This window comes from Micrasema longulum, unplaced genomic scaffold (assembly GCF_059751315.1).
Source record: "Micrasema longulum isolate JH-2025_06_02 unplaced genomic scaffold, ASM5975131v1 h1tg001208l, whole genome shotgun sequence".
Lineage (NCBI taxonomy): Eukaryota > Metazoa > Arthropoda > Insecta > Trichoptera > Brachycentridae > Micrasema > Micrasema longulum.
The window spans coordinates 327,935-400,023 of NW_028278395.1; the positions used below are offsets into that span (position 1 = coordinate 327,935).

The window sequence follows — 72,089 nt, forward strand, 5'->3', positions numbered from 1 at the left end:
CATTCAGTTTTATCTGCCGTCTTTAGACGAACGGTATGGTATACAAATACATATGTAAACCATTAAAAAAAAACAAAAAAGGTACCTACACAGAATATTTTATTCTAATACTTTTAATGAATTTTATGAATGAATAATTGAATCGGGTGTGTCTCGGACTCACGGCTCAAAGGTCCGTGGTTTGAATCCCACACTAACGCAACTGGATTACTATTTTTGAATTGTGAGTTCTTTACGATTCGTTGAAAATGGCCCTCTAAATTAAATATTTATTTGCTAAATAAAATAAAAAAATAACAAAATCGGTTTAGTTTTGGGGTGCAGAAAACGGGACAACTATACTTCTATTTTGTCGATTTTATTTACGTGTAATCAGTCCGACGCGCAGTTGTCTTTTTCGCACAAATTAAGTTGTTTTTCTCTTAAATACATTAAATAATATTTAGACATTTAAAAGGTAAAGAAAAAATAAATTAAATGATAATTTGGATGTTTTAACTTGACCGCTGCAGTTTGGTTAAAATTAAAGTGAACGTAGTGAAAAAATACCTTAAGTAACAAAATAAAACCGAACGTTAATCCGTATCCCCACTCAAAGGGTATGGTTGGCTTCCAAAGGTAACTATCGGTCGTATGAAATCACGAGTTTAACGCAGCGCAGTGGTACCAAATGGCAAACTATACCATAGGTTCTCGGTTCCCAGGCCCGACGAGGTCAGTCAAAGCAGAGGATCACTTTCGCTCTCAAGTGATCGTCGAGTGTAGATTATACCGTCCCATGTCCATTAAATAAACGTATCACCAAAAATACATCATGGGTGGGCATAGTATTGACCACTTTTACATTTTTTGGCGGAAATCGGTAATTGGCAACTGGTAATTTTAAGCCAAAAATACGGTTAAATTTTAAATGCACATACTGTTATAAATGATACCAATACCAACTCAACATCAAGTTAATATTAATAATTAATTATAACTTTACAAAAACGTAAAAAAAGAAAACACGATATTACATATTTTCAGCGAGTATGTCAAAATTTGGTTTATGGCTACTTATTCGTAATCATGCTGCCAAATAGTCATCTGTCAAATTCATTTATTTATTTTATTTAGTTTATTTATCTTATTTTGTTTATTTGTTTAACTTCTTTTGCTTATTTGATTCATTTTATTGATTAATTTATTTTATTAGTTTGTTTTTTTAATTTATTTTTTTTACATTTGGTACATTTTTTAATTACATAATATACCACTTTATTTATAAAAACGAAAAATCCCATGTAGGTAAATCTAAAATATGTTACCATCGTTTTTCGGCCTCGTGGTGTAGTGGTTAGCGCGTTTGCCTACGACGCAAGAGGTCTCAAATTCCATTCTCGGCATGGTTGATATGAAATATTTGTTTTAAAGGCTGTTTTACAACATAGTTTTTTTTATATTCTCAGGATTAGCACCCGAAACGTAAGACTTATTTTACTTTCATGTAACAAAAAACGGTCAAGATAATCTGCAATTAGTATACTAATTCAGCGCCCAATGAGAATTATGATGAACGTTTCACAGCGTGTAAAGTGATGATTTTACTGGCCGATGACAAGTCACAAGCCTTTTATATGCCTAAGCTTCTTGAAAAATGTTCTTCCTATCTATTGTTCTACCTACCTATCTATTGTAAAAATAGGTCGCGGACTCGTGGATTATAGGCAAACGTCCGAGGTTTGATCTCCGCTCTACTACTTGATTCACATTTTCTAATAGCGATTTATATAAACATGGAGAGAGTACAATACGTTTTTCAAACATCGGATGACTGTATAACTCCGTACCGTTAACGATGCTGTGATAACTACTTGATTGAGTACACGCACATTTATAATATTATTACGTATTGCTCGTCATGGATGACGTCTATAAAATTGTAGGCAAGTCGTATTTTAATAAAACACGAATTATTGCTCTGAAACCACCAAATTAATAAAACTGACCTACTTATTATTTTAATTAATAAATACACACACAGAAAAGATAAATTGCCTCCCATTCAGATGGTAATATTGATTTATTTAAAAGATGGATATAAATCTCAACAGCAACGTCGTTTTTTTATTAAACGAGAGAATGCAAGGGATTAAACTTTTATTTTTTTGTTTGTGTCCGGATGGAGAGTGCAGTAGGACCATTGCAAAAGACTGCTCCTAGGCAAAAATTTGATTTTTTAAAATCAGGTGTACACATAGTGTTGCTTGAAATTTCAGAGGACAAGTTTTTTTTTGTTATAATTTTTATTTTTGTATTTTTCAATATGCATGCGTCATTTTTCTATTATGTTGTATCTGGTTGTATAACGGATAGTGGTTTGATAAGCCGTATAGCCGGATATCTTTTGATAATTTACCGTTTTTTCTTATTTAAACTTATTGCAACAGAGAGGGAGAACATTATTGTGTTTTTATTTGTATCTTCCTTTAGGTATCTACTATGGTCAGGTAAAAGTCGGTAACCTATAAAAGAAAAAAATTACAGGATGACTAGTAAAAACCCCTTAATATTCGAATTTCTCTCATAGTTAAAAACAAAACATTAAATACCATAAAATGAAATTTGTGATGACCACTTGTCGATAAATGACATATGTATTAATTTTTTTTGTACATTTATCAATCAAAAAATTAAATACTTTTTCTAGAATGTATACTAGATACCCACAAAAGTTTTAATTCAACAACGGCAGTTTTTAGAATAATGAGGAAAACTTTAATTTTCCCAAACAGGGTCGGTATTGATAAATCAATTAAATGGCGATGATTTCATGAAATTTTCGCAGTTTATTGAATATATATTCACCGGATATCAAGCTACTATCCAGTATCCGGCCGGATAGTAAAATTAGGCAAGATATCCGAAAATCCGTTTCATCTCTAGTTTTATTCCAATTCAACACATGGCTTTAGGTATTACGAGGTTTGGAAAACGCACTGTTTTATTTAATATATGTATCCTAGACGAGTGTTTTTGATTCGTTAGGAACTCTTAGTTTCGCTCTAAAAAAGTTATACGAGTGAATTTATATTCACCGCGTTGTGCATGGGTAGGTGGGTTGACCTTACAAGCTTTAAGTTCCGGGTTATATTTCTTGTTAGTTTTAGTTGAAATATTTTTTTTAAAGGTGGTTTTCCATTGCAAAATAAAAAAAATGTAGTGTCAGAGTACGGCATAAAAAAACAATAGCAGAATGGATTAAAATAAAAAAAATAATTGGTACGCAAGCACGATGCTTTAGTTCTCCATTTTACCAGAAACATAATCGTATTACTCAAATTCACACAATTTCGATTTTAAATTACAAGACAACTCATCAAATGAATACCCTATTATGTTTTATAATCGCGGGTTTAACATTTCTTCAGGTTTTTATGCAACTTTATATCATATTTAATAATTTCGACAGTGGCATTTCCGGTAACTAAACATCAGCACGGAATGAGAATTCGATGTTAATTAGTACATTTATCTCGGAGAGATTTGCATAGAAATACAAGTTTTTGTATTTCGGGAAAAAGTTTTATAATAGATTGCAACAACGCTTCTCTGAACTTCCTTACTGAGCAACTGTGGATTTTGTGATGCAATTTATATACACGTAATCAATAACTATGAGACTGGTTTGATTTAATTTTGTATTTAAAATTAATAATATCACAATTTATTTGTTGTTGTTATTTATATTTGGGATGATTTTTTTAGGACTTATCTTAAGAGCTGAAAACCTTTATCGATGAACATAGGTAATCTTCATCTAGTCTAATTATTTCACCAACTAGGCAAAGCCTGAAAGTACTTTTATATTTTTATACTTCTTTTTGTACCAGATTTTCATTGCTCTTTTACTTCATAAAAGTCAACAAAGAGTTGAGCTATTTTGAGTGTTTAAATATAAGCAGAATGGTGCATGTAACACAGTTTGTAAAGTGCCCACTTTCACCAGTCAGTGACATGTCGTAAGCCGTGTTTAATTCAAACATATTTTTATTAAAAATTAATTTTTTTGTTTTTTTACAATAAACATAAGTAATAAAACAGAGTATTTAAAAAATAAAGCATATTTACATAGAAATGAAAAACATATCAATAGTAAAAAGAGTAAACAAAAATATCCCACAAAGGCATGGCCTGTTCGTAGGTATACAAGAAAATGTTAATGACTTTTTGCTCCTATAATAAATAATGGACCGTTATAATATTTTTGTGTAACATAAGAAAGAAATATGTGTGATATGTTTTGTTATAAAAAAGGAAATAAAAATAATAAGAAAAAAACACACTTCAATCCTTACTTCTGGTAATTTTTGTCTACAAACATTTAAACAAATTAAAATATACTTAATAAAACAAACTGGTCCAAGTAGAAGTAAAAAAAAATTCAGGCGTTACCTAGTATGTAGGTAAATAGTAATAAAGTGTTATGAATCTCAATCGAATAAAAAAGGTTTCAGCTCTTCAACGTCACAAAAATCAAGAGAAGGAACAATAAAATATTTTAAAAATCTTAAAACATAGGCATAATGGTGCATGTTACGCATTGTGTAAAGTGCCCAAATAAACCCACCAATGACATATCGTAAGCCCAGTAAATGCCTGAAAACTTTTATATTTCCTTCAGTTCTCCATTTCTGTTTTAATCTGCTTATTTATAAAGTTCCGTTTTTTTAGGGAAAAATCATCTCAAGGGCGCTTGTCTCTAGTTGAAAATATCAATCATTGTCGCTAATTACCATATTGAGTATTTTTCAAAGATTAATAAAGTTACGCTCGATGGTAAAAACATTTTCACGGTAATTAAATTGCAGGTATTAATGTATTAAAGCAAATACCGAGTAAAAAAGTGGAATGTTTATCCTCAGGGTGTTTCTTAAGGTCATGGTCTTAAATGTTGTAATGATGCCAAAAACAATTTGAAAAAAAAAAAACTGCGAACGATGAAAAGTATTTAGTATTTTAAGACAATTATGTCACTACTGAGGATGACGAGCTTAATATATGCACATTTATTTTTTTGGTATGTATATAAATACATTATCGTTTTTTTAATGGTAGTTTTTTTAATGCTTGTAATGCGGAAACGTTTGATTTATGACCAACATCATTAAAGTGAAATATGATTGATATTTATTAAAAACGTTAAAAAAGCATACGAATGGACATGAGTCCTGTAAATGTTTGTACTTTTATATTACGTTCTTAAAAAGTAATGAAATTCTGTTAATATATTTATAAACATAGTTATTTGTTCATCATCTTAGAAAAGGTTACTTTTTCTAAATCATCATCATGCTGAAGAAACGTGATAATTATTTTATAACTTATGTTCAAAGTTTTGCATTCATAGTTCAGTTAAAATCAAGTAAACGATGATCTTTACGTCAGTTGTAAATGTTACTTATTGATAATAATAAATTATACAAGTAGTTTGTAGTAACAATACTGTATTAAAAAAAAAATGTCGATTTCAAATCGGGTTGCGGTTACGTGAATAGTGTTGCGGACTCACGAATCAGAGGTCCGAGGTTCGAACCTCCCTCTACTCCAACTTGATTTTCATTTTCTAATATTGAGATTTGAAACGTTTCCACCCCTCTAATGGAGCAAGATGCTCGTGTTTGCAGGAGTTCATTTTACAATTGTTTATGTTACACTACTCATAAATAAGCAGTTTTACGTTTTGACCCATTACTTTCTTTGTCGACGTCGTTCAGTACGCAACTCCTGATTTGAATTCAACTATGCCGTCTTGTGTCCTTTTAAAGTGTAGAAATACTGCCAGGATCCTAAAGAAACAGGATGAGATCACATTTCATGTGTAATAAGCAAATGAATGTGTAAGTAGCAAATACATTACTTAAAAATTGAATTATTTTTCCATCTGTCAGATTGTCAAAGAAACAAAATGGAAATTTTGTTAGTGTTGCCAGGGTAGTAAATTTTTTTACCCTACTTTGCTCATCTAATGAGAGAACTAATGAAAATTGGACCTCGGATTAAACAACTGACTAATGTCTTTAAAACATCAAATATTATTTGACATGATATAAAAATATCCGTTTTATGTTAACTAAAATTTGTTTTATATTTTAAGTTCAAAGTTCATTAATTCAAGTACTCTTATTTAATGACCCTTTACTTATCCACTCTATTGTGTCAATCAATTTTTTCGCATGCACAATATTTTTTTTGAGAAATTAACAGATTGCTTTTTTTTTTTTACCTTACATTTGTGTTATGATTATATTTTTTCCCATCGTGCAACATTACGCGGCGACTTCACGAATGCTCGCGGCGAAAGTGGAGCATAGTGCGGGGATTTTTGGACACAGTCTGATGTATTCAAACATGATTCTATTCTCCTTCTGGACTATTCTTAATTCTATGATTACACGCTTTTTTGTAATATTTAAATAGAAACATCCACAAAAATATTATACGAGTAAATTTAATTAGAAAAAATCGATCAATACAGAGCGTGGAAGTTAAGATGCAATGAGTTCATAATTTTGATCAAATCATTTTATTTTAATAATATAATATTTTCAATACTTTTTATTCCTTGGTTAGATTATTGGTTAAAATATTTTTTTCTCAAGAAGGAAGTTATATATGGAAACATGAAATGGTAAAAATTGTTTTTTTTTCTCTTTCAAAACTCGTTTTAAACATTCTTATTTAAACATTTCTTCTACCGTATTTACACAAATTTATTTAAAAACTAAATTAGTTAGATACGTCCCAGGTTTTTCAATTTCAATTTGAATAAAGTTTTTTTTAATGAAAATAATAAAGAATATAAATTTGGTTTACAGCATCCACTCCATTCCACAAATTCATCCGACTACTATTAAAACGATTGTATTATGACAAAATTCGCACCTTTGATATTTTTTGCAGATAAAATATTTCTATGGCTAATGAACGATGTGTATAATTATTTTAAACGAAATAAATTTGGAAGTTTAATACTTAATAGGACTGTTTTTAACACAATAAATCTTCCATGTGGATTAAAAAGTCATTCCATAAGTTATTACAGTGTCTTTTGGACATGATTGTATCAAAACCCAAATGTTTGAAACTTGTTCTGTTACATCCGTATTGTATTCACACGATTATTTACCTACGACTTCTCATCCTCTGCATATCCTCTTTAAGCTCATTTACCGGAGTCCTCTTGTTTTATTTTTACTCTGACATTTTCAAGGTTCACTCGACATGCAAATATTGGACGAAGTAAATTGAATAATCTTCATAAATAAATCTTTCATCTCATATCCACCAAAGGGAATGGTTGTTGATGTTGATAGTTGATGGTACCCGTTAGTGATGGAAAATCAATAAGACAATCGAATAATGGGATTTATTCTAGAATAGAATTTATTATTTATTATATATTTATGAAAATTGCATGAAAAATAAAAGTTTTTAATCGAAATAATTAGGAAATTCACGATTTACCTTCAATAAAATAAATCAATAAAATTTGACAATAAGGTTACAGTCCCGTGGTAGTATCGCTTACTTAGATTATAGATCTATGGTTCGATCCCGGCTCTAGAACAATTCTATTTCTATTTTAAAGCATGTTTTTTTAAACATAAGAGTTTAAAATGAATAAACGTTTAATAGGGGGAAAAAAGATTTTCCTACTTATTATCACAATTTTAACTTTTCTAACGTAGCTTAACACGGGCACAGCCTTAAAACCCTTAATAAATAATTAATATGTAAACAAGTCAGTAGTCAGATGGCAGAAGGGACTAGCTGTTATTTTTAAAAATGTTCAGGAGAGCTGAAATTCGTCTTAATTTCAAGACTTTAATCCACAAACTAAAATATTTTAGTGTTGTTTTTCAATAACAAATTACCATTCTAAATGACGCTTATTTTTTTATTTTTTTCTGCGTGTATTTACTGAAATATTAATTAAACTTTTTGAAAACTTATACATAGATAAAAATACAGATGGTCCCTTCTGCCATCTGACTACCGAAGTGTAATTTTAAATGAATATATAAATAAACGTATTATTGAAATAAGACTAGTTGTGAAAATATCAAATAAATGTTACATAATGTATAAATTACTCATGTATATGCCATAAGCCTTAAATGCCTTCACACTCAAATCATCGTCTGTTTTTATTGAGATATAAAAGTTTTTGTTTCTTTAAATTATTATCGGTTCTTTTCGATAGCCACTAAACAAAGAGGTGGACCGAAAGATACTTATCATTAAAATATAAATATTTTAGTTCAAGAAATGAAAAAATTCTAATATTATAAAAGCGTGTTGTTATAATATGTGTTGTTTTATATAATTATTATCATACACTTATTCGATTGTGCCCATCGCTAGTTCCTGCCAAGGACGGTGCTCCAAGCGCCCCCAGGGTGGGGTCGATTATAAATAGTGCAATAGAGCAATTATTGCTATTATTTACATAAATCAATTAACATGTGAAATTAAAGCATAAAAAAACATTTTTATTACCATGCAAAATTAGACATTTTAGAAGTTTTTTTAACGTTAAGATGATTTTTTCGGGTCGTGTTGGTTGATTATTAGGTATTTCGATACATATTTTACTAAGAATAGTATTCTTCTTCGCGAATGACTTTTTTATTTTGTCAACTCCACCTATATTTTTGGCTACATAAACATGATCGATGAATATGATGATGACGATGATTTTAGTTATTAATTGTATGATAAATTTATTTTAAATATCTCTAAATTTTACGTTACTCAGATTTTTAAATTATTTACTTATTTAAACCATATTAAAAAACTCGTTGAAAATGACCCCTAAAATTGAAATATTTGGGTAAATCATAAAACGCTGTTTCTTTTTCTAAAAAAAATATTATTGAAAAAACATCATTGTAATTAAAATTGAAATATGGTCGATATAGTGTAAAGTAAAGTCATCGATAATGTAATTAAATAACGGTATTTAAGATTTCATATAATAAAACAAAATAATTGGGTTTTTAAATATTAATTAAAAACTATTATATAAAATGAAATGCGTATTTTTAGCTTTTAATGTGAGAAGTATTCGAGACAAATTGTGATCCGCAGTAGTGTCGTGGACTTAGAATTAGGCGGCTCCAATCTCACTCTACTATAACTTGTTTCCTGATTTTCTAGCACGGTTATTTAGATCTCCAAAATTGAAATAATTAGTCAAATCACGAGAAAACAAATGACAGGGCATTTTATTTACAAATAAGTAAATTCAATTCTAATGATGATCTCAATTTATTAATTAATTTAGTAAATAGGTTAGCACGATGCGATTGCTATTTCAATTTTACGAATTAAGGACGCTAATGCTATTTAATCTTCGGTACCCCAGAGTGGGGCACGAGCCCCCGTGGACCGTAGTCTCCGGCCTTCTCCGCAGTCGTCTCTCGTCCTCTCACGAAGCGCGACATGTACCGCATACTGGCCTTGTGTTGTTTCCTCGGTGAGTACATCTCTGCCTGCGAAAGTGAATGTTGTGTGATCATGGACTCATCTTCGATTGCTAAACTTATCGCGAAGATACTCGTTTCACATCAGGATTTTATGTTCAATTGTGCTCGGTGGAGATGGCTTCGGAGAATGGCCGCATTTAGTGCGTTATTCTGTCAGGGGAATTACGCAAATACGTTTTTTTATTAAAATAAAATTTCTGCAGTGTTATCAATGGCATAAGATTGTAATGTATTTTCCTCAAAAAATAATATGTAACTGGGTAAAACGTAGAGTATAATTTAGACTAGTGTTTTCGACTCGATGGCTGCTCTCAGGTAAAAGTTCTGAAAAAGGAAATCAAGTGGAGATAAGTCCGCCTCGTAGTGTAGTGGTTGGCACGTTCGCCTGTCACGTTTGAGGTTCTACCGAGGTTCGATTCCTAGTGAGGTGGATGTGAAATATTCGTTTTAAAGGTGGTTATATACTGCAATATTTTATTGTTTCTGGACTGGAACCTGAAGTGAAAAAAAGATCGCCTTACCTTCAATGTAAATTAATATGCACTGCAATTGGAGTATCTATGTAGTGCCCTATGCACCACTAGGCGCGGATAGGAATAAATGATTATGATAATATAGTATTTGACAATGTTAAAACATACGAGGGGATAACATTCGGAGAGTGAACATTGGAAGATAAAATAAATTGATGAATTATTAAAAGAAATAAAAAAATATTAAAAATAACATTGATAAGTTTAAATAAATCATCGTTATCATCGTTTTCCTTTTCGCACCCAGTTGTGCATAGGGCACTGCAATTAGTGCCAAATGCTGTGTATTTCAATTATCTGTTATGTGAGATCAGTGATACGCTTCAGATGCAAGACCAGGAAAAATGAAATACAGCAGTTTGAACGACTATTAAAATTCATATTTTAAATCCACCCTGTTAAGAATCTGGTAGGCTGACGCGCCGATCACTACGAAACGAAACGAGGCGGACTTCGCAGCTATCGAGTAAAAAAATAATGTCGTCTAAAGTTCTGCTTGAAACAAATAATAAACACATTATAAATGTACTCTACAAACAGTCATACCAACATAACATATACCTCTAGTTAAACGTAATATGAGTAGTTGAAAAAAAATACACGCGTTTTTCTTATTTAATCATGTATTTTAGTTTTGAGGCCGTTTTCTTTCCGTCGTTAATAATTAAGTTAGAAAATTGGAAACAAATTGTGGCAGAGCGAGGTTTGATTGTTGGGTCTCCTGATCCAGAGTCCACGACACTTCTCACAGGACCGAAATTTGTCTCATCGGTTCTCCACAGTCTCAGTAAGGATGACTCATTGATTTTTTTACTACGCTAACACGATGCAAAGGTCACTGAATGCATCGGTGAACCTGTTGCCTATCGCGATTATTTGTTATAATATAGTTCGCCGGGACCGTAGAACAACGACGCACGCATGTGATTTTCTTTAACTTTACGTGAGAACGAGCGGTTCAATTTTTTTTGACACTCACAACTTGATAAGTTCAAAAGTATACCATTTGGTACTTGGGTTAGTAATATGCATACATTTTTTTACAAACCTGGATAAAACGCCTTTGTTTAACGTTTTCAATATCAAATTAATATAAAAAAAGCCAATGTCACATTCGTTGTTGTTCTACGATCCCGACCAGTTGTAACATTATATTAGTATTAAAGTTATCACAAATCAACCCTTAAATTTCATATAAGCAAACATTTTCATTTACATGAAAAACATCATATCGTACGATATTATAATGTATACCAACTCAAATTTTAAAGAAATCTTATCTTGAAAAGCATATCGGTCACAAACGGAATTTTGTAGACAGTTTAAATGCATCATCATCAGCCTTCTTTTATCCGCATAAAATAGTGCATAAGACATTGCAATGGTTGATTAATCGCAGCGCACCTAGATGGTATTATATAGAATCGGGTTGTGGTCCCTTGGCTAGTGTCACGAACTCACGGATCATAGGTCCAAAGTTCGAACTCTACTCTTTTCCAACTTGTCAACTCGTTGGAAATGTCCACCCAAATTGAAATACTAGGGTAAATTATAAGGACGAAAAAATATTTTTTTATTAAAAAAAAATATCAATCAATGTTAAGCCCATTTCGCACCAAAAATTTATAAGGTACTATAAAATAACATTGGGTCGATTGATATTTATTGTATAATAATATTTTTTTAACCAGTAAACCATGAGACCAACTAATCTCCACTCAATTTTCTTTTGCAGGATTTGTACCTGAAACTAGCTGCTGAATAAATTTTAAATAAAAGCAATCTAATTTAAAAGATTGTAATCGTGAATAATATAAAAACATCACCAGGAAAATTGGCCAAGTTAGAATTCTTGTTTATAAGCAAATCAGGATTAAAATTTTTGTACAGTTACAAACTAATAGTTTTACTATTTGGTACACTTTTGATTTTAAGTTTATTTTGCTTTACACACACCAATGAAAAGCAATGTATTGTGTTAGTATGGAAGAGTTTTGATTTTGTCAATATTTCCTATGTCAGATGTTCTTAGACTTGATTAATATACAATTATCAATTTTGTAAAAATGCTTTGAGATATTAGTGGAATTGGTTTATTTCTATCAGTCAAATAACATCCAACATTAAAACTTTGAGAACAAATCTCAAATTTGCAAAAAAAAACTTGGCAAACTTTCCAGGTACGCTCACAAAATGTCCATCAACCCTAATCTTATCGTGCAGTATGAATTTAAGCGATTCCTGTAAATGGGCCTTACGATTCAGGTGCCAATAGTCTAGGGATTTTAAAACATTTCAGTAAAAAAAACACCCTGTTAAAGAATTATTTCATGTCAATTAGTTGTTAGTTACACGAATGAGAAAGTTATGAAGTTTCTGAATTTTTAACTAAAATAAATGTATTTTTTTATAATGTAAATTTCCCACGTGTTTTCCTAGAATTGATTCGCAAATAATAAGTATATAATCTTACTATTGAATGATAGTATATAATTGTTGATAACCACTTTTTAAACCAAATTTTCTGTCTACCGGTTTCGAGACATATCTACATATTTTTTTCCGATTTCGTTTGCCCGTGAAATTATAATTTGTTAAGTTGATACTTTCAAAATTTTAATTTCAAATAAAAATATGCGTTAAGTTTTACCCAACTCTGTTCACATTTTTATATTTTTAGTACAAAAGTTTATAACTTCGAAAAATCACTTTTTGAAATACTTTTAAAGGAATTGTTTATCAGTGTATTATTTATTTGTCTAATATATATTTCCTGAGGTTTTATTTGATTTAAAATGTTTTATATTGTAATGATAATAGGGTTTTCCCAAAACAGGTAGAGAAATTTTTGTATCTGGGATCTATGTTTACTAGAAATGGAAATGTTGAAAAATATTTCAAAGGAGGGTGAGTGCCAGGAACAGGGTAAGCGGTGCACTAAAATCAACCTTGGCATATACATATTTGTCGCAGGTGGCTTTTATTTAGTTGTTCACAAAGGTTTCCTGGTCCTGGTACGATATGTATTGAAGCGGAGTATGGAATCGGTAAAACAAGGATGAAAGTATTAGTAATAGTTGTTGTCAAAATGCGATCTCTCAGGCGAATGTGTGTTAAGCTGTTTACGATAGGTGAACAAATGTCGGGGTCCGTGTATTATGTAAGGCTGAGACCAGCATAATCGACAAAATAAAGAAATTAGTTTTATGCTTGTTTGGACATGTAGTGCAAATGGATGACAAAAAACGTATTAAAAAAGTACAACTTGATTGTTGATGGGGGCAGGAAACAAGGAAGACCCAGAAAGACATGCTAAAACTGAATATAATATTGTTGTATTATACTCATTTTTTTTTATTGTTTATTTTTATAATTTTTCTTGTGTTTCCTAATAGACTAAAATAAATATAAATAAGTAAGTAGGTATATCACTCCTATAGTTACCTTCTGGAAAAAAGTTTTGTCATATTTTTTATTGTAACCTATTATACTCGTATACATACAGGGCGTTAATTATAAATTGCGTATAAAGTTAAACTTGAGAATAGGGGTAGAATAATGATGGTATAGCAAAAAGTATTACTTATAAACCTCGTATAGAGTTTAACTCGGTTTTAGTCTGGGATAGCGACCATAGAAACTTATACCTGCACTTTATGTGCCATAACGCTGGAATAAGCACGCGATCTATCAAAAGTAATATATTTCGGTAGGCAAAATGATTAGTTATATGATTTTTTTTCAATTTTTAACAATTTTGAAGTCCTGAGTTCAAACTTCTCAATGCGATTCAAGTGATTTTAAATGTCTGAAATGCTATATATTTGTATGTATTTTAAATTAATTGTGATAAAAAAGAAACACAAATAAACTAAAGAAATCGTTTTGCCCTTTTCCTCTTCTTTCTGATTTTAATTTCTTTTTCTAACGGTTTCTTCCATCTTCTCCATTACACTGACAGAAGTCTCGATTTGACTTTGACGTTTGTTTGTTGTTGTTATAAAAGTTACTGCGCACGCGCACATATCACTGTAGACTGTTAAAAAAAATTAAGCATGACATAACCTGTGAATTGTTATTCCAGATAATAAATATTTTCATATAAGCTTTTTTTTATATCGATTATAAAAAGTTAAGCCGGGTTTAGTTATTTCTAAATGTAAACTTGGTATAAGGAAATCTAATAAGTAAGGCCCGCAGAATAACATTTTATAGTTTACGCAATTGTATTTTTACATTAGGCATCAAAATGTTATTATAATTTCAGTCTCGAGAATCACACTGAAGAAATATTCGACCGTTTAGACACAAATTACGTGTAAAATTACGATTTCATAATATTTTTATATTGACCAAAGCGAGGATAATAAACAAGTGAAGCGCATCGGTAGCAACAAATGGGTGCACTGACAATGTGACGAGGCATCGGAAAAACAAGCATTTACTGGGTTTATGACCTGTTGAATTTTATATTCATGGTGTTTTATAGTTAAATGGTGAACATAGGCCCTTAAATTTCCACATCTCCTTATAATGCGCCAACTGCATCCAACCACTTACTGAAACCCGTCTTGTTATCAGACCGCCTTGTTTAAGGCCTGCCGACACTTCTTCTTCCTTTTCTGATTCAACATTCCAGGACTTTATTAGTCCATCTGGAGTCTGTGGTTTTGGCGATGTGACCATTTCTTCCATTTCTGAGCTTCATTTCTGATTGGCAACCCTGTGGACCACATCGGTGACCTTTGATCTCGCTCTTATCCATGTGTTGGTTCTTCTGTGTCTCAATGAAATATCTACAATTCTCCTTTCTTTAGCTCTTTGTGTCACTGATACGGAAATTGAAAAGTCTAACGTTTCATGTGCAGATCCAGGAACTATGAAATATTGCAGCGTAGAACAACCCTTTATATAAATATTTTTTCAGTTTTAGTTTCAGTGCTGCAGAGCAGCGTTTATTTAATAATAAAAAAATACATATAAGAATTTGTTACCCACGAAGTCTAAAGACTTTTCGGTAGGACACATTTTTTTTTTATGACAGGTTTATATTACATTTATTTTATTTATATTTTACAAATTTATATATAAACAGGCACTATAAAGTATCTAGAAGATATTTCTTCAGTTCTTTTTTTTTCATTTAAAGATCTTTCATGTTAATTATGGTTTGTTGGAGATCATTGAACAATCTTGAAACAACGCAATTTAATGTTTGCTCTGTAAAGCAATTTGTAGTTCGGAGAACAAACAGGGAGCCCTTAGTTCTAGTGTTGTGAGTATGGGAAACTCTTTTTTAATGTTCCGGATCAACAAAGTGATCTACAATCAATTTGTAGTCACAAAGTTGTTTTACTGGCAGGACATTACAGAATTAAAAATATACACCTTCGCCCATATGTTTCGCCTCACGGATTATGCTATCCGGTACAATCCTCCTCAACAGTCTCACTTGAATATCATAAATTTTACCCAGATGAGACTGGAAAGTGAGACCCCAGACACGCACTCCGTAAGACATAATGGATTGAATGAGCGAAGTATATATGTATCTAAACATTTTGAAAGGTAGTAGGCTTTTGATTTTATAAATCACCTTAAGCCAGTACCTTAATCTGTCGCAGATTCCATCAATATGAACACCCCAGCTAAATTTAGAATCAATAATTAATCCAAAATATTTATGATTATTTACAACATCTATAATAGGACAATTACATTTATCTGATTCTATATTTGAATTTGAATGAAGGCAGAAATTTATATGAGCTTGTATTTCTATTTCAAATTTACATTCGTCAGTTTTCCCAGGAATCGAACCTGGAACCATATTCATGGTAGGCGAACGCGCCAATCTTCATTTGATTTCCTTATTCGGGGTTTTCGCCTGAGACTAGCCATTAATCTAAGTGTTTTCGTCTCGGAGTTTGGTTCTATTTCACACTCGGAACTTTGTTCTTCATCCGCTCGGACATAGAAAACTGAAATAATATGTTTTATAATTATGTTTTCTGGGTGATTCAACTATGTGTTCTTGCCATGACAAATAACAAACTGAATAAACCCTGAAAAATAAAAGCAGTATTCTAAAGGCCGTAAAGATCTTATCACATTTCTTTCATAATTTTTATAATGGTAAAAGAGGTAGGATAAAAATAAAGTGCTAACGGTTGGATTCTTATGATGTTTTGTACAGAATAGGCCAAGAGACCCAGTTACACCACAGAATGCCCAGGATTCGAACCCGGAATCGAATCCAGAACCTTCGTTCGTGAGGCAATCGTCATAGCTATAAATTACATCTCGGAGTCACCAAATGATCTGATATAACCGGGTGAGGAATCAATGTATGATTAAGTTTAGAATGATGCAATTCAGAAAAAGGTATAATGGATTAAAAAAGAATAATATGGTGGTTCTGTCCTTGGAACGAATGTATGACAAAAATATTTAGAATTATTTTTTTATGGTTTATTTTTCCAAACTACATCACAATTTTCGTGAAAAACAATTATCATAATTCCCTTTCCGCACCTAATGATGCATAGAGCACTGCATTGGTACACCAATCGTTGTGTATCTTGATAATTTTTGTTAGATGACGGTAAAAGGATCAGTCTTACGCTTCAGATGCCAGTCAAAAACAAAACAAAAGCACCATTTTAAATAAATATTAAATGTCAACCATGTCAGGAATCGAAACCCAGACCTTTTACATGGAGGCTGACAAAAACAATAATACCATTGATAAAAAAATACAGCCAGAAAGCGCAATTTGGAAAAAAATGTCCACAAAGACTTCAAGGTCTGAGCGTAGGGTATTCCTTTTTTCATTACTTTATTTGAAATTATAGTACGTAAATGTATAAAAAACCTATACAAACCTTCATAGAAACAAATTTATAAAGGGATACGTAAGTTATTGTAGAATCAAAAATAAAAATTACCTAAAATATTGTATTTAGTCAATGGCTACGTTGGATTAAGACCCCCATAATAATTAAACTATATAGGTACATATATTTTTAATTCAATATTATATTCTGTCAAAGTATTCATAATCAACAGAATACTTGCAAAATCAAATAAATATTGTAGGTATTAAAATTAAGCCAAGAGTTCGTTTTAAAACTAGTATTTCTTTGTGATAAGAATAAATGCCCGTAGCAAGATTTAAATTTTGCGCTAGCTATGACTTTTTTTCAATGAAGAAAAAGAGAAAAGAAGGCTGGTTTGTAAAGTGTGCCCCCCTGAGGGTTGCGCCCCTGGCAGCCGCCCACCTGGCCAGCCTTTAGCTGCGACACTATAATAATAATAATGTTGATTATCATTGGAATCGACATAATAGAATGTGGAAGAAGCTTGAATAGAATGTTGAGATGATGCGCTTAGCTTTATATTTGCTATGCTTAACCCTAACGAAGAAATGTTCTAATTTAAGAAGTGTGGAACAAGTAATATATATTATAATATTGAGTTTAAAAAAAAATTGTTTGTTGTCGTTTATAAGTCGTTTTAGAAAAATTTCAGCATAAACCCAATTTATTAGTTTGTATTCATCCAAGCTAAACACAATCATTATTTTATTACATCATTAGTTTTTTATACGGCGTTAATGATCGTATTATGGGGTATTGATGAGTAGAAATGCTCACCAAAATGTGTTTGAAATATTTTGAATAGACATTAATAATGTTTTATTTTAATTTAATTTAATTTTATTAACATAAACGGCAAATCTGCCTTTTACAAAAAAATATAATTCTAACATATTTGGCGTAAAATATTTTATTTTTTGAAAACATAAATTTCATTTTACCCAAGATTTAAAAAAAAAAAAACCTGAAAATTTTACAAGATTTATAAAAAAAAATAACCTAAAAATTATACAACATATTCAGTAGAAAGTTTAAACAATTCAAGAATAAATGTAATACAGTACTGTATCATACAGCTGGGCAAAGTGAAAAAAAAATGGATATATTTTTAAATGCATAAATAAATACGAGGGAATAACTATTGCCGAGTTCGTGATGTCTGTTTAATACGGCATTAGAAGTATACAGTGTACGTGAATTGTTGTTACAAAACGGTGGCACCTGTCTAGTCATTCTTCCAGGCACCCTGAAGTTGATGAGAGATAACAGTTCAGGGCAATCCCATATTGAATTTACAATTTTGAACAAATTTAAAAGGTCTGTAATTTATTTTCTATCGTTAAGTTTTGACAAATTTAATGTTTTTAATAAAAAATCGTAATTGAGAAATTCATGACTGATTCTAAGTTTAAAATTTATGTACTTTAAGAATTTTTTTTGGACTCTTTCAAGAGAATTTCGGTGTCAGTTGTAATAAGGAGTTATATTATTAATATAGCTCATAATAAATAATGTGTTTAATTTTATTCCTGGACTGGTGGGAGACTAAACAAATTCTGTTCCATTATACAGTAGGGTAAGCCCAGGCAAAGCGGATGGGTTATGGGAAATATTAATTAAACACAATAAACTTACATCGGCCTCGTGGTGTAATGGTCAGCGCGTTTGCCTACCATGCAAGAGGTCTCGGGTTCGATTTCCGACATGGTTGATATGAAATATTTATTTGAAAGGGTGTTTTCACACTGGAATATTTCATAGTCCCTGGACTGGTACCTGAAGCGCAAGACTGATCATCTTACCTTCATGAAACAAAAATGATCTCGTTGTACTCATGCAGTGCCCTATGCACCATTAGGCGTAGAAAGGGAATGCTAATGATGATGAAACTTTAATATTATAGAAAACTATTTTTTATAGAATATTCACAGAAGTGTTGGTGATAATTTTTTTAAAATGGTGTTTTCTTAACTAAAAATGTTTCAATTTAATTTTTTTAACTCCTGATATCCCGGGTACCCATCAAAGAGAAAAAATTGTGAGTTACAATCGTAACAGGAGTAAGAACTATATCTACTGTAAGAGGTGCACGATTCGTGAGCCCAACTTTTAACTGACTACATTGTATCTAATTCTCTGTTAATGGTTGAACAATTATTTCATCACAAATCAGGCATTTCAAGCGCATATTTGACTCTGTTTTCAATTTTGTTCCGCTGGTAGATGGGTTATATTTGACTTTCTCCTTGATTTAGATTTTATGATAGGATAAATGATCCCACTGCACCGCAGCAGCGAATAACTGTTAACAGTTGCCCTCTTTGTGTACTGCTACAATTACTATAACTCCTACTCGCTTCTTGCCCTTTGACAAAAATATCTTTGGATGGTTACCATTTGAGAGTTTTATGCCTGTTTCATTCATATTGTGAAAACGAATATCTAAAATATTATTTGTCTCACTTTGCTCCCATAAAATATCATTAAGTCTATCGATGTATGAAGGAAATCTGTCTGATTAAGAAGGTTTGATGTTCTTTGGCAAAGCATTAAAAATTGTTTTTTTTTCTGGCGTTGCTTTGATAACATCAGATGAATCTCTTAACAATAATAAAGGTTTCATCTCTATAACATCAGCAGAAGGAAGAATGAAAGAAATACGAATGTTCAAACTTAGGCCAAATTGTGAATGTTACACAGTGTGTAAAGTAGCCACTTAAACCAGCCAATGACAAGTAATAAGCTCTGTTAATCCCTAGACTTCCATAATCCCTTCTTTAAATGTTCTTCATCTTTCTTGTAATTTGTTGATATTAATAATTAGTTAATCCATAAACAAACGTTGACAAATTTGTATTTAATTTATAACATTCTGTTAAATTGAAACTTGCGATAGTTGTACTATAAAGATAATATAAATGCCCATATATTCATTTGAAATAACTTTTAACGATAATGTGTCAATAATAAATGAGAATAACAAAGCCCGAAGATCCATCATTTTGCCTTCGTGTAAAAAATAATCGATTTATGTGCAAAGTACTAATACAGTGCCCTGTGCGTATATTATAAATTTTTTGATGCAAATAAAATAACATGTTTTGGAAAAAACTTGAAACCATCTCTTCTCTGGGGACTAAACAAAGTGAGCTTTTTTTTCAACTTAAAAAAACAAAGGGGATTTGGTATTTTATGTTATGAAAATAGCACTTTCTAAGTTATGTATACTTATAATTATTATGGTTCCCATTATGCAATGGCTAAGATGCTTACCTCAAGCTTGGCGGTGCCGGATTCGATTCCCGCCGAGAATACAATAAATGATTTAATATAGTTTTTAGTGTAATATAGCTTAAAACATATCTAAGAACAACGATGCATTAGTGACTTCCTTCGACTATCGTGAAAGTGGTATTTTGATTATTAAACAAGGTGACTAGTATAAAGCTTTACAAACAGGCTTTAAAAAAATAGAATATTAACATTTACAATGTTTTTGATTAATAAATATATTATTCGTTTAGTTTCAATTAAAAAATAATGCGGTGAAAATAATTTACAGAAGTGGGTATTATTTCTTAAATTAACCGATTGAAAACTGAAATCGAGACCTTACGCACGTAAGCTAACATGTTAACTACCACATCATGATACACACATAGTATAACTTATATTTTATGTACAGCGTCATAATTAAAATAAATATATAAGGTACTACTTGCATACCTATACAGTTCGAAAAAAAATACATGGAACTTGTGTATATTTTAAAACATTTTAACTTATTTCTCAGTTTTGTGTCCTTAAAAGTAATAAGCAAAGTAAAAAATAACCTTTGGATGTAATAAAATTATGCCAGCGATTTTAACAATCCTCGAAACATTCTGGAATGCACTTTTTGGTATGGTCCAGTTCAGTTCCACCGGGAATTCGGTCTTTATCTTCTCTGTGGTTGCAAAACGTCGTCTTTTCATAGTCCTCCAGATTTGGGAACAGGAAAAAGTCGGAGGGGGCCAAGTCCGATAAATACGTTGGCTAGAACATCAACGCGGTCTGGTTTTTTGTCAAAGAGTTTTTTATAAAAATGTTTTTTATTTAATTTTACAATAAGCCCAAGGGGCATTAAAAAAATAATTCAGGTAAATTCAAATTTTAAAAATACACAACGAAACAAGTTTTTTTTAAAGACGCGTAAAGACCAAGTGTCAATGTCAATGCAAAATCAAAAGTATTGTTGTTTAAAAAGTATTTCCGTATTTTGTCGCAAAATGGAGTTAAACTTAATTTTCTCTGGCAACACTGTATCGATTTTGACATTTTGAAAAATATGATTAATGCAAATAAAGCTTTGTTTAGATCAATCGTGTAAAAGTTATTCCATTTTGAAAATGAATGTGTCGAGCGAAGAAATTCTTGATATTTTGAAGTTTTACTTCCTTAAAGAGCGTCACAGGCCCGTGAAAAAAATTGTGCAGTTTATGGTGACAATGTTCTAACAATACGTGTAGCACAATAATGGTTCAAGCGGTTTCGTTAGGGGAAATTTAAATGTCAAAGATGCTCCTCGCTCTGGGCGGCCCTCACGGAAAAAGTCGACATAATAATGGAAAAAGTCCATGAAAATCCACATGCGACCACTCATGAGATTGCTTAAAAGTTAAATATTGGTCATATAACTGTTTCAAACTATTTTTATTCCGTTGGATTGGTCAAGAAGCTCGATTAGTGGGTGCCGCATAAACTGAGAGCAAAAAAATTAATAGACTGAATATCTGCATGCAGTGAGCTGCGGAAAAAAATTGAAAAACAAGCAACTGATGAAACAAACCCGTGCCCTTACTGATTTTGGGTGGTTGTAATGGGCCATATGCCATGTCCAAATATTTTCAAAATGTTGGAATGCTTTATAAAATATGATCAACTTTGTTTTAATTTCGTAAAACAGTACATCATTTTATGATTAAATGTTGGTGGTAAAATTAGTGGTCAGCATGTTTAATAATGAAATACCACGTACTACGAAAACCGATGAAAATGTATTAAATGGATTTAGAATAATCAATAGTATTTTCAAAATCAATATGGATATTTTGGAGATATGTTTTCATATGTAACTTTAAAAAAGAAAATATAAAAAAAAATGTCACTAGAAAAACGCGACATATTTGGCATTGATAGTTGAGACGTCAAGATTCGTGACGATGTTCTATAAAAATTGGGATGGTTTGGAACAAAGTTGATAATTAATATGAATCGTGACGAATAAGGGGCGTGGCCAATACAATGACTGTTTTGCAGGAATAAAAAATTACAAATTTAAAATTTTTTTTTATGCTAGGTACTAATAAGTAGCAAAAAATTTTTTTTTAGTGGACAGTATTTCATAGACTCTTATTACTTTTAAAACGTAAATGAAAAAAACGTGACATTTCCTTATTTTCGTGAATTATGTGCCTGGTTTGATTCTCGAGAGATCTCACGTGAAATCGTTAGTTTGTATCTGAAGTATTTCACAATTTTCTTTGTCTGGCACATGAATGGAATTATCACCTAACAGTAATAACATTAATGATAATAATTAGTTGCAATCAGAAAACCAATGAAACTCCTTTTGAGATACGACTTAAAGGCGGTAAAAGTCTTACATCGTGCATTCCAGTTGAGGTCACATTCAAAAATAAATTATGATTCTTCATAAGTAGGATGCTTGGCGCGTTCGCTTTGCGGTGATATCGATGGTAGACTTTGTTTTTCTATTACTAGGCATGCGTAATACGCATGTAGGATCGTTGTATTGTACGTGCAGCTTCGTGTATTTATTTACGGACTTATTCAATCCATTTCGTTTACTTTTAACACATACAGGTACAAATGAAATAAAATATAACTCAAGAAAATTGAAGCTAGGACAAAAAAAATACCTCAAGACAAGATCTGGTCTATATTAGTGATTGTTTTAATCTAGAAAGACTTACACCAAAAAACACAGATCCTGTCTCGAGTTAACAATGCGACACATTTGGGACATTGGTGCATGCAAATCAACAGCACATTATCATTTCGCAACCGGCGAATCGGAACATTAAATGCCACTTGTTCTAGTAACCATTGTACATCAATAAATTAAGCCATTTAGTAAATTAAACGTAAATGTAGAGTCAATATTATTTTTACGTTTTTGTAGGATTGAGATTTATAACATTCAAAGATCTTTGACAAGTCATCCTTGTTTTCAATACTCAAAGTTATAAATGTTGTTTTTTCAGTATTTAAGTAGCGTTTACACGACATCAATACAATATTGTTCCATTTCAAAATCTGGTCTATTGTCCACGTGTAAACAGCAATTTTCAGGACACGGCTTTGTTCCGAGACATTATCAAAGAGATAGACGGGCAGGCTATCTCCGCAGGACAATGATTACCCTCCCCCCACGCATTACCGCATTGACCTCGTGTAAACGCGCATAAACAGGACCGTAGGATAAAAGCGACTTGCTCGATGCGTGCATGCCACTCCCGCAATTTTTTTCTATCGAAAATACTGGCAGAAAAAATGCATTTTTATTATTTATTTCATATTGCAATAATTCCAATACATCTTGGTATACAAGAAATAATGTTTTTCGCGAACTTGCTCGTTATAAACGTCGTCGTCTATTTATTTTCACAGCGCTCATGTGTGAACTACTGCTGAATTTTCGTATTGTCCCAGCATCCTGTCCTGCGCGGTCGAGGCTGTTCACGAAGCTGAGATTATAAAATATTGACCTATATAGATAATAAAATATTGTTCTCGTGTAAATCTAGATTGAGTGTGAACGAGTTTCTGTCTAATCGTTTTTCAACATATTCAAATGCATTTTCTCGTTGAATACTTCTGGCCATGTTTTTTGTGCAGGTACAAGTACAGTGTCGTCTGCGAAATATGACTAATGATAGTTTTTTCTATATTGTATGGCTCATTAATGTATACTCATTTATAATGACACTTCCTTGAGGAACTCTATAGGTTGAAAAGAGATGGTCACTGATCGTACTTTTTATTTTTACAGACCAAAACAACAAATAAGGTGCAAATAAGTATGAAAATTTGAGTATAAAAAGAAAAGGAAGAATGAGAAATTTTTCGTACCCACATTTTCGCTTTTTTATTCATTTTAACGCGGTGAGTGTAAACGGAAACAATACGTTTAGAGTGTGTACGATGTACGTTATGGATGTACATATTTCCAAGGGCCGTGTCTCTGTATTAGTAGGTGCATTTGATTGTGAAGATTTTTATAAACCTTGCAGAATCTTTCAATGGTTTTCCTGTGCGAAGCAACATGGTGTAATTGTATGTGTTGATTACAAATAATATTCCGTGCATTGTTCAAGCCAGCGAGTGTGTGAAATTGCCAATGAAGAAATCTCAGATTTTCGTTATAGCAGAAAAGGTTTTTTGTATCATTAAAGAAAATTCATAATGACTACGTTACTTTGTGCTTAACGTTTTTTCACACTGATTTGAAATACGCTTATTTGTTAAGAGGACTTAAAGATTATGTTTATCGCAATATTTGTCTAGGTAATTTAGTCACCCTTTAGAAAAAATATTTTTAACATTTACAACAACACAGATGAAGAACATTTTAATGGTACATCTAGGGTCAAGGCATTTACGGGGCTTATTAACTTTAACTTATTTATTTATTCATTCAAAATTACACTCGTTTACACATTCATGATTTTATTAAAACTTTATGGACTGGCCCATGTTAAACTATAATAATCAACAATAAAAATACGTAGCAAAAATAATTAAATTATACTTACATGTGATGCAATAGAATAACAATCTAGAAAAACGAAGAATAAATTATAAATAATAAAATTCCAAAGAAGACAGCGTAAAAAAATATTTTTCAGTCTACACTCACTTAGAAGGTTGCAAAAATTCTTACCCGTTAATACTAAATGCACCCTTGTTCAAGCATAACTACTACTCATTCTAGATTACGCTGATGTTGCCATGACTGATTTAAGCTGTGAGCAACTCGATAAACTTGAACGACTTCAGAATATATGCATAAGGTGCATTTTTGGTCTTAGGAAATATGACCGCATTTCTGATTATCGTAGGCAACTGAAATGGCTCAAAATTAGACAGCGGAGAGACTATCACTCCCTCTCACTTCTGTTCAATGAACTTCATAGTCCTAATGCTCCTTTATACCTGCGTGAAAAATTTCAACGCTTACCAGTTCATGGTTTACCTCTTCGTTCTAATTCTCAAGGCACTCTCTTAATACCCATCCACAATTCCTCTTTCTTCTCTAACTCATATAGTGTCCATGCGGCTCGACTGTGGAATCATCTCCCATCCACCATCAAAGATGTTACTACATTATCTCTGTCTAAATCACGTCTGAAGAAACATCTCCTTTCTCTTCCTTAATCTCTCCTCCTTTCCTTTTTCCTCTTTTTTCCTTTTTCCCATTGAGTAGTAGTTCTGATTTAAGGTAATTTATAAACAAATACGTTTATTTCTATGTTTATATATTTTTGGCTTTTTAATCTTTTTTTTCTATTGAATATGTTCTGTAACTTGAATATAAAAATAAAACTTTTATTTAATTGGTTGGTTGAAAGAAATTGCCATTTGGCAATAAGCCCGCCAATGTACAAATAACATTGTGTACAAAAAGTTAAATAAATAAAAAAAATCAGATATAAATATTTCAATATAAATTATAAAAATTTTGTTACATAAATAATCAAGTATATAAAATAATAGTATCATTGAAATCAATAGAAAATATTTCAAAAACATACTTGAAATGATATTATAAATACTGTTTCTATTAACTCACTCTATACTATAGTAAGAAATGAGAGAGTAATAATATGCCAAATAACAGTGAGTACTAAATTAAATAATACAGTAATACAGAATTATAAAAAAAACATTGTCTGGTTTAAGTGGCCATTTTACGCATTGTGTAACGTTTATCATTCTGCCTATGTTAAAACATATGTATTCCTTCATTTTTTTCCATCTGTTGATCTTTCCAAAAAAAAATAGCTGAAACCTTTATTGATGCTGGTGACGTTCAAAATATAAAAAAAAGTATTTATATACTTCTTCTTGAACTACCTGGTATATACAAATTAAGGTATTTATGCGGGTTGTCTTATGATTTAAAGATCTAAACATAAACATAAGAAAATTACAACTTTAATTTGAATATGTTTTTTCAATTCACTAATGACCACAAAAATAGTCAAATAATACAAAAGCCTAGTTAAAAAGTTAAAAAGTTATAATTTAAAAGTTAAGAATACAAATTTCCTTTAACAGAACTCACAATTATAGAAGGCGGATGAACATTTAAAATACTATAGTTTATGCTCCTATTTATTGTAAGAAGATCAATTAACTAGAAAAACAATTTTGCAATAAACAAGAATACGGTTCAGGTAAGACCTTGTTATACAATAATCAGTTTCCTATGCATCACTTCGTTCAAATAATAATTTTACAAAGTACGTGAAGGAAGGAAATGCGAGTTAAAATTAAATGTGGTACAGTGTGCATTAAAACATAATTAGATTCTTCGGAAGTTTTCTAGGCAGAAAAATTCAATGCAAGAGTAAGGTAAGGAATCGGGTGTCTAAGTTCAGTGCTACGGGAAATTGGATATATATTTTTTTCTATAATACGTCTGGTTGTATTTCAAATATATGTAATGCTTCAGTTCATACATTACGTACGGTACAAGCACTAAGAAATTGGATAAATACAATATCGTTGGTTACACGGGTTGACAAGCACTGACTTTACCGATTGAGAGGCGGTGGAGTTATTGCTCAGGACACGGGGTTGATTTATGGCTTCGGGCGGCCAAAACACGTGGTGCCTCGGACAGCCGAACTATCTCTTTCTAATAATATGATGTCTCGCACCGTATTCAGAAGTAAGCGAAAGAGCCTAACAGCTAGCATTCTAACTTCCCTCATTCGAGTTCGGGATCAATTACTATGATCTGGACTAATCAAATTACATGTCTGACCGAAGAACCCGGTTGTGCTAAATAACGCAAGCGACTAAGTTAGCAAGGGTTGACAGTATAATATGACCGTACAGAATGAGAACCTAGGCGTAGCCTAGTACCAAAGAGTTCCAGATAAGGAAAGTAAGCTGGTTCGCTAGGAGAGCCCTAAGTAAAGTAGGTGTCTTTGTCAAAAAGTACCAAGAAGATAAGGTAAGCAGATAGGTTAGAAGACGACCCGGATCACTTTGACTTCTGGAGCTCGATACATTTATTTTCTTATTTTGATAGTATATTAACAAATAAATAAAAAAACATCGAACTTCATCATTAATTAAAAATATTACAAACTTCCAACTACCCATGTCCTTATTTTCGCTTTCCTTTGTTATATTGCTTGTAAAAATTTTATTTTCAACAATAAACAAACTCTCTTTATAAAAATCTGGTACCTAAAACAATCGTTTCAATCTCAAACTCTGACTTTACAAACTTTAGTATTATTAGCATAAAAACATTAAAGTTCGGTGTCTTGTTTAGTGTGATATATTTAATTTCAGTATTATTTGATCAGACAAGTCTCATTTTATTTTGAAACTGTAAATAATTACAATCGCACTGCACGTCGCGTCGATCAATTAAATTTCATTCTATCCGCTTCTTACCTTATTTATGTAATACGATCACCACTGGAACTACTGATTGACTAAATAGAAAAAAAAATGGTTTCGTGATGTGGGTGTTTATTTACATATTTAGCCATAAAAGCTAAAGTTTAAATAGTAGTAGGAATAAAAAGCTGTTCTTACATAAGTCCATACTAATATTATAAATGCGAAAGTGTGTTTGTTTGTTTGTGTTTCGTTCTCTTTTCAACGGAGCGACCGATAAACATAATTTTTGCATAGGGATAACCGGAGAAGTAAAAAGTAAAAAACTTTTTTTCATCCCGAATTCGTAAAAATTTGCAAAAAAAATTGTAACATGGTGCAACATTATTTGAAAATGAGTAGGCGGTAAAATGGAATGTCAAAAAGAATCAATTTGAATTCAATTGTTGATTTATCTGTTCTATTGTATACTAAGTATGTGCTTACTTAGTACAAACGTTCAAATATATATAAAGTCTTTTGTCACTTATCACTTGTCTTTTGTCACATTGTATTAACAATTAATTATAATTGATAAAAATCATGCCTAATTATTATTAAGCCGAGCTTCTTATTATCAATGAGGAACTTCAGCCCTACGGCAAATTGGATACAAAAAATGTTTTCTTGCGCGCGGTAAAAATAAGAGCACTCAATTGTACGGTAAAATTTCTTAAAAACGTACGAAAAAATAATAATTAACATTTGAATAAAAACGCACTGGTTCATATGAACCATTCAATGATATGAGAGATTTGAAGGATATCCGGTTTGGTCACCTTAAACGAACCAATCGGAAGAACTGTCATCAAACAACCTCTGACATCACACGCGGAGTTATTTTAGAAATACAAAACTTTAAAAAATCATAGCGCTGATAATACGATACATGAAAAAAAATTGTGTTAGTTTAATATTCTATTAACAAAAAAAAGACAATGAACTTCCTCATAAAACATTGGTTAATAATTAGTTAGTATCATTTGCTTTTCGTTTCGTTTTTGTAGTATTATTTTGGATTTGTGAACAGAATAACGATACTACGTCATCATAGAATATAATAAATATAATTTCCAACCAACACGAGTTAAAACATTTGACATCAAGCTTTTTATCTTAACTTTTTTGTTGCTGATGCTGATACTGGCCCTTGGTCATTTACTTTTCTCCAATACTACCTATATCGGCTTATTACCTATAGGTCTGGCATCTGTGTATTGATATGCAGGTACTTAACAATAAAAAGGTTTACGTTTGTACTCGTATCTATGCGATCGAATCCGAGTTTTCATTTATCACTTTACTCCATGTCCGGGCGGATAAAGTATACAAATATGTGTGAAATAGAACCAGAATCCTGGATGCTTGACTCAATGACTGCTCTTCTTCTAAAAATCTTAAAAATGGAAATTGAATGGAGATAGGTCCGCCTAATAGTGTAGTAGATGTAGTGGGGGTCTAGATTCGATTCCTGGGAAAGTAGACATGAAATATTTACTTAAAAGTTGGTTTTATAGTGCAAAGTTTCATCGTTCCTATACTAGCACTCCTCGCCTTCATGAAGTTGATGATCAATTTACGCAACATTTTGTGTAGCAATGCAGTGTCCTATGCACAATAGGGTGGGGATAGGGACATGATGAATATCAAAATAAAACATCATTGATTGACACTCAGAGAAAACATAAACATCTTACATACTGTGATACTTACAACTCACAGAATATTAGTGGGAAACTCCTTAATAATTTTCCGAATGTTTGAGTTTACTGTTTACCATATTGATGTGCCATATATTTATTTTTTGTTATTATTATTTTTATTGTTGTATTTCTGATCCTATGTAATATTGGTGATGCTATATTCACGTGTCTGTGTCAACTAAGTGCTCGTCTCAACTCAACACATGACTTTTAGTCCCATGGTGTTGGGAAGTCCAAGGGACTAAAAGTCATGTGTTGAGTTGAAGGACATAAGTATGTCTCAAATAACGTATAATAGACTACCTTTAAGTAAATAAATTTAATTAAATAAATTGAATGACATATTACGCCGCAAATTATAATTTTCGATCTGAGCCTATGTGACTGATGAAGATTAAACTATACATCCTATCTTGTTGATACCTTGCCATTTCCAGTAACTGCAGGCATTGGGCGAATACGTTATTGTCATTTCCTGAATCTTTCTATTTCCAAAACGTAACGCCATGCCGTTTTTTGTTTAATTTTCAGGGCTGTCGGTCGCCCGACAACCAGCAGCGCCACAGCACAATGCGGACAACCTCCCCAACACGGAGTTCTCCTGTAGAGACAAGGTGCTCGGGGGATACTACGCGGATCCCGACGCCCAGTGTCAAATGTTCCACGTCTGCGTCAAGGTGGCCGGAGTAGGAGTAAGTCTCAAATCATTATATTTTATTAATTTATTCGGTATTCGTAGAAACATTCGTAAAAAATCAAATCGATAGATTATTCATCTATACATAAAAACCAAGATAAAAAAATATTATTAATTAAGTAGCTATTTTTTAAATTTATTTATTAGAATTGATTTTTATATTTATTCATACATATTACAAAAAAATACAAAAATAACGTATCCCAAATCCTGTGTTGAGTTGGGATACAACATAATGGAAAGTGGAAGTACGTACATAATTAAATGATAGCAAAAATAAAAATGAAATATTTTTACATAAACATACATGTAATACTTCAAAGGGCATCTGGACAACACGCTTAATAGTATATAAATCTATGCAATATCTCGCAGTAGTCTCCTGCAATGGTCTCTTCCCTTAGACATTCATTCACTTCGTTACACGCGTTTATTCTAAAAACAACACAACCAGAGTTTTGGGGGAGCACTCTTCCCATCGGCGGGTGATACGAAACAGATAATATTGTTCACAGTATAATCTATACAAAAAAACAAACAAATAAATCAATGGTAGAAGCTAAAACTGGATTTTTGGCTGGCTATTACAATTATCTATAATGTGTGCATATATATAAATATACATATGATAAATGGGTCTAGAGGACAGATATAGAAACACAATCAATGAGGCACAATAATGTTAAGCGGAATTTCGTTAGTTAAATCTAAAAAACAAGTAAACGCGACCGTAGTAAAACTAATATTCGGTTTATTTAAAAGTTGGGTTATATTAAGAATAAACACGTGAAGAAACATATAATTTATAGTAATTTAATAAATAATATGTTTATGAAGGTAAGAATATATTTTATGTTCACAGCACACATTACATATAGAACACTCGTTATTTATCTACTTCTGCCTCTTTCTCAGTCTTCATCTCCCCACTGCTGAATATAGGCCTCTTCCATATCCTTCCATCCTTCTCTGTCGTTTGCCTTTTGTACCCATGTCTCCCCCTCACAGCGGCTATATAGTCGGCCCATCTCTTTTGAGGTCTTCCGACGCCTCTTTTATTCTTCCAAGGTATCCACTTGTTCTTAATTGTTTTTTCTGTTATATCTACCTAGTCAGCATTGGGTATCACATTCTAACATAGTGTAAAACCATGAAAATATTTCTGTCATCTATGAAGAATGAAAATTCTATGACAGAATTTCAAATTAAACGTTAAATATATGTAAATATTTATATGCGTTGTTATAAAGAACACTTAACTTTTAATTTTAATTCCGCTTTGAATTTTTAATTACTAAATATACGTAATGAAAACCAAATGAATATTGAAGTAAGCACAATTAAAATATTTACGATAAGTCATAATAAAACATCACACTGAGAAGTAATAAATAAAAGTTTTTCCTTTTTCTCGTTAATTTTTAAACGATTTCGTTTATTTAGTACATTTCGTACATTTGTTATAAAATATTTTTACATAACCACATGCCGACTTTCCTATATTCGAGACGTACGCGTCTCTTCGTCAGGATAGTAATTAAACTAACATACACAGCCCTTCACCATAGTTTTTACGCTAAAACATAACACCAACATGCCGATTTAAAACCATATGCTTTAAGTATGCAACCCTTACATTAACTTATTACTTTTGTCTAGCTAGGTACTATTTTTATGTCCAATGGCTATTTTTTATACATACAATGAATAACAGTACAAATATAATGATCTATTATATGTATTATGAATGATTTCCAACGTTTATCTACATTTTCAAAAATATTTCTTCTCCTTTGTTTGAAGATACAAGACTATCGTTTCCTGTGTCCCAATGGAACAGCCTTTGATCAAGAAGCTCAGATCTGCGCTGGGTGGCCGGATGTCGCGTGTGAACCTTCAGCTCTCTACTATTCTAGTGACAACTTTGACCTCTACAGAATAGGTTCAGGTATTATAATCATAGATATTTTAAAATTATTATAATGCTTTTATTTTTTTGTGTACAAAAATTTATAAATTTTGAAACATTTTAGGTTTCGAAAGCAAAAAAGCGCCTGCAGCTCTAGAAGAAGAGTCTGATTTCCATCTACAGCGCTCTGAGCCAGACATTCTCAGTGGAGCACACTCTTCAAACTTTTTCAATAACCGAGAAAGCAAAGACGTTCAAGACGTTTCAAGAAACGGTGGACAAAATAGAAACCAAGTTGAACCACAAAGAAAGAAAATAATCAAAAAGATTCAGAGACGTCCGACTGAGTCGTCCTATGATTCATCATCTACACAACGCCAGAATACTAATAACTTCGCTGGATCATACACTCAGACAACAACAGTTAGACCAACATCTTTCAGAACTTCTCCGCAACCTCAACAATACAATGAAAATTACAATAAACAGAATAATTTTAATAACAATCAGCAGTACAAACAAATTTCGAGTACTGTTGCGCCCAATAATTATTATAACTCAAATTCTGCATCCCCATCATATAACGATTACCAAAAAACTGAGAAAAGCACAACTCAAAATAACAATAAAAAAAGCTTCAATCAGCGTCAACAACCAACTTATGAAATAAATTACAATGCTAATAATGAAAATAAGCCATCACAAATAAATAACAATTCAAATTTCAATAAAAATCCCGTTCAAAACCAGGAACCCAGAAATTACAATGCTGACAACTCGGATATTTATAAGAGTACCCAACAACCTTCAAGGCGAAACCATATAAGCCGACAAAGGGGACAGCAAACATATAGGAATCAACAGGTAGCTTCAAATTATAACTCAGAATCAAGTCCACAATATCATTCAAGCACTCAAGCGCCTGTTCAAAATAATGCCAATATCAATAGCAAGGCCTCTCAAAATGAACGTTACAATAATAATCAAGGAAATTACAATAATCACAATGGATTTAATAATGGAAACATCCAAAATCGTAACCAAGAGACCACCTATCAAATAAAGTTTAGCACTCCATCAACTCAACAAACAACTGCGAGGAATATTAATGACTATAGTCAAAAACAATTATCAACATACAATAACTATAATAATGATGATTTTGGAAAAATTCAATCGACAACCAAGTACGAGGAAAAAAAGATTCCGTTTAGCACAACTACTAAATCCCAATATGACGAGAGTCAAAATAACCAGAAGTACAGTGGTAACCCACAGACTCCTCCTCCTAAATTTAATACTAATTTGCTGTATGATAATAATCAACAATCTACCCCGGATTATTATAGAGCAGATTATAATCAAGATTTTAAAACCAGCTATCCATCAACGACCACGAATAAACAATTCCAATCTAATACTGGATCATCAGGATCTGACTTTAACCAAAACCAAAGGAAAGCAAACGAGTACTCTCAGTATTCGACAGCCCAGCCATTTGCTGCTAATCAAGGCGTGAGTAAAATACAAAAAACATTCGAACAAAGATCATCAACTACTACCACCGTGCAAAAGTTCTCTACATCTCAACCATCATCCTTTAATAATGGGTTTAGTCAAACTCCTAGGCCATACGATAGCAAGCCGATAGCTGATGTTCAAAAAATTTCAACATCTCAACCTTCATCATTTGGTTTAAGTCAAAACTATCAATCATACGAACCTAAATCTACAGCATTTGTGCAAAAAGCATCAACCGCTCAACCATTTAATCAAGGAACAAATTATAACCAAAACTCATTCGAGCAGAAGCCAATCTCGAATGTACAGCAATATTCCACGGCTCTTCCTTCCTTCAATCAAGGAACAGATTATACCCAAAAAGCTCTTCCTCAAAAATCATCATCAAATAATCAGCAATATTCGTCCCCTGGGTTGCCAATAAATGTTCAAAATAATCAGAGATTCCAAGCCAAGTCTTCGGTAGCTCCATCAAGATTCAGTAACTCTAACGATTATGATGATGGACAATATCGTCCAGAAATACACGAACGTGAAGCTGGTGGAGAGTATGACGTGACGACCTCCAGGAAAAGTATTAGACAAGAGGAACCGAGATCTCAAGAAACAGAGTTTTTGAAAACAGCACATTCCATTAATATTGCTGCCAGCAGAAACCAGCTAGCAAGAGAGAGACAATCCCAAACATCAAGTCCCAGTTCAACAAGAGCACCAGTTCCACCGCAGCAAAAAATAGTACAAACTATTCCTAAAATAGTTCAAACAACACCAGCAGCAAAAAGTGCTTCTTCTATTTTACCAGTTCTTACAAGCACTCAACCCAGACCTTTCTCCGTAAGACCTAAACCAGATGCTCCATCTCCGCCACAACCCAAAAAAATCGTCGAAAAGAAAGTTTTATCAGTTCCAGCAAAAAGTGGTTCTTCATTAAAATCTAAAGATGTCAGTTACGATTATGCGTATTATGACAATTCAGAACCCTATTCAGAATACGAAAATATCGAAGAGTTTGGTAAAACGCCCAAGAAGCAGTGATCATTTATAAAGTTAAAAAGTTAAGTATTTAAGTGAACAAAGATGGACAGAACTTTGTGGTGCAAGGCTGTCTTAGACAATGATTTCTAAGTTACCGAATGAAATTTTAATCGTAAACAGTTTCATAATAAGTGACTCAATTATTTTTGTACGAAACTACTCGTAAAACAGTGCTTTAGCATAATAAAAAGATCTTCCACGGATTATAGCTGCCATATTATTTTTGAAGAGATTATTGTGATGTGACATGAAATGGAGTGTAAAAAGTGCATAATTCAATCATAACTTATAATCTGCATTTTAAAATTCAAAACTAGTAATTTATTTTTTAAATTTTGGTTTTGTTATTATTTTTTTAAATACTTGAATGACATCAGAAGCATTATTTTATTTGTATTTAAAGGTTATATTAAAAACATTAAACACATATTTTGGACCTATTTATTTTACTTAATTATTCTAGATCTAAAATAAATTTGAATACAAGTAAGCATGTATTTCTTAAAATTATTCTACATTTTTTCATGCATGTTTCAACAGAGATGGTCAACTTTTTGATGAAGGAAATGATCTTAAACCAGATATAATTTACAAGCGAAAGTTTAGTGTTTTTTAAAAATATTTTTTGTATTTGTTAATAGATTATAAACCAAGCAAAAAAAAATACAATTTAATTTTATATATCGTATTATCAGCGCTATGATTTTTAATGTTTTGTTTTTTGGAAATAACTCCGCGTGTGACGTCAGAGGTTCACCTTTGTCAGTTCTCCCGATTGGTTTGTTAACGGTAAGTAAACTGGATATCCTTCACAGCTCTTATATTATCGGTTGGTTTACTTACACCAGTGACGTCGTTCAAAGTAGTGCGTTTTAGTTAAAATATTTTTGATTATTTTTTTAGTACATTTTCAAGAAAATTTGCCGTACAATTGAATGCTCTAATTTTTACCGCGCGCGAGAAAACGTTTTTTGTATCTAATTTCCCGTAAGGCTGAAGTTCCTCATTCTTCACATATTAAAAAAAGATTTATTTTGATCAGCCAGTGTATTTAAAAGATCTCAATATTGGATTCTAATAAGAAATCAGTTCGTACCTGTGGTTTGGTGGTAAGTACTTTAAACGATCGTGCACAAGTTTCAGAGTTCGTAGATTGAGAATTGGCCATACGGTGTTGGCATCACACCTCAAAAGAATTCAAGTAGTGACCTCTGCTTTATGTGAATGTGAAGAAGAAGAGGAGACCGCAGATCACCGCATCAATGACGAATTTTTGTTAGACATTTTCTTACTGGGTCTATCTTCTCCACTTAATATTTAACATATTCTTTCCTTGAACTGTCCTATGGTGAATAGTGTGAAAGTCAAACATTTAAGGAAATACAAAAAAAATATCTAAGACGCGAAGTATATATTCTTACAAACTAAATAGTTTACGTTATTAAAATTATGTGAATTAAAATTAAATCAATTATTATTTTATTGTTCAGTTCTGCTTTATAAGTGTTTACTTGTGATCCGCTCGTTAAATGTTGTCAAACCTTTCGTTAATTTGCAACAATTTTGCAACCTTGCAACAAAAACATTGGTAAATTAAGGCACGTATCACTCAAATTTGGGTGCTATGTCGAGAAAGGAAAAAAAAACAAAAGTTTCAGGGTTCGATTTATCGACTCTAGCGTCGGCGTCAGTTGACTACTAACATAATAATATTTCACTAAACTTGAGTTAAAATATCATGCCTTCATTTATTTATGTTTATTGTTTTGCACTCAGTGCTATGTTGGGTATAATACAATGATATCATTACAAAAAAAACATAAACCTATCACAGCACCAATTACGTAAACAACACAATATATGACAAGAACATGTATAACACGTGACTTCTGGAATGATGTGTGATGATGATCCGTGATCAGCAAAATTAAATGCGATGAAATAACGAAGCCATTCTGATGCCCTATCATTACATTAGGAGCGAAGAAGATTAATAGAATTACTATCAGTTTACTTTTATGCTCGGGCCGCAACTAACTTGTTCTTTTTTGCTGTGCTTACCTGCCGTCTGGTTCTACTCGCTCAAGGAAATATAATATAAAATTCTGAGTAACCGGTAATCTTTCTCTTTGTCATACTACGAGTATATACAGTTTTTTAATATTTTTTTTCATTTTTTGGTGATGGGTATCAGTTTAGATAAAGTTTAGTTTATTGGGTACCTCAGTCATTTTGGCAGTCCTCATATTATTTACTTTGATTAGATGTATTTTAAATTCCAATGTCTATAATATATTTGTAGGTTGGAAGATTTTCTTCGAAATTTCGATTTTTAAATTTCGTTACTGCTTCTACCAAGAATATTATTCATTCCTATACGATACATAATAATTGAAAATACATAAATTCAGCGTTGACTGCCATCTGTTCTTCAACACTCTAACTTATTTCTGCTTCATAAACTGCCGTTAGATGTCTCTATGAGTTGGCTTAGTAAGAATGTAAGTTTCTTGTAAAGGGCGCTTGAGGTGATTTTTCACAAAAATGAAAATAAGCCAAATACGATTAAACACTAAAAATACTATTAATTTTTCCGTTTTGTACATAAAAAAGACTCGACTTACTGAAATATACCTTAGTTTGGTACAATAATATTGAAAAAAATAAAAAATATATTAAAATCGTCAATAAAAAAACACTCATTCAAAATCTATTCTGTAAACACTTACAAAATAATAATATTATGGAAGAATAAAATTTTGTTTTCTAGAATTTTAATACGATGGACCACAGATGGCAGTAACATTCGCAGAACAGAGTTACCTACTTAGCTATAGGTAACTGAAAATCTCAACTTCGTACAAAAATATAATTTTATGCGGGGTTCAATTCGAAATTTTTACATTTGCCCTTTGAACTCTTTCTATTTTACATTTCCTACTGTTCAAGCGAGCTCTTAATTAAATGCTTGCGAAAGAATATAAATGAATATCAATTATAAAATATTTAAAAAACACAGAAAATTCATTTACCAATGAATTTATTTAAAATAAAAACGTTTTGTAAGTAGTTTTATTTGTGGCGAATTTTTTTGTCGCGCAGTATTTTTTAAAACACAATCCTGTTTTCGTCAATTCGTTTCGTAAATGCATTCGTATCGTATAAGAGGGAACGAGAGCGAAACACGAAATTGCGTTGGAGTGATATGGATATATGACCAATGAACAAATTTACAAAACGTGACAGAAAATGCCTGTTGTTTCGCAAAACCACACTGTTTTTCTTCTCCCTCCTTTTTTATTTCGGTTACAGTAAATAGCACAGTCCTTGGATCCAGCTTTCTTTCTCTTTGCTAAGAATTATGACTTTCCATCCTGCATCGTCGTAAAAAAAAAAATTGCGACGTGCCGCATAATTTTTAAATATCGAATATCAGTTGCAAAAGTTTTATGTAAAATGAAATTATGGTCAAATAAATAAAATCAGATTATTCGTAAAACAAAAACTTTCTTGGAAGAGAAATATCACCATCATCATCATTATACCCTGTTCGCATCTGATGGTGCATAAGACACTGGATTGGTACATTAAATGCAGATATCGATCATCTGTTATGTACGTGAAGGTAAGTCTTACGTTTCGGGTGCCATTCTAGGAACTATAAAGTATTGCGGGATAAAACCACGTTTTTAATCAATATTGCATGTCAACCATCCCAGAAATCAAAACCGGGACCACGACATTATGAGGCGGAGGTATTTTTATTATATTTTCTCACTAAGATTTTAACCAGAGAGTAGCCACCGAGTTGAAAGCACTTGTCCAGGATTTTCGTTCTATTTCACTCACAGAACCATATATATTCTCGTGTGGGGTTATATCCTCGGACCTTCGACCCATGAGTCCACAACACCACCACGGGGTCACAACTTGGTCCTACTTTGCAAATATTAAAAAAAAGAAATTATTTTGACAGTTAATTAAGCAGAATAAAAAAACATTGTACAGTCTATAACGTAAGGTTTGATTTTAACCAGTCACTGCATGTATCCTCCAAATTCCCCTTTCAACTTCTGTAAAAGTTTTTCTATCTCCGTTAACTTACAATTTTGACAAACTGTCTCTGGAAATGGGGTTCAAATGCTCAAAATATGTTTCTGATGCTCAACGAGGAAGTCGAATTGTTTTAAAAAAAATATTATTTGTCACTAAGCCAAAAAATTTATTTTTCAATTTTTATATAATGTATTGTATTATTAGCGCAATGATTTTTCAAAGCTTTGTTTTTTTTTAATAACTCCGCGTGTGACGTCAGAGGTTCTCTTCCGCCTATTTTCTGTCAGTTCTGCAGATTGGTTCGATAAGAAAACCTGATATTTTTCACAGCTCTCTTTTCATTTGTTAACTCATATGAACCAGTGACGTCATTCAAAGTAGTTCGTTTTTAAATTATTATTTTTTAACGTACATTTTTAAGAAACTTTGCCTTACAATTTCATGCTATAATTTTTACCGCGCGCAAGAAATCATTTTTTGTATCTAATTTTTAATTAAGAAGTTCCTCATAACATAAAATAATTAAAGTAAAATAATAAAAAAAAAATTATGCATGTTGTGATTATGATTTCAAGCATAAGTGAATACTAATGCTAGTTTACCGACCGAGTTAAATGCATTATGTCTGACTGCAGCATCATAATATCAACAATAATTATTGAAGATGCAATAATATAAAAGTTTTCATAATTTTTATAACCGTACATTTATTATCCTAGGCAAAAATTTGTTAGTGATAATAGTAACAATACCTTTCAAAACATCACAAGCATTATCATTGCCTTCTGCGTTGGAACTCCCCTAGCAACGTATAGGCGATCGTTAGTGATAAATCATCATCATTCCCTTTCCGCACCTGATGATGCATAGGGCACTGTACGGTACACCAATTGCAGTGCATCTTAATCATTTTAAACATAAAACAACAGAGGTGAATAACATTTTAGAGAAGGGAATAAGAAAATATTTTCAGGCGTTGCCTAGTATGTAGGTGAAATAATTAAATAATATAAATCTCAACAATGTTTGATTATGTCCAAATGCTTGCAGACTGGCTGGATTTCCTCCCTAGGGAGTTGTTCATATTTAAATTTATTTCAACAGAGAGGGAAAAATTTTTGAGAAGGGAATATGGAAGTCTAGGCATTTACAGGGCTTATGACCTATCATTGGCTGGTTTAAGTGGCCACTTTACACACTGTGTAACATGTTCAAACATAGGCAGAATGGTGAATGTTACACAGTGTGTAAAGTGGCCACTTAAACCAGCCAATGATAGGTCATAAGCCCTGTAAATGCCTAGACTTCCATATTCCCTTCTCAAAAATTTTTCCCTCTCTGTTGAAATAAATTTAAATATAAATCTCACCCACAACAATAAAGATTTCAGCTCTTTAACCTCACAAACGTCAACAGATGGAAGAATTTAAGAAATAAAGATGTTCAAATATGGACAGAATGGTGAATGTTACACAGTGGCCACTTAAACCAGCCAATGACAGGTCATAAGCCCCGTGGATGCCTAGAATTCTCATTCCCTTCTCTAAAATGTTATTCACCTCTGATGTATTATGTTAATATTAACAGTCCCCTAGGCCCTAGGGGGTTGAATCCGATCCTTGTCCACAAAAATTTGGACAAACTCAAAACATTGTTGATGAATCTTTTTTTTTATGAAGGTAAGATGATCAGTCTTACGCTATAATAATAATAAATCCGACCGACTCATGCTCTAGCCGGCTTGCAGGTTTCTGAAAAAGATATTTTAAATTTTTATACAAATTTACGATTTAACTTTAACTCATTTAAATGTGTTGCAGCAGAGAGGGAAAACATTTTTGAGAAGGTAATATGGAAGTTTAGGCATTTACAGGGATTATGACTCGTCATCGGCTAGTTTAAGGGCCATTTGACACACTGTGTAGCATTCACCATTCTGCCTATGTTTAAACATCCACATTTCCATAACTTATCCATCAGTTGACCTTTGTGAAGAAAAAGAGCTGACACCTTTATTAAGTGGGTGAGATTCATCCGGCTTAACCATTTCACCGACTGGGCAACGTTTGAAAATATGTTTTATACCAGTTTGTTTAATCAACAATTTTGATTTACTTTTTTAACTTCCTATTGTAATCGGGGCCCTGCCCCTGGTTTTATTTCACAAACAGAATTGTATTTTCATTCCAACCGGACACAGCAATGATTTAAAGCATAAATTTCTAAAATGCATATTTTTTTATTTAAAAAAAATAAGTATTCTCGTTCTCATGACCCAAAAATGTTAATTTTGGGGCGTTTTTAACGACCTGTAGATAATGAATTATTATTGAATATGTTAAATGAAATATAGACTCATAACAGTTCACAAGACACATAAACAAACATGGTAGATAGTTAGGCCACCACATACTGTACATCGCATCTGAGGACATAAGTCTCCTTGGCGGTGCGCACATTCACGGAAAAATTGCTCGTTGCCAAACGAGAAAAGCTACCCAAAGGACTCTCCGAAATCTGGTTGCTATAGCATCTTTGGGGTGAAAAAAGATAATCCAGAAGTACATAATATGCACTTCATAGGATTGAGGAAACGAGGAAAGTCAATTCTTCCCAGTTAGGGAATAAATTAATTGGACATGTTTAATTCGCCGAAATGATTACAAAGCCTTGTAGTTATTTTTGGAAGCTATTAGATCCATATGACAAGACTTATAATAGGACCACAGAGAAAAACGAGTAGCTCCATTCGGTAATCATAGAGAGAGGGAAAGGGACAAGACCACATGATGTGTTCAGATTGATTAGGATATCCGCAGCAGCACTATTAAAAACAAATAAGTTTTCATTAAATTTACCACGACTCGACCCGACCTGATAAAAACTGCGTAGTCCAATGATCAGGGATAACCCGAGAAGATTTGAAACGCTGACAGATTGAATGAAAATAAAGAAAGGTTACCCTCTCCGAAGAGGAATATTTCCATCGTGATTGCCGAGCATCAGGAAGAGCATTCCTTTAGTTGGAATCAGACGGACGTCATCAAACAACAAACAAACTCGGTAGGTATTAAAATTTCAAAACACATTTAGAAATTAAAAATGTCAACAAGTTTTAGAGTATTTAAAAAAAAAATACCACCCCCTATGGAGTTTAAAAACTCATATATGAGTATCACAACAGAGGCGGAGAAAAAAATAATGAGGGAATGTGAATGTCTAAAACACCCTTGCTTAAAAGATAATGTATTTTTTCTGGCAATACTTCAGGTAAATAATGATTTTTCTTAAATGTTCGTATTATTTACCCGAGATATATGAATAAAAACGAATTTGTTTCATTCTAGAGCAAGGTTTTTATTGTTTGACTTATAAACAAACCTCAATGAATATCTCGTGAATACAAATTTATTGCGGTGAATTTATTATTTATACAAAGGACTGAGACCTTGTGAACGCATGGGGAAGTTTTGATCAGAAGATGTAAACTTCTGTAGGTACTATCAATTTATGTGATTTACAATGATTTTCCAATAGGTTTATTGCGTGTACAAATATTTGTTGTAGGTACTGGAGAAAGCAATTATTTTTCGGTTTGGTTGAAATTTATAGAACACTAAACAAAATAAATATTGGGCAGAGTGCTAAAAAACCATTCGTTAATTTCGCTATCCGCACCCTGTGATGCAAAGGTCACTGAATTCGTAATATAATTGCAGTGTATCTTGATAACTTTTGTTATATTGAAGGTAAGGCGATCAGTCTTCCGCTTCAGGTGCCAGTCCAGGAACTATAAAACATTGTAGCGAAGAACCCATCTTTATATTAATATTTCACAATCCTGCAGGAATTTCTATTTCACCATCAGAACTTTATTCTTCATTTGTCCACACAGAGAAAGTGTGAAACATCAACATATTATTTGTTGCAGGACCTTTTAAAATGATGTCGGCTTCTTGCTACCATAAACAATGAAAAGGAAAATTTCATTTGGTAACTATGTGGATGTGTTTCTACAGCAATGACAAATAGGCAAACGTATTCAAGAAATAAGCGTTTTTTTATATCTTTTCCTAACGATAACGATAGTAATATCTTTTCAACGTTTAGTAGCGGCCGCGGCCGGTGACGATATTGCTAGGGTAGGGAGTGCAAATATCTCAGCCAATCTAACTTCATGAGAAATAGTTTGAGCCAACCCTCGCAACTTCCCTAATTTAGCATAGTTAGCATTATACGATCAACCAGAAATGTCAAAAGTCGGAATAATCAGAGCGCGTGCAAGAGAACATGTATGAATGTAGAGGAAGCTGAATCTTTGCCATGACGGGGAAACGGCGTAATGGTTTGTTTATTTCCAAATAGCTCGCTTGTTTTCTTGTGAGGCATATGAGGTTTTTTATTTTTTTAGACATCAAAGTGAAAGGGGTCTAAAAAGATGCATTTTAAATCACATTGAACGTAAAAATTATTTAAAAAAAATATTCCATACTACTTTTGGCCCTCAACCGAGGTTTGAAGTTTATCACTGTCTGGACATTTTGTTAATTAAATAAATAACTTAATTACATTACAAATTCGAACACGCTTTAAAACTACCGAAATGCAAAAAAATTACACTCCGCGGAACTGATTCCGTCGAGCGCCTGACTAATATTGACGAAAACAATGGCCCATTAAAACAATGCTACCCATTTATTACGAAACAAAGTGCAACTCACGCTCTTAGATGCTTATTTAATAAGATTTAATGCACATTATAAAATTTAATTGGACTGATTTACTTACTCAAATTCGAAATGACAGCCAGCAAAAAGCAGCCTTTTTCGAAAACTTCAAGTTCTGGTTGAGGGCCAAAAGTAGTATGGATTATTTTTTAAATATTTTTTGCATTCTGAGTAATTCAAAAGGCATCTTTTTAGACTCCTTTCATTTCTAAATTCGGAAAAAAAAAATATCGGCCCACCCTAATTTACATACATTCAAACGGATTTCTATTTGTAATTTCCGGAAATAGATTGCAAGTTTGCAACTTGTTTAAATTATTTGTTAACACTTTCCAATGTTTTTAAAATTGTTTAAAATTTCTCTTATTGCCGATTTTTCAATGACTAAAAAACGTTGAAATCTTAACAAATTAAAAAACAGACCTATGTGCAGTGGCGAATGGTGATTTTATTTACAGATAAGCTATAAAAAAATATCATATATTTGTACCTACATAGGAGGTACATAGTATAATGTAAGTAATATTTACTATAAATTGATATTTTTCTGTGGTTCTGTGTGATACAACAACTTTCATCCATGAAATCAACTCAAACCATGTAACTTTGTGATATATTATATTATATAGATATATTATCTATTACTTTAATATATAATTAATTAAATAATAAATAAAAAATACCACTATGAATTCAGTCGATATTAGACATTCAATTGAAATGTCAACTGGCCGAATTGTTCTAGCAATTAATAGTGCTAAAAACGACCGCGTGGAGCGTTTTATGTCCTGCAATATGACATATGAGAGTAATTATAGTCTTATGTCAAAAGTACCACCCCAAAGAAAAATAGTCCTTAGGAAACAATGTTTGAAATACTGTTTTCTAAATCAATAATCTTTAAATAATTTGTTTAATCTGCGAGTTTAATTTAGGAGAAAAAACCCGCACTGGGGTTAATACATTCAAAATAAAGTTTACTTATTTGTATGAAAAAATAAGCTGGAATAATCGGCTAGTTTCTTAGCTCACCGCAGGCGCTGAGCGCGCTTGATCAAAATTTATATGTATCTTAGGATAAAAATACAAACGGTGGAAATGATTTAAAATAAATTATAATTATTTATTTGTTTTTCTGCAAATAAAGTTACAATAAAACATTATTATATAGTCAAATATAATGGTAAGCTGCGCATAATTGCTTCTGTACACGGTTCGCCCCTGCTATGTAGGTATTTCAAATAAATATCCATTCTTCGATCTTTTGATTTTAAAAACACAGCAAGTATAACATTATTATAATTTAATATTGACGCCATATATTATTTTTACTTAAAACATTGCGTGTTAATTAACCCAATTTAGTACATATTTCTCAAAAATGACTTTATTATTTTAAACGTTGAGAAGAGACGTCAAGAAACAAATGAAATGTATTAAATATGGGTACCCAGTAAAGTTTTACAAACGTTATTTTCATGCACTTTAAAAATAACGAGAAAATTTATTCATTTGTTGATTATTTCTGTGCCTTGGGTTTAAAAGAGCTAATGTCTTAAATCACAACATTACAGGAGAATAATTTAACAGCTATTTTGTGGCGTTATAAAAGACTGTTTGAGGTGTTCGAAACTATTATCAATAGAAAAACACGACCACATATGCACGTGTACTTATTTTTATGTATATATTTTTTTCTTTTTTACTATGTAAAGTTTCACTTTTTATTTTGCATTGCAGTATGCTTTTTATTGGTTCTACATGTATACACAAAAGCGTTGTTAATTTTTTAAATTATTACTTACTATGTACTTACCTGTGTATTTTTTGTAAATGCCCCTTGTGCGTATTGTAAAATCAAATAAAAATAAATAAAGAAAATGGTAAAAAACATCATATTTAAATTGAAGTTAACCCGGTACGAAATGTTGGCAAGAAAAGTATAAACACACCGACATTGGCCCTTTTAGATGCAAGACACAGATTTATTTTTTATTTTTTAAATTTTTTATTTTTATTTAAATTTCATTGATAAACCCTTACGGGTTACATACATTTAACAAAATATTTTCACTTTCAAAATTCACATTCTACTGTTAAAAATAATATTTTTAACATCTTTTGGGTTGTCTGTTTGGGCTGTCTAAAGGTTGTCTGAGTCTTTTGTTTAGTTTTGTCTGGTAGTTTATTGTATAATTTCAGTCCATGGTTTATAAGTCTCGATTGTCCTTTTCTCGTTCCATTTCTTATCAGCAAGCATTACACAGTGAGGAATAATATTATGATAATGTATCTTAATACGTGAAAGAAATGAACATATTTATAGCATTAAAAGTACACCTTTGTAAAGGCACTTTGTGGATTTACGAGTTTCAGGCCCCGGTTAGCCTGGAAAGTCCAAGGTCTACCAACGTGTGCACCATTCGGTACTTCCGAACCCACTCCTGCTGATCCGTACCGTATTTCTCCTCTCGACCTGCCTGACTGGGGTGCCTAATGTGAAATTATTTCAAGTGCTTTCAAGTAAACACTTTTACGGCAGAAACGTGATGGCGCTGGCGGAGTAATGATAAACAAATACACACGAGTGCGTCGCGCGCTGGAGCGCTCCGAGCGCGGGGCTATTTTTCACTGCGAGGCGGAAACGTAATAAATGGGGGGTGATGGATTCTAACACGGGACTTTTAGGCGACTGGCGACACTTTACCAATGTTCCCCTTAGTTTCCCGCAGAAGTACCTACATACACTGCTCTGACGAATTACTTTCTCGCTGGAAAGTTTTCATCAATCTTCAATACACAGTGTGTACTCACGAGCTCGCTATACTAAAACCTCATCTGTCTCCCATACAATACTCTAAAATAAAGTAATCCAGAGCGGTTAACCGATGAGTGGTCTCTTGTTTACTTACTTAACTCACATAAACATAAAAATAACATTATATTGTTCTATTCAGATTAGCCCATGTACTAATTTTAGTTGATAGGCATAAAAAATATTTATTTACAATAGTGGCTAAAAACTATAAGCAATGACGACGATGTTGATGGATGCAGAAAACGAGGAAGTCCGAGAAAGACATGGCACGATCAAGTCCATCAGATACTTGAAGATGGATATGTCAAAAGTAGGAATTATCGGCGTGCGTGCATGAGAAGATGTATGAATGTAGAGGAAGCGAGGTCTGTATGCCAAGATAGAGTGTTATGGCGTTCTATCCTCTCTGCCCACCCCTACGGGGAAACGGCGTGATGGTTTATTTGTGTTGTGTTTGTATGATGACGATCAGGGATACACATTGCGTATGAAAAATGTATTCTTACAAGCGATAAAATTTAAAGGATTTAACTCTGGAAAACTTAAAAAAAAGAAAAGTTTGAACAAAAATGAGCTGCTCTGAAACGTCACAAATTCATGTTAACAGTAACCGATCAATCATAGCGCTGTGATAGATTTCCGGTTTCCGGGTAGCCATGTTTTTCGAGGTTCAGCGTGTTTTGGCGGGTACGGGGTTCTATTATTAAATGTCAGTATTGCCCTTCGTATGCAGAGCACTATATCAACTGATATAGTGCTCTGCCTCTAGTGTACCGCGTTAATCTCAGAAATACGTCTAACTAGACGTATTTCTGAGATTAACGCGGTAAAAGAAAATAATGTTTTTTTCGTATATCATCACTATATGCCGTGTATCAAAAGAAAGGAAAATACTGAGAGATAAATTTTGTTTTCACATTAAGATTGATATTTAAAGTTAAAAAAAAACTAAATTAATAATTAACAAATTACAACAGAGGCGGAGAACATTTTAGAGAAGGGAATATGGAAGGGGTGTAATCCAGTCTTTTGCCTCCAAACAATTAGATAAACTTAATATATTGTAAATTAAAGATGTAAAACTGAAAATCGAGTTAATGCAGTTTCGCTTCCGGGATTTCATGGTTTCTGAAGGAATATTGATAGGTGAGTGAGATGAAAAGAAAGATATTTTCTTCGTAATTCAGAATTTGTTTTATGTCATCAAAAATGTTACATACTGCACTCTTCGTAAGAACGGAAGAGTAAAACTCACCGAATTAATGTGTAATTTTAAAACCAGTAAACTTAATAAAATCATAGCGATGATAATAAGATGAATATTATTATTTTTATTAACAAATAAAAATAACCACTGAACTTTCTCATCATTCATAAGAATAAAAGCGCTGTATTTAGTTTGATTTCGCTTTTATTTATAATTTTCACCAGTGACCGGGCTTCGTCGTGACCGACATCGTCAGACTGGTGGGAGACTAAACAAATTCTCATGATATAAATATACGAGTGAAAGCAGGGGTTGTCAAAATGAAAACAATGTGATCCGAATTCGCGAAAGTGTACATTTCAAATTATGTCATGTCCTGCTGGTAAAACAACTTTGAGACTTTGTGACAACGTTTTACGAGAATAACCAGTAAAAACCTAGCAAATTTCTTATACAAACTTTATATATCCATGTGGGGCCATATATTACGCAAGGAGTATGCGTAATATATAGCCTAGCCAGCCGTATTGTCTCCGCTTGATAACGGTAGTCACCGGAGGTTGCTATGTTCGTTGTCTTTATTTTAAAGTTAACATTTAATAATAAAATTACTTGGTATAAAATACAAATATGTCTGCTGTGGTGTAATGGTCAGCGTGATCTCAAGGAGTGAGAGGTAGTGGGCTTGGAATCCCGGGTTACATTTCTGGCAGAGCCAAAGTGAAATATTTGTGTTACAAGCGGTTGCACCTACATATATTTAAGTAAGTAATCGCTTTTCAAATTGAAATCACCATTAATATATATTACAACAGAGATGGAGAATATTTTAAAGACGGAAATGTTTATCAGCTTATTGTCGTTAGCTGGTTTAACTCGCTCAACTGCATTTGTTTGAAAATCCATATTTCTCTTTTTGGGGAGTAAAACCACATAATCAAATTGTTGTTGAAGAAATTAACGTAATTTCCGTATCCGTAACAAATGGTGCATGGGATATTTCGTTGAGACTCCAATCCCAGCGTATCAGCGATCATTTGAAATAAGACGAAAGTTCAACCAGCAACACTACCGACCCAGTATCTTTGAGTTTTAAGTAAGTACATCGTTATGTACCAAGGGGACGCGTACTCCACGATATACATATCTATGCATTGAAGTTACATACCGTCACCATGACGGTATAATTGAAGATTAATTGTCCCAAGCGATCATGAAGATCCACTACATCGATATGTACCGAGGGCTCAACTACCCCACAATACACACATGTACGCATTAAAAGTGACAAAAATGTTTTTCCGCCGAGCAATTTTTGCTTTAATTACGATTTATTAAAACTTGTAATGGTTTCAAGGTGCCTAATTTATTTTTAAAAAGCCCATTTAAAACACGAAAGAGAAATAAGAAAATTTGAAAATGGCATTGAAGGTGAATGAAATTCTGACAGCTATTATTAATTTAATCGGCATTCACTGCGTAACACTTTATAATAATTTCTGACAGTTAATCTATATTATTGACCTAACGGCTAGATGTTGCGTTTGAAAACTTGGGGTAATTAGAGCACACGAGTAAAACTACGTGACTTTGGAGATTTGGTAAAAATATTTCCAGTATAATAAATAAATATAGTTATTATATTTTTTCCTTACTTTTTCTTATCTTCCTGAGAGCATATATCGACATATTGATAGTGCCGGCTTTATAATCCGCAGGTATATAGAGATGGGCAGAAACTTAACCACACCGTCTTTGGAACTGTCAAATGTCGAATAAAAATCATCTTTGAGCCATCACTTTTGGCTTTAATTGCGATTTATTCAAATTTCGATGATTTTAAAGTAGCTGATTTTTAGCACAGAAGCCGATTTAAAATACAAAAGAGAAGTATTAAACTTTAAAATAGAATTGAACGCGGAGTAAAGTTTCAACGCCGCTTATCTTTTGAATTCGATCATATGACGTCTGAGATGACGTAATAACAACACTTATCGTCATGTCGGTAGATCACAATTCACCATACAGAGGAAGGTAAAGATAGCAAAAAAAGTCACGTATTCCTACCGCCTCGATATGTACCGATGAAGATAGCGTTTGTAATTGTGACCCAGGGCTGGTATTCTGAACCCTTTTACGAGAGGAGAGAACTCTTGGCTTTCACTTAATTGACATAAAGCGTTCTCTACCCCCGTGAGAGCGTTCAGAATCGCACTCCTGTACTCAGTTTGGGTGCTACAGCACTTACAAGTACATTTTGTTACAGGAAATTATCACAATATTTTCTATTTAAAAATGAATTAAAGTAAAAAATAAATCATGTTTTCGTTACATCAGCATATCGTCGTTGCACATCAAATGTGGGCTATGTGACACGGAGCACATTCTGAGAAAATCGATAAAAACGATTTAAAAAAAAAAACTAAACCGAAAATAACACTTCTGTGTATGGACGAAGAAGAAAAATACAGTATTTTTTAAAAATAAAATAGTATATTTATTTAAAATATTAACTACTTTATACCAAAATATCGCATTTTGATGATTTTCTCAGAATGTGCTCCGAGTCCCATGGCCCATATTTGATTTGCAACGACGATATGTTAATTCGTTTTGCTTTTCTTTTCATGGTCATGTCATACCATATTTATATGGTATAAATTTTTTAATAATTAAAAAAGAAATGGCCTACGCTCAGACGCTGAAGTCTTTGTGGGCATTTTTTCCAATTTATGTTGTAGCTTAATTTTAAGATGTATTTTTCTTAAGTGTTTTTTTGTAATTGTATTTCTATGTAAATGATATATGTATAGAAAGAAATAATTAAAAAATAATATTTTAACAATGGGCGTTTTGTAGTGTTCATTAAAACAATTCCGACTGCTTCAGTGTTCTACATCTAGAACATACTGCTTCTGAGGTATAAACCTCATTACAGAGTTCGATGTAGTAACAGTGGTAAATAATAATATGATGATGATATTTTTGAAAATTTTTTCACCACTTTTACCGTTTAAATCTTGAGTTTTTTTTTTCTGAAAATGGGATATTTCGGCATCTCAAATGTCGATTAAAAATTAAATCTGGTTAGACGTGGAGCTGACCCTTTATGTTGGGGGCTGCTTGTTCAAGTTTCCTTAATTAAGGGGTACATTACTAGCGCTCGAACTGTTTAATGTTTAGCTCTTGTTTATCTCCGATTCTGGGTCGTGTATCAAATCCATTCGCGGTATCGTCGCCAAAGGTGCTCTTCCATAAGCAAAATAGGCGAAAAGCTTCGGGGACGGCACAAGGGGCTTACTGCGCATTGTTGGGATTTGAAACGGCAATTACTTATGCTGAATAACCTCTGTCTGGTAATCGGATTTACCTGGAGCGAGTTGAGATTACATCCGGTCAGGGATTTCGATTCGGGTTAAACATTGAATTATTTATTGTAACTGGAAGGACATGTATACAATACACGATACACAAAATACATATTTGTATGTATATGTAAAATAATATACTTAAACACATAACCTAGATGATTACTGAGAAACATCGATCTTCATTACGTATTATTATTACGAAAATAATATATAACACATATTTTACGGTTCCCTGAATATGTATTTGTTTAGAAAAGATACAGCAGAACCCGTTTTTACATGATTTCGAAATAAAACGGTACAAAAAAAAATTAAACTAAATTTAACAATGCGTAGTTTTAATATTATTATTTTTTTCGTTTTCGGAGTTCCATACATCTCCTTTTAACTTATTAAGTGTATAATAAAATCTGACGGTGATAGGGAATAAACTTTGTTACGATTTTCTAAAGTATTTTCTTGTAACGTGGTATTTTAATACAAATGCAATTAATAGTGAACAATTTATTTTTTATTAACATATTACAACAGAGATGAAGAACATTTTAGAGAAGGCAATATTCTAGGGATGTACAGGGCTCATGACCTGTCTTTGGCTGGTTTAAGTGGCCACTTTACACACTGTGTAACATTCCCCATTCTGCCCGTATTTGAATATCTGTGTTCCTTTAACTCTTTCATCTGTTGATTTTTGTGTAGTTAAAGAGCTGAAACCTTTATTTATGCGGGTGAGATTCATCTAATTGAATTATTTCACCTATATACTAGGCAACGCCTGAAATTTTTTAAATTTCTATTCTTTTTCATGAACCAGGTGGATTTATCAACATGTGTTAATATTAACAGCTTCCCAAGGAATCGAATCCAGTCCTTGTCTACAAAAATATGGACAGACTCAAAAAAAAAATTATTTTTTTTAAGTTTCGGTTTTGGTTTTTGCCAATTTCGGCCAATCGGCTTTTGTCTAATTTATATCCAAATATTTCAATTTTGAGGCTATTGAAATATTTGTATAGGAAGGTTTGAACATTGGACTTGATACAACATCGAAACCACAACTCGGTTCGAATCTATATACTTTCATTGTCGAATTTAGATATTTCAAATAATACATTTAGTTGCATTTTGATTAAAAAACAAAATAAACTTTTCGCATAAATACGTCTTCCATGTTTTTAGTACTTTCAAGATTTTAACTTTACTGCTTCACAAAAACCAACAAATTGTAAATATTTTAACAGAGATGGAGCATCCGTTGGAGATAATATGGAATTCTAAGTATTTACAATTATCATAACCTATCACTGAAATATTTCACAAATTTTTCCATATGTTCATTTTCGTGAAGTAAAAGAACTGAAACATTTGTTAAAACAATATATTTTAAATCAAAAGTATGAAAAAGTCATTTGCAAGTCAGCGTAATAATTCCGTAAAATCTCACAGAAATCAATAACGGATTCGGCACTTTTATATCACAATAACCAACAGACGCAAGAGTACTAAACATATGGATGCTCAAACATAGGTAGGGTGGTAAATGTTTCATTGTGTGTGAGTTCTGGAATACTTTTGGAGGGAAATATCATACTTCCAAAATTGTAATTTGAGATTTAAGTGAAAATGACAGCACACTCCACTTGATGTATTAAATGTCTAATAATAACTGACAAGTCTATACATAAAGAAACTGAAAAACGAAAATAAAAATAAATGTTTTTGCTCAAGATACCGAAGAATACGTCCCCATTGAAATTTAATTCAAAATGTAGCACAACGGATATTTTTTATTTTTACAAAAAAACTGATAGATAAATTTCATGACAGAGATTAAAAAATGTTTTATAAATAAGATCTATGCATTAACAGGGCTTATGGTCTGTCATCGGAAGTTGTAATTACGCAGAAACGTTTTTTTTAAAGTTTTTTATATGGATGGCTTTTGTTTGATTATTTGGTTTTGGAGTAATTTTTTGTCGTCTTTTTAAAAATAAACAAACAAACCATCCCCGTAAGGGTAGGCAGAAAGAAAAGAACGCCATATCACTCTGCCTTTGCATGTAGATCTCGCTTCCTCTACATCTTCCTATTCGCGCGCGCCGATTATTCCGACTTTTGACAAGTCCATCTTTCTCCCGGTGCTCCTTTCTCGACTTTGTCGATAATGCTTATCTCAGCCTTCTCACGTAATGAACGGATCTTGACATTTATGCATCTATCGTACATTTATGTATTTTTAAAATGTACTTTAATGTACAGGTGTTAATTTTTTTAATTATAAATGGTATATTCTCCAAATTATTATGAAAATAAAACTTTGTTATCAGTGTTACACAATTTTATTCTTTTACAAGAACACAACTATAGTTTCGGGAGAGCACTCCTCCCATCGACGGGAATATTTTCAAATTTGTATTTATGCTTCAATTTTTATTATTATCGGTATGTTTTCTAATTTATAATAATTTTGTCTCATTTCTTAACTATTAATGGTGTATTTTTTAATGAATATTTATGATTATTACCTGCATGTTTTCTCATTTATATTTATATTGAATTTTTTTGATGTTATTATTATTTTTTGAATTTATTAAGCATCATTTAATGAAATAAAATAAAAACATATGTAAAAAAGAAGGTCCTGCCTAACCACAGGAATTTCTTAGCTAGTGACAAAGAAACTCTGTACAATTTTAAACTGAGAAATACATAAATAATTTAATAAATAATTATATAAATTGAACAAATATATATGATAATACGTATTATTATATTCCTGTCTCAGAAACATTTTCCTTAGGAAGGAAATCCAGCCTAGTCTACAAGCATTTGGATATATTTTAAATACTGTTGATTGAACTTAAATTTAACTGGTATAAAAATAAATATAAAAATTAAAAAAGGTTTTAAGGCGTTGCGTGTTGCCTAGAAGGTGAAATAATACTCACAGATGAACCTCACTTAGATCAACAAAGGTTCCGGATCTTTTACTTCTTAAAAGTCAAGGATGTCAAGGTCTGATGGAAGAGTTAAGGTAATGTAGATGTTTAAACATAGATATAGTGGTGGATGTTACACAGCGTGTAAAGTGGCCACTTAAATCAGCCAATGATAGGCTAAAGACCCAGTTAACGCTTAAGATTCCATATTCTCAACTGGTTCGTTTGTTGAAAAAAATGCCTAATTTAAGGAAGTGGCCGCTTTAATATCGTTATAATATCGTAATAACTTATATCCAAAACAAGTGTTTAATATGGATTTTAATAATGAAATAATTTATTTATTAACTCTTAAAGACCGCTGACTCAAAAAAATACGTGCGTGGTGGTGTTGGGTCAAATTAGACTCAGTTTTTAAAATCGCCTTCTAGGCATTATTGTGGGGTTTGTAATATTATTTTTTTATAGCAATATACTTTGGATCATTAAAGACGTGTACAAATGTTTAGTGTACAATTTTCGCGATTTAGTTAAGGAAAATGAGATTAAAAAAATATATTTTACACATTATCGATCATTTACAACAGCTCAATCGGACCCGTGTCCGGTGGGTATAAGTTAACGGCCGTAGCTAATTTAAACAAATTATAAAACACAAGAAAAAAACTAGTAAAATATCATTCTCACCATTATCTTTCCGCACCTAATGGTGCATAGAGCACTGCAGTGGTACATAAATTTTAGCATGAAGGAAAGATGTTTAGTCTTACGCTTCAGATACCAGTCCAAAGACCATGGAATATTCCAGTGTAAAAACACCCTTTTTAAATCAATATTTCATATCAACCATATCAGGAATCGAACCCGAGACCTCTTGCATGGTAGACAAACGCACTGACTATCTATGTTGATTTAACATATTTAGTTGTACATAGGAGATAGCAACCAGTACTACTGACATAACAACAATTAACAATGTACCAACAATTCAATCTGCTTATAAATATATAAAAAAATATTTTTTTGTACTAACGTATAACATACATAATGTGCCTATATTTTCATCATAAAGTTTTGTTAATTTATTTTTTATCATATTATAAACATACAATTACACATTTATACAACGTTGCTTTTACTATCCTCACAAAGTCAAACCACTACACACCCAAGATTCTTCTGAGACACCTATTCTCAAAACTCATAATTTTGCTGTTTTGGGCCCATGTGAGGTACCATGATTTGCATCCGTAGAAAAAAAGGTGTTATGCAGGCGTTATATAGACGGCATTTAGTTTTCACTGAGTAAATATCCGATCTACAGACAGCCTTTATACTGTTGAATGTGGCGCTTGCTATTCCTAGCCGAACTCCCAGTTCTTTTTGAAAGTTGCCATTTTTCGTAAAAAATACCCCTAAGTATTTGAAACTCTCGACTCTTTCAATGACTTGGTTTGATAGAGTCGGGAGATTTCGGGCATCGTTTGGGTGATTTTTTAACTTGATATATTTATTCATTTCAAATCAAGTAACATTTCACGTTTGTTCAAGAACTTATTATGGCATTTTGTGCTGTGCCCTTGTTAAGCCATCATACTCGTAATTAAAACGGAAAAAATATCAGAAGAAATAATAACAAATTAAATAAAAACAATTTTAAGAATAAGAGGCCAAAAAATAACATTGACTATTTAAGCATAATCTAACATCATTTAGAGTTTGTCAGTTGATGGTTGTTTGAAATAATATGCTTGGTGTATTTTTCATAACTTCCTTCTATATCCTCACTTTCCATCTGGTGACTAGCCTCTGAAATAGAGGCTTAGCGGGTTATTACTTTTTTTATAAAAGGATTCGCCGTGACAGAGCAAATTGATGAATAGGTAGTAGGTAACTAGTTTTTATTTCACTCTTTCACAGATGCCTCCCTACGAGAGAGTTGCAAATGCACCCTGCACAAAACTAATAATTAACAGATCGATATTTTCTGCGTCGGTATATTTTGTATAACATATTTGTATTCTGTACGTCCAAAGACGACAGACTTTTCAGGATTTTAAGATGGTTCTAGCCCTCAAAAGTAACAATTTATAAACAAAAAAACAACCCAAAAGGGGGACGCCAATGGTAAATATCCATAGTGAGTAAAACATATTAATATTTTAAGCATTAAATTTGTTGTAAAACATTTTACGAAATGTAATCATATACCGACTTATCTATGTCTACCGGTTTCGAAACGTACCCTATGTTCCATTGTAATGATCACCCTTAACCGACTAAACTCATGCCCTTCTTTTCATCTCTTCCCTTTTCCCACAACACAAAATAGTTTCATAACCTGATCAGTGCATGTAAGGGTTGCTTTTTAAACTGCGTGTCGTGTTAATTTTATATTTTTGTGCAACAACTATGGTTAAGTGGGTTCTGCATGTTGGTTTAATTGGTGTCCTGACAAAGAGACGGGTTCGTCTAGAAACCGGTAGACATGGAAAAGTCGGTAAGTGGTTATATAAAAATATTTAATAACATTTGGTCAAAAATAATTGCCCTAGTTCCATATCCAGGGAGAAAATACGGGAATACGTTTGTACAAAAAGAAGTCAGACCGCCTACCCTAAATAGTGCACTACTTAAAGTTGCTTTTAGTTTGATCAAAATATAATTTGGACTTTTTTAAAACTAAAGGACTGTCTGGCAAATAATCATATTATTTGTTTATAAATTTTACTCTTGATTAAAACAATCAATATAATCGAAATATGGTGCGAGTAGTCTGTTGAGGTGTGCGTCTATCTACCACGTAATTAGAGTATTATTTATGGAAGGTTTATTTTTTACTACCACACTGTAATCAAGAATACCATATTTGAACGTCATGTAGTTCTTCCCTTAAAAGCATTAACGCATTGCTAACCATCTGAAAGTAGAGACTGAAGTAACTGAAGTCGTCTCCGGTGAATAACCATTAAAAACGATTCGGATGGATATTTCACCTCCATTGAGATAGACGTGGGTGAAGCCTTCGGCTAAGTCCAGCTTAGGGCCACCATTGTTAGTTCATCGATCTCGTACAAAAAAGATCTTTTGTCCGAACCCTTTCCTCCATTGTTAGTGAGTAACGTTTTATTCAAAAATGTGTAAGTAAACGTACTTCTAAAATCCTTCGGAGTTTTGAACAAGTTTTATATAATTCGCAGTTTTAAATTTAATTGCAAATGTGAAAGTTATGTACAATCCATTTATATCTTAAATAACCTTTGCTTAATAAGTGTCAAGTATTTATATTAATTATTCTAGTGTGCTTACTAATAATGAGATTTGTATATTTAGTTGGTTCACCGACAGGCACTAGCACATTGATAAAAGATCAATGGACATTTGAACGCCCTGTATCATCTTTCCCTTTCCGCACCTAATGGTGTACAGAGCACTGCATTGAACCCCAATTGCATCGTATCTAGATGATTTTTGTTACATGAAGGTAAGATGATTAATCTTCCGATACGGTAAATGGAAATAAAATTTACTTCTCGTGCCTTAAATGATTCTTAAATATGCTTGGCCGTCTCTATAAACGACTAATATCCCCATAATTGTAACCTATATAACATTGGATGTAGCATTTGTACCCTTTGACGGCATTAGTGGTCTGCCGGTAAGAAAGCTGAAATTTTCTTATGATGATTTCTGCTTTGTTTTTCAGGCGGAAATATTTGCAATCAGAGAAGCATTGGCTTAGATTTTATAGAGACCAACAAACTGGTTGATGCAAAAAAACGATTTTAACAGATTGTAAATCAGGGGGTCCAAGCAATAGGTGATCGAAATTTAATCAATCCTATTGTTATGGACATTTATACTGGTATAAAAGAATTAAATTTTGATCACAGAATGTGTATATCAGACCGATAAAAAGCCAGTGCAGAATCCAAGGCAATGAAAAAGCAAATGAAAAGGCTCAAGAAGCTAGTCTCAAGAAAACATCTCCCGATTTTGCTAAATTTCCTTTACGTTTCGCTAAAAAGAAAATAAGAAGCAGAAATTTGAAGTTGTAGAACGACCGGTGTTTACGTGAAACTGCTGAATGGTTAAATAAAATATTTTTTCCAATGATTTTTCATGCCTTTGATTTCAGGAAAATGCAGCAAGTTAGCTACTGACTGGCTCTATCCTCATCAGCCATGGTGGTTTTATGAGCTATCTCAACCGTTTTAAGCTCTCAGAAATCAATAGATGTCCATGTGATGATGAGACATCCAAAAATGTCCCTCATTAGTTGATGCATTGTCCCATTTTCAGCTTAGCCAAGCGCGATGTAGAAGGTTGAATAAAGACCTAAGAGATATTGTAACAGTAATAAGTCATAAGGTCTAATCACGTCAGATAATATTGAACAGGGTAAAAATTGTAAAGGTAATAGTGGAAAAAATAAAATAGGACACAAATGCCGGACACTGTTAAAATAGAACGTAAGGGTTGTTGATGTCTCTCAATAGTCCTGCTTCTCCAGCATGAGTTTTTTGTCGTTGTCTCTTCTTAAAGCAAATGCCACGAAGATCCTTATCAAAGCCACATCCGATTATCCTACCAGATCCTTACTCTATAGTTGTAGTATAACTACTACATCTTACAGTGTTTAAGGTATGTTCCTAAGTTACCTACCTACATACCTTTTGCCTTTTGCAGTAGGTTCTGTCATTAAATATTTTTGGTAATTACTTTATACATTATGTAAGTTTCATTATCCTGCCCTGCTTTAATAGTGAATATTGCAGAGTATGTAAAATTATAACTTTAAGAATAATGTTTTAGATTACAATATTTCCTTATCTGTGAAATTTCCATTAGCTAAAACATGAGTGTATTATTATTTTTCAGGGGGTCCTCAACTTTTATGTTCGTGATGTGTTCAATGTTCGATGTTCCAAAGACACAGAGGATTGAGAATAACGCTTTCTATTCTCTCCATGTAGAAAACGACTCCGGATGTTAACAAACTCCAACCGGAACTGCGTCCATGTGACAAATGAAACTTTGACGGGGAAGGAAAAGTCTCCATCCGAAAATTCTGAATATTTTCATCGTGGGTTTTCAACAATAAAATACAGCTTTCCGATTTTTTCCCAAACCCGTATTTCCGGAATCCAGATTGTGTATTTCCTAACTTAACTCGGTTTTCAGTTTACCTTTTGTATTCTAAGTTCTCGGCCATTCTATTCAATTTCAATGACGATTGTATTTAAATTTTCGAATAATGACTTTCAAATACCTTTTTATGAATTTGTTTTTATTATTTAAAACCATTTATTGGTGTTTATTATTTAAAATCAACTTTTATCCTAGGTTTACACAATTTAAATAATAATTACCGTTTAAAATTAAATTCTCCAAAACTAAATATTAAAAAACGCGTTGTTTTCAATTCAAAAACACCTTATCATCAATGTTTAAATTTTACATATTTTTTTTTTCTTTTTACTATTTAAAAAACATATAATGATAAAAATAACAATCTTTACTCGGAATTTGAGAAAAAAAACATTTATATGGCACACAATATTTACAACAAAAAAGGTTTCATCTATTATCCCAATAGTATAACACAAAGTTCTATGTGTATTTTTTCATTTGCCTTGCTATCTACTCGGGTTTATCTACATAGATGATCATCTATGATTCATCGATGTAGATAAACCCGAGTAGATAGCAAGGCTATCCACTATTATGAGCTAAAATATTTTTAGATTCTCTCTCAGAGGACCACCTCGCTATCACCATTCATCATGTCTCCCATAAGAATTAAAAACAAACATATTTGTAGCTACTGATAAAAATCACCAAAATGTCGATTTTTCAATATCTGTTTTTTTATAAAAATAAATATTTGAGCTTTATGATTTACTCAAATATTAAATTTTGAGGGCCATTTTCAACGACTTGTAAATAACTCACTATCAGAAAATAGGAATTAAGTTGAGGTAGAGCGGGATTCGAATTACGGATCTGTGATCTGTGTTTGAATCTGTAATGATTAATACCCGAATCCAAAATAAGTGTTTTCGACTCAATGGACATTTATGTAATAATCAAAAAATAGGATATCAAGTGGGTGTAAGTTCACCCCGTAGGCGTAGGCGTAGTGTAACTTAAAGTTTCGGGTTTGATTTCTGGAAGGGGAGGGCAAAGTGAAATCGTTTGTTTTAAAAGTGGTTTACTGCACTGTCACTCATTTGAAGCTTAAGATTGATCATTTTGCATTTACGATATGATTATCGAGAAACGCTGATTTTGGTTTTTTAACGCAGTTCCCCATTTATTTTACGTGTTTCTCATTTATAAATTTGTTGCATATAGTATTTATTACCATAGAATCTATAGTGTTATAGACTGGAACATTTGAGCATACATATAAAGGTTAGGGGGAGATTACTTGTTAGATATGGATCAGGGTAGGTCGATTATAATCTGTAATATGTATCTTTTTAACTTTGAAACAAAAAAGCTTGTCTTTACAAACGTAGTTTTTATTTTTAACTGAATGTTTAAGGATGCGAAATTTTGTTTTAATTTGACGTTTAGTTTTAATGATAATTTATAAGACGAGACTTGAAAAATTTACTTAATGTTTCTTTACAAAAAGAATGTTTCATTCATTAATTTGTATGTAATTTAGATTTCTTTTAAGGTGCTCTGTTTTACTTTACCATGCATAAATATAAAAGAGAGATGGAATGCAAATAAACTTTTTCATAATTCGAGGCAGAGCTTTTGTGAAAAAAAAGTTGTTTCTCATTCCATTCTGCGTGCTCTTACTGATGTCTCTGAATTCTTAGGTTTGTGTTATTTTGCCAACCATTTTAATTCAAATTTAAACAGAAGTCTCGGTTATACTCATTTATAAAAGAAGGAAGGAAAATATTCCTGATGATGTTAACAGAATGGAATTTCTTTCTGGCATGTAATTAAACTGGTTCTGTTTGGCTGAAGATAATACGAAGAAACAAAATGAAAAAATTCCAACTTTAACGAGTCATTTAGTGTAATTATTTTTTATATTTCAAACCTTTAAAAAAAGTCAATATAATATATTATTCTAAAGTATTTTCATACTAAAATAATGTTGCATATATTTTTTATACCAGCATCTACATTTTACCAAAATCTATGATCGACATTATATTACAACTCAGTGTGTGAAATACAACCCGAATTCTGGAAGAGTGATTTCGACTCGATGGCTACTCTCGGATAAATATTCTGAAAATGGAAATCGAGAAGTAAAAAGTCCGTCTTGTATTGTAGTTGTTAGTGTGTTTGCTTACTATGCTTGAGGTCCTGGATGATTTATTTATTTATTTATTGTGGATAACTTATATAGCGCCATTTTCGTAATAAAATACCTCAAGGGCGCTTTACATGGTGATTCTATTGTTAAGTTAATTTAATTGAAGCTTTAAATTTGTAATTTAATTAAAATAATTTATTTTGTTGTCACGTGCTACGGATTTATTCAAATGATTTAGAGAACAAGTGGGTTTTTAGTTTTTTCCGAAACATCACTTCACTTTCACAGCCTCGCACCTCTGCTGGGAGAGCATTCCATGCCATAGGGCCTGCGACCGCAAATGCGCGCTCACCAAATTTAGTGCGCTGTTTGCGTAGAGGTATAATAACTTTTCCTCTCGCCGTAGACGTAGCTGATCTAAGCGTGAGACGCCTGTCAGCTAGTTCATCTGGAATGCATAGTTCCCTTAGATATTCCGGAGCCGAGTTGTGCAGTGACTTATACATAAGCCAACAGAGTTTGTATTCGACCCTCTGTGGAAAACGTAGCCAGTGTAGTTCCCGAAGTAGTGGAGTGATATGACTGAACTTAGAGATTCCGAAAATAAGTCTCGCTGCGGCATTCAATACAGATTGTAGGCGAGTCATTTTGTTCATTGGTTAACATGAAATATTTGTTTATAAGGTGGTTTTACAATTCAATATTTTACTGTCTCTGAATTGGTACCTAGGACCTTATTCTGGAAAGATGTGACATTTTGTGAGCATCTCGATTGCAAAGTTCGATTAAAAACCCTTCGACAATTTAATTACAAAGACGAAAAAAAAACTGGCAACACTAACAAAAGCGTATGTATCTATGGCTCTTTTGCCACATTCAAACTTTAATTGTTTCCAGTCAGACTTCTTTCTTTGGATGTTTTGTGTATGGAATATATTGGTAAAAAAAAAGAAGATGTTTCACTGAGACACTCTTATTTATAATGAATCGGGTTGTGATCCCGTGGCTAGTGTCTCGGACTCACGGCTCAAAGGTCCGTGGTTCGAATCCTACTCTACCCCAACTTCATTACCGTTTTCTAATAGTGAGTTGAATAATAAGAGTGAAAATGGCCATCAAAATAAAATATTTGGGTAAATCATTAGAACGAAAACATATCTTAAAAAAATATATATTTGCCATTGACATAACACACATCTAAATGTTATACGAAATATTTTATGGATTAAAAAAATAATATTATATGATATATAGCCTGTCGGCCACATGTGCGACAGTAGCTACTTAAAATCTACGTAAGATGCTTTTCAGATATTTAAAATTATTTTGTTTTCCGTAGTGTTAAAACGGTGCTTTATCCGTTTAGTATTTTTTATTGTTAACATTTTATTTTTGTAAATTTATTAATAATTTTAAGTTGCTAGAATTTCACTCTTCCGTGCGCTTAGTACCTGCAAGACGATTGGCAATTTAGCTTCAATTGTTAAACGCTATCAATTATCAAATACCTAAACTTTGTAAATGGGGTCTAGAATTCCAACTATCCATGCTGCAAAACTTGTAATCATACTGATTTTTTTGATAATGTGTTTTTAAAACTCTATACTTCATTGTGAAATAAAAAAAATGTAAATGAGGGCTAGATTTCTTACTATCCATGCGCTCTGTAGCTGCAAGACGCGTTGTAATCTAGCTCCTATATATATCGAGACGAAGAGCTAGAATCCCAACCGTCCATGCGTTCTGTAGCTACAAGACGTGCTGGGGTATTTATTTATAGTACAGTGCCTTTGAGGTGATTTTCACACAAATGGCGCAATATAAATTATCCAAATATAATAATTATAATAATATTTATCATTTTTTAAAAACAAATTCAAGTTAAAATGTCGTGCTTTGAATCCGGAGCTTAAATACCCAAGTGCTGCACTGTATGTAGGCACATAATAAAAGTATATTGACTTATAAATATATATATATATATAATAAAGTGCAACTGATATTCAAGTGAAGTTTTTTTTTTTAATAATATAAATTACATTTTTGTATGCATAATATTACAAATTATGTACCATTGGTTATTTTACATTATGTATTATATTTTTATGTTACCAATATAAGGAGCAAGCCTCCAATCGGACCTTTTAAAATGTATTTTTAATGCGTATCTTATTGTTTTATAAATGACTGTTGGCTTTCCAATAAAATAAAATAATAATAAAAAAGCAAAGAAAAATAAATTTTAAAAAAAGACATTGAAGAGCGATAAAATAATTTTAAAATCATGATTTTATTAGAACTTCATTTAATAAGCTTTTGAAAATAGCTACGCTTATAAATGCGTTTGTTGCACATTTATACATATCAAAACATTTATCAATGTTGTTAATTTAAAGTTAAAATACAGTAAAATTATTGTATAAGAGATTAAAGCTGTACCATGAGTTACCTGAAAAAATGAAAGACGTATAAAGCGTTGAAATATTTTAAATATGTCCTTGAAAAATTTTGATAAAAAATTGTAATGTTATTAAAAGCTTAAATGAGTTTTTAAGATGTTATGAACTAACTCAATAAAACATTAATAAATAAAAATGAACATTTCTAATGAGTTTCTAGTTTCAAAGCTTTCTAAACTCCCTTGAGAATGACCGTTCAATTTTGTGGCTGTCAGATAAAATTTTATTTTTCCAAATAGAAAAACAATTTATTTACTTAATATTGAAGTGCTTCGAAGCGTTTAATAATTTTGAGTGGATTTCTTCATTCATTCTATTTTATGTACTAGCAACTATTTTCATTTTACAGAAAGAATATAATAGGTACATGTTGCTGAACAGGTAAAAAACTAAATTTAAATCACCAGGCCGGTCCCCGTAAATCGTACATAATTGAACCCTTCATTCGCCCGAGACAAATTATTTCCACTCCATTTTCGACTTTTTTTAACTTGATCATTATTTTTTTCTAAAAGTTAAGATTTGGTCAATTTTATCATCCAAACCACCATCCACTCTGGCTGTGCAACTAGAGAAAAACGGTTTGTCAGTCTACAATCGTGATCTCATAAGCTGCATAATATTCGTGCTTAGAAAAAAAAAAGATTTCTAATTTGAATGCGCTTTAAATTGATAAATGGAACGTTTTGTCACATTTACGTAAGTATATCAATTGAATGTAGTTATACAGAAAGCAGCCAGCCATAGAAAAGTGAAACTGGGATAATATCACTTTGGTGAAAAAGGCGAATAATTTAATCTACACAACAGTTGGAATGTTTCCGACTTTTGACAAATGATAAACAATGGATACATTAGTTTTTTAATGTTACGAACAAGAATCTAATTAGGTATTCGACCAGTTTTTATGATTTTTTAAAATCCGTAAGATTATTCTAGTGCTGTGGGTAATTTCTGCAAATTGAGAAATACCATTTTTGTGATCGACACTATTTTCAAAAGGTGAGATTATAACAGTTTTTTGAACGAAAACGACCTAGCAGTTTTAAGCAAAACATAGAATAGACCTTACTGTAGCCAATAACACCAAAATCTCTTTTTTTTTTTTTAAATTGCGGACTGGCTGGTTTCTGCATAACTACGTTTAATTCAACAGTCCGTTTTCGAGTCGATTTCACCCGTGAGCCATGTCCGTATTATACCCGATTAGGAATTGATCCAGAATACACAACCTGTTAATGTGGTAGTTAACCATATGAATAGAGACGGGCACTTAAAAAAATTTCGGCCTCTAGAATATTTCATAGTCCCCAGACTGATGCCTGAAGCGTAAGACTGATCATCTTACCTTTGTGTTACAAAAATGATCAAGATACGCCGCGATCGGTGTACCAACACAGTGCCCTATGCACCGTTAGGTTCAGAAAGGGAATGATGATGATGATGACTAACAAATAACTAAGTTGTTTTTTACAAAGTAATAAACAAAGCGGAATTGAAAAATTATTCAAGATCCTTAGATTTTTCGCGTTTTCGAAATCCTCTTAAATTGCGGGAAGTTCTTAGAAACCCGCGAAGAAAACAAAAACTCAACGAAACGAGACACGAACGCTGAGTGAAAATAATTATATTAACATATCCTGGTAAAAAATATAAGCTGGAGATTTCGAGTGCGGCCTTAGTATTGAAGGAAGAATGCGTATAATAATGAAGGGAAAAAACTAGATGAAAGGCGTTGTAACTATGGAGTTGGGTGGAGAAGTGTCGCATCTATTGTCCGCTAACTTGATGAGTTTAATCTCATAATGAGGGCGTGGCCCCCTCTTTCTCTTGGCCCTCGCCACGCCGCGCCATCGCCAATTTCATTATATTTCTCCGCACTGAAAAAGTATTAGTTTTTATCTCTTTAATTAGAATTCCCGCGGCGTGGCTCATCAGATAATTAATATGAAAGAAACAAAACTTGTTATTCGCCCTTATCGCAACGCGAGATAGCCAACAAAATAAAACTACCCGTGTTTTAAATATTATAAGGTGGGTGCTTGTTTTCCAATCTCTCGCACTGCATCGGTACAAAATATTTTTAAAAAAACACAGATGTTCGATAAAAGGGTGACTCACTATTCTTTTTTTGTAAGGGCAGATACGACTTTTTGCCTTTTATTTAAGACCTAACATGACATAACTTTCATATTGAAATATTTAGGAAAATAATACGAACTTAAGTATTCAGTATTTTTCTTTAAAAGAAACCGAAAATCAAAGGTAAATTGCGTGAATTACCATATTTCTATATAAACATATTTTATCCATTCATCTTGGTAATCAAATAAAAGTTGTTTTTTTAACCTTGTCGGCGTGTTATTTTAATTTTCAACTAAGTAAGAATAAAAGTATGAAATTATTTTAAAACTTGATTAAAAAAAAACGTATCCGCATATTTTTATTTATGTTTACAAATTAAAATATATTAACAATTTCATAAAAAATTACAATGTTCATTTTTTTCTCTCTTGTCCCGGTTATTTATTGCTTTGCTTATGCATACAAAGCTTTTTTTCTAACATCTATATTTTGTACAATATTTATTTTTCACGGGTCTGGGTCCGTTCCTTCATTATTTCTTTCCATTTTTATAACTAAGGTGTTTTTTTTTTTTTATTATTTTATTTTATTTTGGAAAGCCAACAGATTACAATGTTTATTAATTACAGTGTAGGTTAAATTATATATTAAGATCCAATTACAGGCTTTCTCGTAAGCTAAAAGATAAATATTACCAATAAGAAGTTAAGAATAGATATTAAATTTAGATATGTATGTACATTTTACAGTGCAGATAACATAATAATAAGTATACATACATATGCAGCGAGTATAACATTTGCGATAATTATTGAGCCTTATAAGAAGAACAACTTAATTGAAGAAAATAATAATTATAAAAATAAAAATAAATTAAAAAACTCAAAAACTAAAATAAAATAAAGTGTTTATAATAATTAACCAAATCTTCAGAAAGTCAACGTATCTTTCCGCAGTGGCTTCATTTTTTATTACTTCCTCTGGGTTTCAAAAAAATTGGCCGTATTGTGCGCACATTTGTTTGCAGTTTAACCTCTCAGCGTCAAACATAAGACAATCGTGTAATATGTGGAGGACGTCCTGAAAGATGAGTCCATCGCAAAAGTAGCAATCATTACAATGCTATTCAAAAAAACCATTTCAAAATTACACTTAGTTATCGCAATTCGGGAAAAATACCCACAAATTGAACGTCTGAGCTTGGGCAGTTATTATTACATTTGTGAAATTCTATCACATTAAAATCGAGATTTTTTACTTATATTATCGAAACTGCACTTTTCAAGGTAAAGGTTGAAATACAATTGACACATAGTAAGCAATTCCACAGTATCTGGTAGCATCTGAAAAAAATATAAATCTTTGTTTTCGCTTTTTCGTGAATCTCAAAAAATGCAGTTACGATTTTATACGTATGGACCATTGATACTTCGCGACACATTTACATAAAAAACGAAATAATAGTGTTAAGGCGTCAGGAACTCGCCTTTCATCCATTCATTCTCTCATTATCTGCTGTGATCACACCGTTATGAGTTCGATCTCATTGGCCAGGGTTAGCGACGTGGACGCTAACGAGTTAGACCAGTCAGTAGTGTTGCCGGCGGAATGTAACAGGGTGTTTGCAGAATTTTATAGAATCACACCCCCCAGCGAGATCTGACTCTCTGCGACCCAACTGACAGTTCGAACCCCTTCATTCGCCCACCATTTGTTAAATACTGGGAGATTTCATGTTACAGGAATGATCTGCAGTTGGGGTGCCAATACAGTGCCTCGTGCACCACAAGGTGTGGATGGGAAAATTACGATGACGGAAAATATAAATTTTAAAAAGTTGTATTAGTGTTAACCACTTTTAATTTTTTTAAATTTAAAAGAGGGGGAGAACATTTAAGAGAAGGAAAGTTTGCATGACTGGTAATTATTATTTTTTTAAGTGGTCTAAATGTAAAAAAGGTAATCGACTTATTATTACTTGACATCGCAAACACGTACGGCTACAATAATAAATGTAGTGTTGTATAAAAAAGTAACTCACTATATTTGGCTCTCGGAATCGAGGTGAAGTTATTTAAATGATAGAAAACGTATAGTGATGGATGGTATAATTTTCTCTGAAAAGGCTTTCGTATATTGCCGACAGAAATTTATTGGGAAGCGTTTTTAGTTTAGTTCGATAAATCTTTTTGGTTGGTATCCTTTATGGAATACCGCTGAAAATATTTAATGTAATTACATTTTGTAATTATTTTCCTGTTAAAATAGAGTTGGAATTTCAAAGAAACGATTAGACCGAGCAGGTTAATCGATTAAATTAATTATAATTATTTTAAGGGATAAAGAACATTTTAGAGAAAGGAATAAAAAAGTCTAGGCATCTACAAAGCCTATGGCCTGTCATTGGTTTTTTAAATTATTCCCGATGGATATAGTGTATGAACATGTTTGACGTTGTGAAATAAATAGTTAAAAAAGAAGGAGGGGATCAAGGGAGGGGATTGAAAGAGGCTCGTGAGTTTAATAGATATAGGGTAACCATAACAATGAGACATTTTATGATGAGATGCAGTGAATTCATCATCACCATCATTACCTTTCCGCATCTAATGGTGCATAGGGCACTGCATTGGTTCATCAATTGCGGCGTATATTGATTTTTTTTTTTGTTACATGAATATAAGATGATAAGTCTTACGCGTTGGGTACCAGTCCAGAGAATATGAAATGTTCTGGTGTAAAAACACATTTTTAAATAAATATTTCAAATCAACCTCATATTCAAAGATCAAGATCTCTTGCTTGGTAGGCAAACGCGCTGACTATTACATCTCGAGACCGACAATATTGCATTAATATTGATTAAAAGTAAATAATATGGAAACATTTCACATCAGAAAGGCTTTGAAAAATAATGTCCCTATTACCAATAATTAAACAACCTTTCAATATAACCCATTATACGATGTTCCATTTTAATTATTACCCTATACCCATTAAACTCACGCCCTTCCCTTCACCCTATCAAAACAATTTATCTCACGACATCAAACATTTTCTTAAACTATTATCAGTGCATTTAGGGGTTGCCTAATAAAAGCATGAAGTTTCAAATCGGCATGTCAGTTTCATATTTTTGTACAATAACTATTGTTAAGGCGTACAGTGGGTTTTGAATATTAGTTTGATTGGCGTCTTGATAAAGAAACGGGCACGTCTCGAAACCAGTAGACATAGAAAAGTCGGTAAGTTGTTATATATAAATATTTAATAACATTTCGAATAGTTATTTGTTTGTTTACTTAAAAAAAAAAACAATGTTCTCTTAAATTTAGTTTGGTAAACAACTTTATTTATCTGATGTTTATAATATGTAAAGATCCGGCGCGATGTTCCGGTTGTAGTCTGTTTTAGGAGCTTTTCCGCATTTGTTCTAGGGACGAGAAAACCACAGAAAACTCGTCAAGAGAAGGCGGACTGTTGTCATTCATCAACAGACCTTTTGATCCACTTGAAGAGTGTTTCGGCATTTGGTGTTCTGGTATCATGATACCTTTTATTGCCTTTATTATATGGGTGGGTCAGAATATTAATGAATCTAGTCCAAATTTTATTAAGTTGGAGTTTAATGTTTCTATGGGTAGATAAAACAGATTTCTATGTTGTGTGTTAGTAAAAGAATAGTGGCTTTTCAATTTTCTCCATAGATGACAATACTACTATTGATTAGAGATCAATATTTCAGAATATTAGTGAATCATGTCCATGTTGACAGCTCGTTCACCATCAGAGGTAATATTATTTTGACTGTTGATTGCTAAAAATGAGAATACTAACCAGATAAAGAATCTACCGATAAAGAAGAAATTATTGATGGTTGGATCATTTGCAATACTTTATAGCTGAAGGTTTTAAAATAAATCATAATCATATTTGGACACATTCAATGATATGGTGGCTCTGAATAATTAAGAAAACACTCTTACTGAACAACACTGCTATTCATTTTTAGATGATACAATCCATCAAACTGTTAATATTTCTACATAAGTATCATAAATTTAAATGATGATTTGCCATTTTATGAAGTTGACCTGCCTAAAAAAGGTCGTGCAAGACCTGTCCAGTGGAGCACAATCGTTCAGGACCCTTTGTACATCTGTTGTCGAGTGGTTACTGATATTTAAAAAAAGGTATGCTAGATTTGATTCCTTATATCCCACCTATTGACCACTGTTTTTATAAACATCACCCCACACAAAGCCACACTTGACAGTCAGAACAAAATGACCATGACGGTTTTGTAAGGAAGGTTTTGAAAACGATGAAGTTATTTACGATTAATGTTGTATTTTAATGTTGCTCTATTTTTTTTTTGTTTTTAATGTGCTTCATTTTTGTTGGGAAAATTTTCATAAAAACAGTGAATCATGTCCATTTTATTTTATTTTATTTGTACTTTTGATATTAATAAAGCCTTTGTGTAACTTATTTTTTGTGTAAATATTTAAATTGATTAATGTACTATCAAAATAAATTAAGTGATTGCAGCAAAAACATCCTTGGATTTTACAAAAGTCTTTCAACTTAGGTCTAGTTATCTCAGAATCAGTATCGATGGACTTAATATTCTGACCCACCTATATCTATCATGTATAATGTTACATCTTTTGACAAGTCCTTATGACTAATCTGTATTTGAACATCGTAATTTCGACTTCTGCAGCGCGCCTCTAGTTGCATTATCTGTAAACCAAAAAGGGGGAAATGCATCAACAGACGGGAGATATATTGGAGAGGGAAATCATTGCATGGGTAGATGTTGATCTCAGATATCTTGAACCTCTACGAGTACCGGGGAACGACGTGGCTTCGGACACTTTTTCGTATTTTTTAAAAGTTTGTGAAGATTCGGGTGGATAAACTATAAAAAATAATTTAAACAAGTCAATTTTTTAAGTATTACATATGAAGCATATAACCACTATCATATTTATGTTATTTTTTTATTTGCTGGTTTTCGAAAAGTGTCCGGAGTCACCACTACAAGTGTGGTGACTTCGGGAGACTATGAAATTCTCTATGTAAAGAGAATTTAATTGAAGTTGTGAGTACAACATACACTAAATGACAAAAATATAGGTTTTTTTGTTGAAATGATGTTGTGTGTAACACATATGGGGTTGAAAAAAGTGAGAAATAAAACCTTTTAATCAACAAAATAGGCGCTTGTATATTTAATGAAAACAAATATTAAAAACATTTGAATGGTATAAATCTACTAATCTAAGTACTTTTGACACTGAAAATTTGGCAGTTGTATCTCGAACAGATAATTTATTGTCCTGTATTTCCAAAATAGCTTTATCCATAATTTATGAATCATATTTCTGATATGGTCGTCCTCCAACCCTTCGTTTGTATATTTGCGGCATGTCCACTTCACCAAAATACGACTTTTTAAAAATAATTTTGTATTCATTTTACGAATAAAAGGCTATAAATCAAACCGATCCATCAAATGATTATTATATTGTACTGATCTGGACACGAGTTTGTTGAACACTTAACAAAAATTCAAGATTAGCAGAGACAAAGTAGTACCACTATTATTATAATAAATCACAACACTAGCAACAAAAAACGAAATATACCTGCGTAGCGACAGGCCGTTCCAAGCATGCTGACGCAAGAGGACTGTGATTCGTGTAACCTCCTCCCTACAGAACCTTGAAGCCAAACGATGTGCCACTGTCCAAAAAGTATCGTAAATAGATGGAAAAAAACATTTTGGTTACATTTCCTATGGATTCTGTTAAAAAGCGATCATTCCAAAGCTACAACGCTCTGCTTCGTATTTCAGTCAGAGTCAGAGTCAGCAAAATTGGGGACTGTATTTTTGAGAGTTGTTGCCCGAGACCTTTTATCCGCTATTTCATTACCAATAATTCCGCAGTGTCCTCATATCCAGACAATGCACACATTTTGTGGGTATCAGTTCGTATATTCTGGATATCAGTTCGTGACAGTGTGGTTGACCGAATTACGATCTGCAATCTCATGACTACATGATTTGCAGTCTGTCAAAATCGTTTTATGTTTACATTTATAAGGCATTTTTTTAAAACGTAAACAATAGCTTCTCCAATAGCCTATATTTAGGTCTGAAATACTGAGCAGAAGTGGTAGAGTTTAAACTTTCTGTCATTGGCTGATTTAAGTGGTCACTTGACACAATGTCTCCAGGTGGATAAAGAATACGGTTATGTGCATGAAATTGAACCAGAATCCTGGACGAGTGCTTTCGACTCGATGGCTGCTCTCAGGTAAAAATGCTGACTAAGGAAATTGAATTATGATAAGTTCGCCTAGATCACTTGATTGACGGGTTTGTCTACAATTGTTGAGGTCTTGGGTCCGATCCCGGGCAGGGTGGATGTAAAATATTGATTTAAAAGGTTATTTTTGATACAAAACTTCATTGTTCCTGGACTGGCGCCTGAGGCGTAAGACTGATCACTTTACAGCCATGTTACAGATTAACCAATTTCGCTGTACTTGGTTTTCAAATGAAGTGCTCTATGTACCACTGGATGAGGAAAGGTTATTATGATGACGATGAATATGATTTTTTATTGATTTATTGCTTA

At 32.3% G+C, this 72,089-nt stretch overlaps 1 protein-coding gene across 1 annotated transcript; it reads left to right on the plus strand.

Annotated features, from left to right (window-relative positions):
- Positions 1-9,448: 9,448 nt before the first annotated feature.
- On the plus strand, positions 9,449-34,916 carry LOC148276510 (uncharacterized). Its single transcript, XM_088234157.1, has 4 exons — positions 9,449-9,520; positions 29,859-30,019; positions 31,828-31,972; positions 32,058-34,916. The coding sequence occupies exons 1-4, from the start codon at positions 9,487-9,489 to the stop codon at positions 34,487-34,489; spliced, it is 2,772 nt and encodes a 923-aa protein (XP_088090283.1). The 5' UTR covers positions 9,449-9,486; the 3' UTR covers positions 34,490-34,916.
- Positions 34,917-72,089: the final 37,173 nt, after the last annotated feature.

Bases quoted from the DNA above. Each gene is read 5' to 3' on its own strand.
- LOC148276510 (XM_088234157.1), top strand. From the start codon at position 9,487: ATGTACCGCATACTGGCCTTGTGTTGTTTCCTCG. The intron at 30,020-31,827 runs GTAAGTCTCAAA...CTTTGTTTGAAG, and splicing joins TCAAGGTGGCCGGAGTAGGA to ATACAAGACTATCGTTTCCT. The intron at 31,973-32,057 runs GTATTATAATCA...GAAACATTTTAG, and splicing joins CCTCTACAGAATAGGTTCAG to GTTTCGAAAGCAAAAAAGCG.